The sequence below is a fragment of the Mesoplodon bidens genome (assembly GCF_964165515.1).
Source record: "Mesoplodon bidens genome assembly, chromosome: 1".
NCBI classification, from domain to species: domain Eukaryota; kingdom Metazoa; phylum Chordata; class Mammalia; order Artiodactyla; family Ziphiidae; genus Mesoplodon; species Mesoplodon bidens.
In genome coordinates, this window is record NC_138176.1 from 137,280,722 (window position 1) to 137,352,810 (window position 72,089).

At 41.1% G+C, this 72,089-nt stretch overlaps 1 protein-coding gene across 1 annotated transcript; it reads left to right on the top strand.

Moving 5' to 3' along the window:
• Positions 1-1,682: 1,682 nt before the first annotated feature.
• On the top strand, positions 1,683-46,537 carry KDR (kinase insert domain receptor). Its single transcript, XM_081227346.1, has 30 exons — positions 1,683-2,069; positions 6,060-6,153; positions 8,122-8,318; positions 11,232-11,362; positions 11,647-11,815; positions 12,749-12,888; positions 13,502-13,679; positions 15,064-15,178; positions 15,269-15,432; positions 17,340-17,496; positions 18,593-18,716; positions 19,239-19,347; positions 20,173-20,514; positions 22,549-22,695; positions 23,425-23,556; positions 25,840-25,946; positions 26,375-26,510; positions 26,868-26,972; positions 28,320-28,433; positions 29,009-29,097; positions 29,693-29,846; positions 31,779-31,876; positions 34,160-34,282; positions 34,435-34,546; positions 35,164-35,263; positions 35,678-35,783; positions 36,963-37,114; positions 42,174-42,273; positions 42,775-42,860; positions 44,653-46,537. The coding sequence occupies exons 1-30, from the start codon at positions 2,003-2,005 to the stop codon at positions 44,873-44,875; spliced, it is 4,071 nt and encodes a 1,356-aa protein (XP_081083472.1). The 5' UTR covers positions 1,683-2,002; the 3' UTR covers positions 44,876-46,537.
• Positions 46,538-72,089: the final 25,552 nt, after the last annotated feature.

Below are 72,089 nucleotides of genomic sequence, written 5' to 3' on the forward strand. Positions count from 1 at the left end.
GAAAAAAGGAAAGGTAAAAATGCCTGCCTCTGCCGAAGGAAGGACTTTTCATTCTAAACCTTTTCATATTAAAAAGATTTTTTAAGCATAATGCACTCATTATAATTCAGAGTTAAAGTATTTCAACTGTCACCCCCGCAAAGTAGAAGAGTAAATACAGTACATATAAAAAATAGCAGAAGATGGGCTTCCCTGGTGGCGCAGTGCTTGAGAGTCCGCCTGCCGATGCAGGGGACATGGGTTCGTGCCCCGGTCCGGGAGGATCCCACATGCCGCGGAGCGGCTGGGCCCGTGAACCATGGCCGCTGAGCCTGCGCGTCCGGAGCCTGTGCTCCGCAACGGGAGAGGCCACAACAGTGAGAGGCCCGCGTACCGCAAAAAAAAAAAAGGCAGAAGAGAAGAAACACTTTACATTAATGGGTATTTCAGCAGGAGGAGTTTGGACTAGATGTAGAAATAAAATATTTCTACCTCTTCATCTCCCTGAAGGTTGGTCCTTTAAGTTGTCATTTAAAAGCACCTGCGAAGTAAGAGACGGAGTGATCTGGAAGATCCCATTTAATGAAGTTAGGGGACATCTGTCACTTCCCAGGTGTGGGGACAGATGGAGAGAAAAGAAGAACAAATGTGGTTAGAAAGGAAACAGAGAGTCTACAGAGCCACAGGGAATCTACACCTGCTGAGAGAGTTGGGAGGTTTGGTACAGAGTGTTCTGGGTGCCCAGGGTCTGGGCAGTAACTCATTGTCTCATTGTCAAAGTGAGACAGGGTCTGGGCTTTGCTTCATTGCGTCTCCAGGGAAGCCCGCCCCTGCGGGCCTCCTTCCCCGCGGCTTAAGGAGAGCTCGGCTGGAATCTCTGCTCTGAAAATGCCCGGGAAGCGTCAAGCGACGGACTCCTGGTCGGGTAACCCGGTGGACAAAACCTTTTCTCAAGGAGACCCACACGCGCCGCGGATATTCCAGAGCCCTGGGTACTTCCAGCTCCCCGGAAGCCTGAGGTAGGTTTTTGGTGAAAGCCAGGTAGAGGGGGAGGGTCTCAAATTTAAATGCTTTTGGGGGCGAGGCAGGTAACTTAAAAACAATTGAAGCCGTCAGGTGTACGAGGAAATAGTGGGAACTTTGGAGAGCTGGGCAAGTGAATATTCGGACTAAAGGCATTCAGCTTCAGATTTTTAAACTACAACTATGCTGGCCAAGCAAAACACTCATACTGGCTGGAGTCACAGTTTGCGATCCTGCATTCGCCTCTGCTCAGTATCCGTTTCTGCCTCGCTGCTTCAGCCTGCCGCTGATCCTCAGCCTGTCCTCCAGCCACTTCAGAGGCGCGCAGAGCCAAGACTCCCAAACTTTGGCGCTCCTCCTGAGGGCGCAGTGTCCCTCGCAGCACTCCCAGTGTTGCTCCCCAACATCTCGGGGTGGGAGGGCAGCCACCGACTGAAACTTGGACTGGCTCAGAACCCGTTATGGGCTACATTTTCTTTCAGAAATGGAGTGGTTGCGCCCGGAGCGTTCACCCTCGGGCCACTGCGGGCCAGAAGCAGTCCGGGGCAAGTGGGGAGATGGGGAGATGTAGTGGGCGTGGGAAGCACCGGGTCCACTCACAGAACCCGGCTGAGGGGCGGGGCCGGCTGCGACGGGAAGCCCCGCCCCGCATAGCCCCGCCCTCGCGCTCTAGAGTTTCGGCTCTGGCTCCCCACCCAGCACTGAATCCCGGGACCCCGGGAGAGCCGGAGGTGTACGGTTGCGTTTCGTCTGCCCGCGCGGGGTATCACTTGCGCGCTACAGAAAGCCCGAAGCTGTCTGGCAGCCGGGATACCCTCTCCTACTGGCACAAGCAGACGCCCCTGCAGCCGCGGCCGAAGCCGGGGCAACCTCGCCCTGCGAGCGCCGGAGCCCTGCGCGGCGGCGCGCATTCCACCTCCGCGCCTTGTTCGCGGAGCAGGACCAGGGAGAGAGAACCGCCGGCCGAGTTCGGTGCACTGCGCCCGGCGCGAGGTGCGGGATGGAGAGCAAGGCGCTGCTGGCCTTTGCTCTGTGGCTCTGCGTGGAGACCCGGGCTGCCTCTGTGGGTAAGGAGCCCACTCCCTAGAAGGAAAGCGGAGAGGTCGGGTACGGGCGGAGAGATAGGGATGCGGAGAGGACCTGGAGGCCGGACCTAACTCAGAGTCATAGAGCTGGAGAGGTGAAAGTGACTTCACACTGTGTTCTTTCATTTACCAAAGAGGAAACTGAAGCTCAGTGACTGGCCCAAGATTACGCAGCGAGTTGGTGGTCTCCTGAGCCCAGTTCCATTTCCGCGACTCTGGCCTCCGACAGAGCCTGGGCTGGAGCGTGTCCTGCAGAGCCGATACACCCATGCTCTTAGGAGGCGGGAGTGGGAAAGCGCCTGTGGCTGGCAGGCAGGAGGTGCCCCCGCAGGCGGGAACAGGCGATGAAATGTTGTCCGGCTGCGCGCACCATCCTAGCCAGGACGCGGGGAAGGAAGCCCTTAGGGGGCTGCGAGCCGGCTCGGCAGACGGCACCGTGCGCTTAGCTCTGCCTCTGTAGGAGTCGAACCGGGAACCCGGTCTACTGCTCCCTTTTGGTTCGAACTCACATACACACCCAGTGTATAAGGTGGGGTCTACGGGAGAGGGAAACTTTTTCTTCGTCCTGGTGCAGGACGCCGCTCTCCTCGCAGAGAGGAAGGGGAATTGGGCTTGGACCTGGGGCTGTGACAGCTTCCCGAAGTGTCTCCAAGTAATAGTCACCTTCTTATGTAAAACAGTTTAACATCTTTCAAAGCGCTTTGGTCTTTCGGGTAAGCACAGGTCAGAAGTTCACGTTCTGAAAACTTACTCTGAGGGTTTTGGTACCTAGACTGGGCGCCATTCGCCACTCTCCTTGTCTAAAATTTCACTCTCCTTCAAGATTAGGAACACGCATGCCCTTGGTGCAATACATTCTGTCTCTCTCCCCCATCCCTATTTCCTTCTCTGTTTATCTCTCTCTTTCTCATCTCTCTCTAATCTCTTTCCTGTAGCCAGTTTGCTGATTTACAGATTTCCACTCTTCGGAGGGTGAGAAAGGGTAGAGGGTGGAAAAGGAAGAAAAGGTAAAATGATTCAGGTGAAAATTCCTTATAAATTAAAGAATCACATGTCTTTTTTTTTTAAGACACCCACACACATATACAGTAACAAGATCATCTGTCTATAGTTACTGAATTTTCTGAATAATGACTTGGTTCATCCAGGCCAGCTCCACCAGGAACACTCATTTGTCCCTGACAAGACCTCTCTCTTCCCCTTTATGGTGAGAGAATGAAGGTCTGGAACTTGTGGTTTGTTCTGTATCCCACAAAGAAGTGAGTTGCTTTTAAGCCTGGGGTGTTTCATAGCACAGCAGTAGTAACCATAATCGGGTTGCCCTGAATATAATGATGAGGTTGCCCTTTTGGAGTGTGTGACTTGCTTAATTGGATTGGGCTATAATTGATGCCATCAAATTCTAGAGACAGAGGCACTGTTGTTTTTCCTTCCTGTCTTTGAGCTGGAAGGGTAATAGTGCACAAATGAATTAATTTTGGCTATGGAATTTGAACATAGAAGAGCTTTTTATTGAGTAGCAGCGTATGTACTTCTTAGAGTTATTTCTTTAGAACTTTCTGAAGAACAGAACTCAAACTTGTCAGTGAAAATGAATGAAGCTTATTGGAGCAAAAAGAAATTGAGTGTTGGTCTACATATATGAATTTGAAGTTATCATTATTGATAGCCTTGTTGAATAGTTTTTTGTTGGAGACATGTCTCTAGAATAGTATGGTGTTGTTTTGGCTCCCTATGAATGGAGAACCTTTTTTTTTTTTAACATTGGAAAGTGTGTCTAGAGTGTGAGATAACCTGTGGCAGTGATTTACAGGAGAGGTTCAAGAATCTTTTATTTTTGTGGTGGGGTGAGCTTGGCTTAATTAGAGCTTAGTCTTTACTACCATTTTTTTTCTCACATGAATGTGCCCAAATAATGGGTTCTTTCTCATTTGGGTCATCATAGGAATTGTATTAAGTTACTGTTTTTGACATGTCTCTCAACCTAGTGTTTCCCAGTCAAGTTTGATATCTGTGCTCATCCAGATGAATTATTTTCATTTTCCTTCTGTTAGACAAAATGAGGCTCCATTATTGGAAGACTTTTCTTTTGCTTTTAAACACTTTACTTTATTGTTTGCCTACTTTGGGAGCAGTTATTTCCTTCATATTGAAAAGTGTCCTGCTGATTAACTGAGCATGACCACCCAGACCAATAGCCATCCAACAGTGGCCCATAGACCATGTATGACTGCATCACCTACAAATGCAGATTTGTAGGCCTAGGCATATTCTGACACATGCTAAAGTTTAAGAACCACTGCCCCAAACCCATGGCAGTTCCAATGCCACTTAGTTTCTGAGATTTATTGATATAAAGTAATTTCCAGTTAAAAAAATTTTTTTTAATATTGATTAACAAATCTACAGCAACCTATTTTACACATCTGAGTGAGTGTATGAGAACACGAGTGATCAGCTAGCTGTTCATTCTGCCTGCAGCTGTTCACGTTGGGGTCCACAGGTTCAATGCTCTGCATATTTACACTGGATATTTGCTCATACTCTATTTATTCGTACTCTTTCATATTTGCTAATACTCTTTTACTTGCCCAACATTGTCAATCCCAGTTTAGGCCTAGAGAGTCATTTGTTCTTAGTGGATGTGAGTTAAGGATCATATGAAGCTTGGGTGCTTACCCAGCATCAATCACTTTTTAAGGTGGTGTTTTGAAGATCTAGATATGAGTTAAGACCCTGACATGGTGGACGATTTTTCTTTCTCTGATGCTTTTTCAACAGCTGGTATTTCTTTGCATTTAGTTGGCAGAGAACTCAGTCTTCTTGCTGTAGAGTGACCCATGGCAAGGAATCTGTCCCATGATATATTTAGGTAGACACTTTTCCTGTGTTCCAAGCTTGGTGTCAGGACAAGCTCAGCGCTTTGATCAGTAAGTTGAGATTCCCCAGTTGTAACTCATTAGCGTTACCCTTTTTTTTTAACTTATTTTTTCTTTAATTTTATTATTTATTTATTTATTTACGACTGCGCTGGGTCTTCGTAGCTAGCTCTGTGCAAGCTTTCTCTAGTTGCGGCGAGCAGGGGCTACTCTTCGTTGTGGTGCACAGGCTTCTCACTGCCATGGCTTCTCTTGTTGCAGAGCATGGGCTCTAGGTGCATGGGCTCAGCAGTGGTGGCTCGCGAGCTCTAGAGCGGGGGCTAAGTAGTTGCAGTGCACGGGCTTAGTTGCTCCGTGGCATGCGGGACCTTCCCAGACCAGGAATCAAACTCATGTCCCCTGCACTAGCAGGCAGATTCTTAACCACTGAACTACCAGGGAAGTCCTGCATTACCCTTTTTAAGTTCTGTTTTTGAGGGAAAGTATATGCATGTTATATGACATGGGAACATGTTTCTTTCCTCAATTCCTCTCATCTAGTTTTAATGTACAGTCTTTCAACCTTGGCAGTTCAGTTACCAGAGGAAGTGCACTAGAAAATTGATAAAGGAAAATGAGACAATGTCATGGACATTCCCACCGCCCTCAAAGTACATGGATGAACTATATAGAAATCTCTCTAAGTAGTATTCATTAATCAGCAATTTAGTCGAATGTGTGCATCCTATGTTTTATAAGAAATGTCAGTGGGTCCTTTCCCAGGGGAGTGAGATCATCAGATGAAGGTTCATTTGGTTTCAATGTCCCATATCCTTTTGTAAGACCTTGAAGTTGGCAATGCAGGAAAACAGGAACTCCACCCTCGCTCAATGAATTGCAGAACTGTTGTGTTGGTTTATGACCATCTGCCCATTCTTCCTGTTATGACACAGCTTGTGAACTTTTACTGGGAATGGTGAAAAGTAAATTCACAAGTTTTACACAATGAATTGCTGAAGAGGCCTTTTAAAGTATAGAGTGTGCATTGTTTATGGAAGGTGTTTCCTATTGGGTCTGAGTGGCAATTATATTCATTTATTTAATTTGTTTCTAGGTTTGTCTAGTGTTTCTCTTGATCCACCCAGACTCAGCATAAAAAAAGATATACTTACAATTATGGCTAACACAACGCTTCAAATTACTTGCAGGTAAGGATACATTTTAGATTCAGATTTCCTGTGTCAAATATCATTGTTTATTAAAGAAAAAATAATTTCCATACAGCAGAATTATAATAGAGTCATCATAATTGTGTATAAGTAGTGAGGTTTCTAAGAGCTAATGTAATAATGAAAACATGAGGAAGGTCTTCTCTGGAAAATTCTGTACAATTTTGCTGACATTTTTTCCCTACTACCCTCTGCCAACACACACACACACACACACACACACACACACACACACACACACCCTAATAATGAGTACAGCACCTAGCATATATTATGTAATACACATTCAATAAATATTGAATGAATAAATGAAATCTTTAGAGTTAAAGAAGTTTGGGGACATATTTGTTACACTCAGAATGGCTCTTAGACATCTGTTTAGCACTTTTCAAGAACTTTATTTTATGGTAAAATTCTGACCGTAGTAGCAATTTTATATTCAGTCATTAATATTGCTGAGTGCATGTCATGCTCTGGCTTGAGGTTCTGGCATGTCTCTTTCACCAGCTAGCAAGAAGTCATGCTCTTGATTTTTGCTAACTGGGGAAATAGGCCTCTTTGACAAGATGAGGAGGCTTCTAAATTTTGCTTTCCAGCCCCCTACCTCAGGAAGAAAAGTAGAAGACTTTAGGGTTTAATGTAGTGATTATGCATGACAGAGCCAGAGGCTTCTTGGGACCGGTGTGGTTTTGGCAGAAATGGTGGGTAGAGGTGATCTTGCCCCCTGAGAAGAGTGCTGATGGTCCACAAAGAACCTTGGGGAGCTTGTTGCCATTGTTTCTGCTTGATGAATGCCAAGTGTTCAGCACAGTGACACAGATCTGTTTTAGCTTGCCGAGTGTAAAGGATACCCTAGTTGCCTTATCAAGGGTAGGGCACCAATACCCAACCCTTGGGGAAAAACATAGTAACAGGTGCTGTTTGCCTAGCTTTGCTACTTCAAGATGCATTTTTTCCCTCTTACCCACCCTTAACAGATTAAGATTTTCCTCTTACCCACCCTTAACAACAAAGGTTATTTAAAATTCCCCAAGATTCTATATATACTCCTCTTATGTCCCCAGAAAAACAATGGAGTGTGTTAAAAGTAACTTCATTAATGTAGCTGCAACTTCGTGGAAATTTCAAGTTCTTTAAAGAAGGGTCAGTGATGTTACATTCTTCTTGATGTTGACTGTCTTCCTTGGGGCTTTGTAGAGAAATGCTGCAATGAAAGTAATCTGTGCTTTAATGCCATCCTTCCAAGGTCCTACAAGGCCCTTAGACAGTTGCATCCCCTTCCTTCCTAACCTCACCTCTTACTCTCCTGACTGCCCACTCTTCTCTAGCTGCTCTGGCTTCCTTGCCATTCCCCGAATACTCCAGATAGGCACCCACCCCAGGGCCTTGACACTGGCTGTTCTCTCTGCCTGAAACTCTGTTCCTCCTGATATCTATAAGGCCCACTTCACCAATCCCCCTCCCTATAGAACTCTTCACTTGTTTCTTTGCATCTTCTAGACTTTCTTCATAGTATTTATCACCACCTTTTATACAATATATTTTACTTACTTTTTAAAAGTTTCAGCTTTATTGAAGTTTACTTACTTTTTTACTGCCTGTCTCCTCCAACTAGACTGAAGTTCCATGAAGACATTGATTTTTATCTGATTTGTTCACTGCTGTATTCCCAGTCTTCAACAACATTTGACACATAGCACATGCTTAATAAATATTTGTTGGTTGAATGAAATAAGTAATAGAAAACTCGGGAATCCTTATAAGTGATTTCTGAAGCTGAGATTCTGGCTTTCTGTCATTTGTCTGTATAATCTGTCATTGTTGGTAGAAGGCTATGAATCTGTCTGTTGAGGAGTTTGTGTAAGTTTGAGAACTAAACCTTCTATTTTCTTAGAAATAGCCTCATAGGCATTTCACTTGAATACTTGCTTGGAATGAATTTTTCAGGGGTCAGAGGGACTTGGACTGGCTCTGGCCCAACAATCAGAGCGGCTCTGAGAAAAGAGTGGAGGTGACGGATTGCAGTGACAGCGTCTTCTGTAAGATGCTCACCATTCCAAAAGTGATCGGAAATGATACTGGAGCCTACAAGTGCTTCTACCGGGACACTGACATGGCCTCTGTCGTCTACGTGTATGTTCAAGGTAAGTGGTTAAATGGAATTCACTTCCCAAGTTAATTTACCAGTTACAAAACACAATAAGTGCAAAGAAGAATCCGGACAACAAACGCTCGCTCTAAAGGCTCTCTGCCAACAGGAATCTACAAAATTCTTCTCTCCCAAGGCCTCCTCTTGGCACAAGACTCAGTGATTTGTTCTGCAGCTTGGGCCTTGCTACATCTCTATTGCCCAATTAGTTTGGTTCTGATCTTTGTTTCTAAGGGAAATCTGTGTTCACAGTTGGCAATGGAGATTTATAAGAAGTCTTCTGATGTTTGAGAAAAAAAAACCCTGAAATCCTCGAAAAGGAAGATTCAGGGGAGAATTATGGAGAGGTTTCTGTGGAGAGATAGGTTATCTACAGCAGATTCGGAGATTTCCCCGAGAATGCACAGGGAATCAGCCAAGGGCTCTGGAGCTTTTTTTGTTCATAGGAACTTTTCTTTTCCCACTTACACTTTATAAAAAACAATTTCCATATGCTTGTGCAAATAAAGTCACCGTCTCAAAAGGCCTTTTGAGGACAGTGTTTCTTTCCTTTGCTTGTGTGGTCTGAGATCTTGGATGACATGCTCCATCTTTCTATAGTTTGCAATTTTGGATTTACACTGTGGAGGCCAACTTAACATCCATGTAGGGTAAACTCCATGTCACATGTATTTAGCATTTATAATCTGAATTGTTCTTTCCTTCGTGTTTCAAAAATCTTATGCTGACTTAACTAATGAGATATGAATCATATAACTTGGGTGGGTATAAGTCTATAGTATAGCATTTTGCTTAGATATGCTAAATATTTTTCTTTTCGGTAAAGATAAGCTTTTTAGACACTTTATTTATACATTTACATACCTCTGTACATCCCAGAGAATTTGAAGCAGGTGAAGATGGCTTAGACTTTTTTCCAGAAGCATCTTTTACAGAACAGGAATTTCATCAGCTTTGGGAGACACACTTGCATATCTCCATTTGCATTTCAATAGTGCAATATGGTCAGTGCAAGGGAAGAATGGGGACCACCTCAAAATAACGTATGTCACTCCTGGATTGCACGGTATTTGAGAATTACTTTTGCCCAGGGTAAGCACAATCCAAGGTAGAATTTTGTGCTCTCCTCCTCCCCTCTGCAGAAGTTGAAAGAGACAAGGCTCAGATCTTCGAGAATTTCTGGCTCCTTTTGATCTGGCAGTCTTGGGAGATCAGGCTTTCTCAGAAGATTGCAAGGATTTCCTGCTTTCAGGCTGTCTGGAAATACTACAAGATGAACCTCTCCCATAATATCTCGTTATTTCCTTCTCCCCAAGTCAGGAAACCTGGAGACATGTGAAAATTCATTTCATGAGTTACAGTAAATATTTTATTTTGAGAGGATGGGTGGTTGTTTGGGTTTCTTTTGTTTATTTCCTCTTTTTGGGATACTGAAATAGAATTGATGTACTGAATAGCTTTAGTCTTACGTCAAGGGGTTAATTTAGCTTCCAAAAACTTGCTCTGTAAGCAAGCTATGTAATATTTCATAGCATGCAGATGAAAGGTAGGTAATATTAAGCAGTAGCAATCTCCAGCACTGTTTATTTGTACACTGCCTGTCTTTGTGAGTATACCATCAAATTCTGCTTCCTGTCTAAGCCTGGTGTTCTAGGAGGTGAGTTGTCCAAGATTTTTGTCATGAAGTTTAACAGTGGAAAAGAAAACATTGAAGTATTCCCTATGGACGGTCCTTTAATATCCCCTCTGGTCCCCACCTTACTTCCTTAGTCTTCTGACCTCATTCCCTCCAGCAATGGATAGAGCCGGGAAGTGGGTCTTGGTCTCGTAAGATAATGGCTATGGCATGTGGTGGCTGGATTGGCTGCCTTTCTGTGCTTTCCAGCTGGGAGGGAAATCAAACTTCTGCTGTTGCAGGGAATTAGCTGCTTTTCTCCCCTTTGGTTTAATTAACTCTTTCTTTACTTGAACCAACCATCCTGAAGAGCTCTGAAAATGCTTGGTCAGGTGTGTTGGGGAGAGTGGCATGAACCATTATCTCTCTGAGATTTCAAGCATGGCTTCACACCCATCAACTCTATCTCTGGGAAAAGGAGTCGTTGCCCAGCAGCGTGTTAACATCATACGAACAATGTGTGAACGGCATTAAAATCTCTTTTGGTTTTTTCTCAGTCTTTGCCATGGTGGCTTTTCAGGCTTTTGTCATTGAAGATATTAATGATTGCTGAATCTTAAAAACTAAATGCAATTAAGCAGTAAACATAAACAGTTTAACTATTCAACATTATTATATAAAGAATCTTATATCTAGTCTTCACAATCTTAAAATACTCACATGAAACTTTGTCTTGAATTATTGAATTAAAAATGGTTAGTTATTTCTTTACTTTAAAGAATCTTTGGGAGCCATTAACTATTTTCATGACAGTTACACTATTTGCCTTAAGAAAGAGAACATGAATTTTTTAACATCAAAAAACTCAGTAGGTAAACTATACAGGTTTAACTTTAAATTTACTTTAAAATTTATGTACATGAAAGATGTATAGTACATATGAAAATGTATATGAAAATGAAGACGTATGCTCCCTCACTTTGAAAAAACTGTAATGATCAATCTGCTTAAATGTGGAACCTATAAAGTACACTCTACTTGTTGATCATCAGTGCAAAAGGAGCCAGTCTCATTCTGGGAGTTTTCTTCCAGATTTTTCACACATACTCCCCCCACTCCTGTAGCATAACCTTGGAGGCAGATATTTACCAGCAGACCTACCTCTGGATTCCTTTGCCTAGTGTGAAATGTCTTTCCCAATAGTTTACTTCTCTGGTTAGAGTTTATGAACCTGAAAGATGACCCACTTTTCTAATAAATGCCATTAACTAGTGGAATTACGTTTTCTTCTAGATTACAGGTCTCCGTTTATTGCTTCTGTCAGCGACCAACATGGAGTTGTGTACATCACTGAGAACAAAAACAAAACTGTGGTGATTCCGTGTCTGGGGACCATTTCAAACCTCAATGTGTCACTTTGTGCAGTAAGTTACATCTTCTTTCTTCATCTCTTACCCTTTCATAATTTTAAGCTAGTATTAAGATGGGTAGCCTGTTTATAACATTATATATATTATAAATATATATATTACATGCATTGTATAACATTAAGTCAACAATGAGTTTTAAAGGAAACTTTAGGAAGGGTCAAAATGACAATAAATAAAAGCAATTTGTATTCTTAAAATAAGATGAATTCTTTATTGTTCATGGTTTTTACTTTTGGATAGCACTTGATTAACTATTTGATATTTCTTTTTCTACCCAGAGGTATCCAGAAAAGAGGTTTGTTCCTGATGGTAACAGAATTTCCTGGGACAGCAAGAAAGGCTTCACTATTCCCAGCTACATGATCAGCTATGCTGGCATGGTCTTCTGTGAAGCAAAAATTAATGATGAAAGTTACCAGTCTATTATGTACATAGTTGTGGTTGTAGGTAAGAGGACAATTCCTTTCTGTGTCATTAATGTCAGACAATAAAGATTAGCTTCTTATATTAAGATTCTGGAGGACAAGAGATATTGAGAAATATATTATTTCAAGATTTGCTGTTAAGCAGTTCATTACATCTGCTCTTCTCTACCCAGTAAACCTATGTGCAACTGAGGTTTTTCTCCTTCCTTACCAAGACCAAGGATGAATAAGAGTTCTGTTATGGGAACGTGTTTTTTGGAAAATTCAATGTTCAGAGCATTGCTTGGCATCAAATCTTTTTTTTTTAATTATTTTATTTATTTTTTAATATGTGGTCTTATTTATTTATTTATTTATTTATTTATTTATTTATTTATTTTTGGCTGTGTTGGGTTTTCATTTCTGTGCGAGGGATTTCTCTAGTTGCGGCAAGTGGGGGCCACTCTTCATCACGGTGCGCGGGCCTCACTATCGCGGCCTCTCTTTTTGCATAGTACAGGCTCCAGATGCGCAGGCTCAGTAGTTGTGGCTCACGGGCCCAGCTGCTCTGCGGCATGTGGGATCTTCCCAGACCAGGGCTCGAACCCGTGTCCCCTGCATCGGCAGGCAGATTCTCAACCACTGCGCCACCAGGGAAGCCCCAAATTTTAATTATACGTATTTTATGGAAAGTTTGGTAACTTATTAAAGCTGGCCCCATTGACTATTGACTTCACAGATTTTACTGCTTTTCTATGCACTGGGCTACAACATCTTTGAGATCCCTTTAGGGCTGCTTTGTGAATCTCTGTAGACCATTTTCCTGGGAGTTAACCAAGGTTTGGGGAGGCCCTCATCATTTGGGGAAAAATGATGTGACACATTCTGAAGTTGCATCATGTCTGAAAAAATGTGTGCCAAGTTATAGATTTTGGTTTCCCTCTCACTTTCTGTTTTTCCAATTTACTTGCTCCAGGGTACAAGATTTATGATGTGGTTCTGAGCCCCCCTCACGGAGTTGAGCTGTCCGTTGGAGAGAAGCTTGTCTTAAATTGTACGGCAAGAACTGAACTAAATGTGGGGATTGACTTCAACTGGGAATACCCTTCTTTGAAGGTAACACTAACAATTCAAAGCCGGACCTCCAAATACTTTGATAATAAGCTCCAACGAAGTTTGCTTGAGAAAGATAGGGACCTCTTTGGCCAGATAAAATGTAAGGGCCTTAACTTACACTAACATACACACACACACACACATTTTAAGAGAACTGTAGGACATACAGCACCGATGGAAAAAAAAGATGCAAAACCAAGAACTCTGTCCAGGCTGTGAAGATTAGTTTTCTTTAGGGGATTATGTCTTTCTAGGTTGCATTATTTCTCTGTTCTCCAAAGTCCTTGATCTGTTTTCCCTTTAAGGGAATTTCTTTTCAAGAGGTGGCATGAGACACACTTCTCCTTAAACAGTGGCCATATTTCCTTGTGTTTCTGCAGTTTATATTGATCGCATTCCCACTATGTGAGGTTTTAAAATGCCTGATTCGGTTGATTCTATTTATTTCTCCTGAAACCACATGTATTTGTCATCAGCATGATGATAAAAGTTCAGAAGTATCTATTATTAGCATTAAATAGTGTTCACCAAAGGCCAAGACTTCTGTGGGTATCTAGAAGCTACCAGGGAATGTTATTCTGGACTTTGGAAGTTCACTAAAACTCTTTTTCAGCATCAGCATAAGAAACTTGTAAACCGGGACCTGAAAACCCAGTCTGGGAGTGAGATGAAGAAGTTTTTGAGCACCTTGACTATAGATGGTGTAACCCGGAGTGACCAAGGGTGGTACACCTGTGCCGCTTCCAGTGGGCTCATGACCAAGAGGAACAGCACATTCATCAGGGTCCATGGTAAGCTAAGATTTCCTTTGGAATTATGCTCTGCCTTGAAAAGTGAGATGATTTAAATAAAGTTAGGTCAGCTAGTGATTCCTATTTTGCTCATTCAGAAGAGCTCTTGCTAGGAAGGCCACTTGACCTCGAGGTCAAGAGCGTAGCTTGGGATCAAATCCCAACTTTAAAGATGAGATGAGCTGATGTAGTAAGGGCTCACTACATATTACTTGTTGTTGCTATTATTATCACTATAATAAGCAGAGGGTTATTATCTAAGATCATTTTTAAATTTTCATTTGATCGCAAGGCTGAGAGGCTTCCCTGAGTAAGCATGGGCCTTGCAATTGGGGAAACCTGTATTTAGTTACGTTCTGTGGGGCTTTGAGAAAATAACTTAATTTCCCATTTATTCTTTTTCACTCACATAAATGTCTCAGTTTAGAAGATAATTTTTACGTCATCCAACTTATAGGCCTTCATAAGGGTTTGGATTTTATAATATGGGAATGCATAGAAGGGTTTTGAGCAGAGAGACACATGCTCTGGCTTATGTTTTTATAGGATCACTATGTGGGTTATTTTAATGTGAAATACTTTAGGGAAGTAAGGGCAGAAGTAGAGAGACTAGTTAGAAGGCTAATTGCAGTCATCCAGGTGAGAGATGGTGGGTGGCTTAGACAAGGGTGGTAGAAGTGGAGGTGGTCAGAAGTGACCTGATTCTGGATGTATTTTTGAAGATAGAGCCAATAGGGTTTGCCTATCGATTCCCTGGCTGTGGGATATAAGAGAAAAAGAATGGAAGATGACCTTTGCGTTTTTAGCGTGAGCAACTGAGTGAACGGTAGTTTTCTCAACTGAGATAGGGAAGATAGGAAGAGGAGTAGGATTTGGGGACGCAGGGTTAGGTGGCTTCATTTGGAGATGTCCACTACATATCCAAGTGGAGACTTTAATATATTAACCTAGAACCCAGGGAAGTCAGGGGCAGGAGGTATAGATTTAGGAGGAATGTGTAATTGACAAGAGGAAGGTGTTGGTAAAGAGAAGAGGTCTGAGGACTGAGTCCTGGGGCACCTGGGAGGTATGTATAGGGTGTCGTGGGAGCAGAGGAGACGTAGGGAAAGCGTCACCGAGAAGCAAATGCTTGAGTTGAGTGAGATTTGAGTGCTCGGTAGACTTGTGGAGCAGACTGGGGGGTGAGAGAAAAGCTAACGCAGAGACCACAGGTGAGGGACAACCTGGAGTGGGACCTGTAGAAGGGTGAGATGGGGACTCTCTGAACAGCAGTGACTCAGACCCCCAAGGTCTTTGACTCTTCACTTGACATGAAACACTAAACCAAATGGCCGTTTACAAGAAGTTGCCATTTATGAGAAAAATGATTTTTATTTTCTTCCAGAAAAACCTTTTGTTGCTTTTGGTAGTGGCATGGAATCTTTGGTGGAAGCCACCGTGGGAGACCGTGTCAGAGTCCCTGTGAAGTGCCTTGGTTACCCTCCTCCAGAAATAAAATGGTAACGACTGGAAATAAATGCAAAGCCTTGTTCCACGTGAAAGCAAATCCTTAGATTGGACCCATTTCTGGGATTTGTTTTTCCCCACAGGTATAAAAATGGAAGACCCATTGAGTCCAATCACACAATTAAAGTGGGGCACGTACTGACTATTATGGAAGTGAGTGAAAAAGATACAGGAAATTACACTGTCATCCTTACCAATCCCATTTCAAAGGAGAAACAGAGCCACGTGGTATCTCTGGTTGTGAATGGTGAGTCCATTCAGTTTTCCTTTTCTTTATCTATTATAAAGAGTATGATTATGTCCTCCAGAACAGCCAGGCCACCATTCCTTTGGTGTCTCTGCCTCACTTACATCATGAGTAGCTCTGGTGTATAAAAATGATCCAGGACAGTGCGACTGAAGTGAGGTGTGGGGCAGTATGCTCTGGACACGTTTGCTTAAGAGGCCATGCGAATGAAACAGTTGGTGGTCGGACTTGAGCCTAAAGCAGATGGTTCAGCCGATGGCTAAATGCTGTGACATAAGAGTGCCCACAGGGACAGTCATCAGGTTCCAGTTGCAGTACCTTTGAATTGTGCTCCTGGCATGCAAATGTTTAAGACTCTTCTTGAATTTTGTGGAAGCTTCTAGTTTGATTTGGGGGTTGATGTATCAGTGATGCATAGGCAGATTCCAATGCAGAAGGCTTTTGCAGGTGGACACTGTTGGCTGGTTGGAAGTGTTTTAATTTTTTTTTCAACAGGAGTCTGGGATCTGACTCTGAGGCTGTAAAGGGGGAGATATTAAGGTTTTGATTTAAGAATGATTTGAATTTTATTTTTCCAAACTGAAAGATACTTATTTACAATAAGGACTCTGGGTGGGGAGGAAAAGGGCATCATGGTCAAGTAAATGTGGGAGATACTAAGTTGATGGACATAGTATACTGCCATTCTCCAGTGGTGGGTGGGAGACATAGAGTAGCCAAGGTTTAACAAATTTATTTGACCAGAGCACCCCTCCCCCATACATCCATTACTATCTTGCTCCAAACACAGGTTGGGAAATGGCTCTCTGTTGTAATTCTTTGTGCTTTCTACTGTCATGGCAGATTAAAACATCAAGATCTTCTCATGTGACATTAAGGTGCTTCCCTGTATATCCTGCTAAGCTCTGTATGTCTGCTGAGCTTGGCTTCGTTTCTTTGCTGGGACATCAGCTTCGGGGAGTATTTTAAAGATAACAGGTTCCAGAAATGTCACTTAGGAGCCACTTGGGTGTACGAGTTTGGGGAGTATAGAGAAGCTGGGAAGCTGAAATGTAGGGTGGGGAGAAGGAAAGGAACAAGAAATAAAGATGTAAAAATGGACAGTGAATAACTCTATCTCATTCATCCAGGAAGTCACTAAACGTTTGATTCACCCTAGCATTTACCCTGCTCTATAAAACAAAGATAAAAAAAGAAGTCAAGGTTTGAAAGTATAATCTGAGGCTTTAGGTTGGTAGTGATGAGAAGATAGTTTCACACTAATGACTTTGGAGCCAAAAAAAGAAAAAGAGAAAAAAGGGAGAGAAGGAGGAAAAGACAGGGAAGGAATGGAGGGAGGAAGGGAAGAAAACAAGAAAGGGTGGGAGAGAGGAGGGGAGAAAGGAAGGAAGGGGAAGAAGGAGGGAGAGATGGCGAAGCAGGCATGGTGGGTGACCTTGGGCAAGTCATTTCACTTTTTAATTTTTCCCATGTGTAAAGTGGAGGACAATAACAGTGGCTGTGAGGATTAAATGAATTAATTGATGTAAAGCACTTAGAACAATGCTCAGTACATAATACATGTACTTACTGTATTATTCACAACTATTTTCTTCCTGGAGCCTTGTCTGATCTTGTGAAATTGGGAGGATGAGGAGAACTATCTCTGTAATGTAGATGAGAAAAAGGTGAGGCACACGGTGGCGAGACCGGTACAAAGTCACTCAACTTACTAGTTTATTATTATTGTTATCATGAGTATCACTAGAAGTCAGGTGTCCTGTTTCCAAATCTAGATGTTCTTGGAAAAAGCAAATGGGGGCAAAAATTCTATGCTTGGAAAAACACAGGTTTTAATTGCTGAAAACTTCTACTTTCCATTCCTCAAAGCTGATTAGCAATTCAAAAGCTGTCTTTCCCATCTCCAGTCCCACCCCAGATTGGTGAGAAATCTCTGATCTCTCCCGTGGACTCTTACCAGTATGGCACCTCCCAAACGCTGACGTGCACGGTCTATGCCGTTCCTCCCCCCAGTCACATCCACTGGTACTGGCAGCTGGAAACAGAGTGTACCTACCAGCCCACGTGAGTAGGGCCACACCCTTTTTTTCCTGCTCTTTTGCATTTAAAAAAATATTTATTCATTTGTTTTATTTTTAGATTCCACATGTAAGTGGTATCATAACAGTATTTGTTTTTGTCTGGCTCACTTAGTATGATAATCTCTAGGTCCACCCATGTTGCTGCAAATGGCATTATTTCATTCTTTATATGGCAGCGTAGTATTCCACTGTATATATGTACCACATCTTCTTTATCTATTCCTCTGTCAATGGACATAGCCAAGCTATGATATGACACCATTCTAAGCCAAGAGGACTATCTCTAAGAAGGTTATCCCTCAAGTGGTACTCTTAATCTCCTTCCGTCTTTCTCTGTGCTTACGTCTTTAGGAGATGTCATTCCTTGGGGTATCCCGCTTTGAGATTAGCTAGCTCTCTCTTCAGGTTGGCCCTGATGTCCATCTCTCTGAATGCAGTTTCTTTGCTCACTTTGTTAATTGCCAGTCTTTGGTTTTTCTCCTTATGCCAATCAACCAGTGAATACCACAGTCTCCTTATCTGTGAGAAGGTACATCTCAGAGGAAGTGCTGATGGATGCAAGGGAGCGGTAGACCTCGGAGCCTCAGGCCCGGCTTATCAGGTCCTAACACAAGTCCAGACATCCTTAGGAAAAAAAACAAGTCACCCACCACCACCCTAAGCAGTTCACTTCCTGTTGTTGTTTTTGAGATGGCCTCTATTAGTTTCTTCCTCAGATGCTGACCATTTCCTACACAAAGGCCACAGTCCCAGGGAGATTAAGAAGCCCAATGGCTTCTTAGTTTCCTTGCCTTCCTTTGAACTAAATTAACTTGAATTGTCTTGTCGATCCAATTTATGAATGGAGGTTTGTTCCCAGAATAGCTGCTTCCCTCCTGTATCCTGAATGAATCTACCTAGAACCTTTTCCTTCATTGCCGAGGCCTATTTTTAATTGGCGCCAAGTCTTGTAACATGGTAGGGTGCGTTGGAAGTTATTTCGAAGAACGTAATAACCAAAGTCTGACTCCTTTCCTTGCTACTGATATGAATTAAAGAAAAATTAAGTCATGATATCATCTGTTACCTCTTTCTTTTAGCCAAGCTGCCTTAACGACAAACCCACATACCTGTAAAGAATGGAGAAACGTGGAGAACTTCCAGGGGGGAAACAAAATTGAAGTCAACAAAAATCAATTTGCCCTAATTGAAGGAAAAAACAAAGTGAGTTTGAAGTTCTTTAATTTGAAAATCTGTCTCTCTTTTATGGAAGGATGGAGTGAAAGCAGGGTAAAATAATATCAATGTGTGAGGAATATTGGCGATTGATCATCAAATAAATTGGATGATAAAATACTAGCATGTTAAGTCAGTTTGAAAACACCATCAACTTTTAGAAACACCATTGACTTATCGTTACTGTATCAGAGAAAAATAAAACACATATGCCATTAACTCTGTACATGGGATGTATGGTAATTCTGATTTTATAAACATGAAAATGAGAAAACGTATGTAATGTTGTATTAAAACACATTCTTTATTCCATGGTTTCCAAAGCTCGTTTTGTATGATGTGTGAGCTGCACCAGCATAATTATAATTGCACAGATTTGAGCGTGGTCAGTGCTCAAGTGTGAATGGAGTAGGCAGGTCGCAGCAGTGGTGGGGATGCTGAATTTTAGTCTGAATGCATGTGCATAAACACAGCCTCCATTGTTTATGGCCTGGGATTTGTTTTTTTCAGACTGTAAGTACCCTTGTTATCCAAGCAGCCAATGTATCTGCTTTGTACAAATGTGAAGCAGTGAACAAAGCTGGGAGAGGAGAGAGGGTTATCTCCTTCCACGTGACCAGTAAGTGCTCTCCAGGGGCTGGGCTGTCTGATACTCTGTTGTCCTGGCCATTCCCATGAGTGGCGTGGCTTTAGGAAGGGGAGTTGGATGGCTAATTGATGCTTTTGTTCATAAAGGAGAGTTCCTCAGGTAGCTCCTGGGCTCACGTGAAGTCAGTACATCTGACTTCACAGGAGAGGGAGCGTGGGTTCACACGTGCTTTTGAAGCTCAGGTCCTGCGTGATATTTTTGTCTTTGTCATCAGAGTGCAGCACAGTGCTTGGCTTAGCGAGGCTCAGTCAACGTTTCTGCACTTGCTATTGAACAGCTGACAAGGTTGGGTTTTGGGGAGGCAATTGTAATGACATTGGAGCAGTGCCTTCCCAATACCACCGACTTTGTTCATCTTAATTTTATGGCTCAGCTTTAGCTGACTGGATGGAATAAAATATTTCAGTTTTAGCTAATTCACTGTAATAAACATAGCTTTCCTGTCAGTGAGTGTTATATATTAATGAGGAATTAATTTTTTAAATCCCAAGTTATAATTATCTGCTTTGAATTGGGGAGGGGGTTTAAATCTTAAAAACCATGCTTAGAGCTCAAAGTGGAGATTTCATATATATCTGAGGAATTCATTTACATTTCCAAATAATGTATCTTGGCAAAATAATACATTTTGAATCTGGAATTGTCCAGTTTGGTTGTCTCCTTGTAGTCCATCGTCTGGGAATGCCAGAGCTTCACTTCTCTTGTTGCTCTATCACAGACTGAAGGCAACAAGGAAGCAATAGTGTGCTGCCCAAGTTAAATCACTGTCTTCTAAGCGTGGGTTTTACATTTCAGGGGGTCCTGAAATCACTTTGCAACCCGGCACCCAGCCCACCGAGCAGGAGAGCGTGTCTCTGTGGTGCTCCGCGGACAGAACTATGTTTGAGAACCTCACGTGGTACAAACTTGGCCCACAGGCTCTGCCCATCCACGTGGGAGAGCTGCCCACGCCTGTCTGCAAGAACTTGGATGCTCTTTGGAGAATGAATGCCACGATGATCTCTAATAGCACAAATGACATTTTGATCATGGAGCTGCAGAATGCATCCCTGCAGGACCAAGGAGACTACATCTGCTTTGCTCAGGACAGGAAGACCAAGAAAAGACATTGCGTGGCCAGGCAGCTTACAGTCCTAGGTAGGGAGGTAACTCTGAACCATCCAGAAGCAGTTGGGATGCCGTAAATGTAATGCTTTCAGGGGCTGTGTGAAGATTGTCCTCTAGCAGCTTATGAAGTAGACCGGTGAGCACTTATCTTGCGGAAAGTCCTCAAGTCAGAAGGAAGCTAATCATGGTGAAGTGATGTATTAAAAAGAGAAAATAGCCCCATTCTTTCCAACCCTGATGGTGGGGTCACTCACAACTATCTACAAGGGATTCCCCTAAACCAGGGAAGTTTCTGCCTCATTCTTGGGCATTCAGTTATTTAGATAGACAGGTATTTGTGAATGCCTACCATGAGCTAGGAGGGTGCCGGAAGTTCATAGTGGTGGACAGAGTGAGAACACAGACAACTGCTGGGCTGTGGAGTACAGTGAGGTCTCTGTGTCCATGAGCACAGGGGTTGTTTCTGTTCTACTGCTTGCTGAGCTCCAGGCATAGAACATAATGGCACATACTGCGTGCTTGATAAGACATCTGCTGCATGAAGAGTGTGGTGGTGGGGTTGTTTAAGACCTGTGAGAGCCTCTGAGAGGGATGCTGCACTCAGTGCCTGTACCTCTGTGGTACAGCTCACGGTCAATGAAATGAGCATTTTAGTGCGCAGAAAGCTTTGTAAATGCCACACCAAGTCACTCTCTACACCTCCTCTAACCCTATGCCTTGCACAAAATCCATGCAGACACGGCTCTGTCTCTGGGGAAATCGGTCAAATTTGGGGAGTTTCTCTGTGCTATCTCCTTCCATTTTCTCCTCTCCCTAGTGTCCCTTCCTAGTTTCTAGGATGCACGTGTTCTGTTTTTTGTTTGTTTGGTTTTTTTTAACTGTCGGGAAGGGGGAACTGCCCAGATAAACTAATTTATACCAAAGTTTTAGAGGAATAATATTTTCAAAGGCCTTGACGTATTTTAAGAGGTATTTTCGAACAGGCACTAGGACAGATTTTGCTAGTGTTGAGACTCTGGTGTCAGAAGAAGAGATGTTTTCGAGTGAAGTCATCCCAAGGCCCTTCAAATCACACCCCATATATGATCATGGTTTTTCTGTTCATCTTGGTGACTGGTCTGGTTTCAAGCTAATGAAAAAAATTCAGAAAGAGATGTGAAGGAGGTTCCTGGCTTTGCCATGCCCAGGAAATACATGCTCACAATGAGCTGGTTTGCTCTCTAAGGACTCCCAAGGTGTTTTCCAAAAATTATTCTTGGAAATAGACTAGAGTCCATTTGCTTAAGCCCCAGCGTAGTTCACCATTGAGGTAATCTAATTTTGCTAAATGTTGAAGTGGATTCTTTCAGCAGGATTCTTTTCGATGTTCAGTTGGTTTGGACAAGATATTTCCACAGCACTTTGATGATTTGTAGGAAAGGTTAAATCTAAAGTTGTCCTGTACATTTAAATGAGTACCTATGGGCTTCATTTTTTTTTAATCTTTGACTTTCCTTAGGGTATCATTGTTTTGTCTGTGTTTTAGTGGAAATGCTGAGTTCAACTGTTTACTTAGTTATAGGGACTGGGATAAGTTGTTTAACCCCTTTCATCTGCAAAATAAGGCTAATACTGCCCACCATAGGGTTGATAGTGAAAAACAGAAACAGGACAAGTGAGTTTTGTAAAAAGTACCAAATAAGTATAAGGCATTCTTTGTTGAATTACACTGAAGTCATGTGCTTTCCAAGAGAAACATGGCAGACTTCTTGTGTGTCACTGGCTAGAATTTATTTATTTATTTGGAGGGAAGTCAAGGGTGACAACTTTTATTTTGTGATGTGATTACCAGCTTGAATCGCTAATATGAATGTTCAAAGAGATGCAGTAATCTGTCTGAACTGACTGACTTGTTTCATTTAACTTTACGCCATGAGCAATGCTCCAGTTATCAACCTCTGTGTATTTTCGGCTTAGTAAATTAACAGTTTACTAAATGGTTTAATAGTTTACTGATATGAAAACCACTTCAAAACTTATAACTAAATGTCCTATGATTTTTTGTGTGTGTGTGCGTGTGCATAGAGCGCATGGCACCCACGATCACAGGAAACCTGGAGAACCAGACAACAAGTATTGGCGAAACCATCGAAGTTTCCTGCACAGCGTCTGGGAATCCCCCTCCACAGATTACGTGGTTTAAAGATAATGAGACGCTTGTGGAAGATTCAGGTGAATAGAGCATGTTGGTCTCTTTTTGGCTGCAAAATCTTCCTAGAGATATTAACTAAAATCTATATTATTTCTTTCTTAAAAAAATTATTTATTTACTCATTTATTTATTTATTTTTATTAAGGTATATCTATGTACAATATTATTTAAATTGCAGGTGGACAGCATAGTGAGTCTCAATTTTTAAAGATTATTCTCCATTTATAGGTATAAAATATTGACTGTATCCCCTGTGCTGTACAATATATCCTTGTAGCTTATTTATTTTATACATAGTAGTTTGCACCTCTTAATCCCCTACCCCTATCTTGCCTCCCTCTCCCCTGTCCCCTCTCCCCACTGGTCACCACTAGTTTGTTCTCTATATCTGTGAGTCTGTTTCTTTTTTGTTACATTCACTAGTTTGTTTTATTTTTTAGATTCCACATAGAAGTGTCATACAGTATAAAATTCATATGGTTTCTTGATTTGTTTTAGGTAGAACAGAAAGCAATGTTACTGTCCATGGTCTGGCTCATCTCATAGACTCGGAACCCGAGTATTCAGAGCCTGCTGAATTCTCATGGAAGCCAGGGGTGCTGAGACAGCAGTTGACCCTGTATGACTCTGTTTAGAGTTAGATAATAGCCCAAGATAAAGGGAAACATTTACATGAAAAATATTTTTGTCCTGAAAAACTCTACCAGACCACGTCATAAATAAAAACCATCATTTTCCCCCTTTCTCAGGCATCGTGCTAAAAGATGGGAACCGGAACCTAACTATCCGCAGGGTGAGGAAGGAGGATGAAGGCCTGTACACCTGCCAGGCATGCAGTGTTCTCGGGTGTGCAAAAGTGGAGGCGTTTTTCATAGTGGAAGGTCAGTGGGAATTCATAGGCAATCAGGTGGTTTTTAAAAATTAGCTTGTATCTTATATATACTCATATACTTTGGGCAGGAGGGTTATGGGTGGTTTTAATATTCTTTGTACTTTGTATGTTTTCTACTGTAAGTATATGTTATTTTAACCAGAAAACATAATTAATGTTATTTTAATGCTGCTCTCATCACATTTCTATCCCCGCAGTTCTCACTGTGGAAAAATTCTTAGCCAGGCGGGTGGAATGTCCTCCTTTCCCTGATTTCTTTCTTCATATGAATGGCTTAATTAACTTGTTATGAAAATTATGCCTCTATATTTATTAGGTAGAATTGCTGCCTAGTCATGAAAGTCGGTGCTATCTAGATAGTCACAAAGGTTCATAGTTTTTATTGGACTAAAGATAATTAAGATTCATTTGTAAACAATAGACCATTGCTTCTCTGAAATGGAAAATTTGGGGGTCTTATCTAAATGTGTATGCAGGAATGATGTGAAATCTGGCATTTTCTCAGATGGGAAAGGTGAATTTGTGACAGAATATTTTATCTTCAAAAGTTTATTCCTATGTCTTTTTAAAAATAACCCATCAGGGGACAATGAAACTGTATTATGTGGGTGAAGGAATGGTATGCAAGGGGAAAAGAGAGGGGTGGTGATAGATGGAGGAACTGATGGATTTCTAGGCACTCATCCTAATTTGTCTCTCAAAGACTAGATTTTAGTCCCTTTAGTCTGTCAAATCTATGTTGCCAAGTATTACATCTCAGTACCTTGACTTCTTTTCAAATCTATAGGCTTATTACCATTTTGTAAACTGCAATTGCAAATAAAGATTTCAAGTGGCATGGTGGTTTTGTCACTTTCAAAGTGCTACATGTTTTAGGCAAAATCCTAAGGGAGACTTCCAGTTCTCTCCCATGCTTTGCCTCAGCTCTGTTAGCTGTCTGCACCTGGTTACCAAGAGGCCTAACTAGGTAACCTTGGCACAGAGATTGTATTTACTTCTCACCAGAAGAGAATATTAAGAAAGGAAGAGGTAAATATTTAATGCTCCTGCTACTTTCCCAAATGTTCATATGGGAATATTAATGCACCAACTTATATAGACAGTTGAATCTTTGAACTTTTTACTATGAACAAACAGACTTTTAAATCTCTATGTATAAATAGAGAATTCCTTCAGTAAGACCACCAGAGAAACAAAATCTACTTCCAAGCATGCTTGGTGCTTGTCTCTCAACTATAACTCTTATTTTGCTAACTAATTAATTACTTGTTTTTCTGTCTTCTTGAGGCTGACTGAGCCACTCTCACAGCTTGTGGCCCAGTTTGATTCACATTGCACTCATCCAATGGGAGACCCTAAGTGATAATTGCTTCCTTATCACCACTGTGCTAATCACTCTTGGTTGAAAGCCTCCTCTGGGCTTAATTTTCCCCACTCAGAGCTGTCCTCTGGAGTCCTGAACATCTGCAGCTTTCCTTGCTGACCTCCAGCTTTTTCTCTTCTCTTTCCTTTCCTGAGTATGTTTAAACTCATACTGCCAGGCCACACCTGAGGCACTCACCCCAGCTCTTTCTCTTTCCTCACTGAGGCTCCTGCCACACAAGGATGGGGTAGTGAAATGTTAGCCAGTGTTGGACAGACCTTGTTTAACTCTTGACCATTCCATCAACTTGCTGTGTGCCCTTGATGAAGTAACTTAACCTCTCTGAGCTTGCTTCTCCATCTGAAAACTGAGAGTTATTGAGAAGACTGAGTGACATGACATATCTAAAGTGATGAACATCTCATAGGTGCCTAGTCACCAATAGCTCTCTGGCCAAAGGACTCCATTTATTTCCCTACTAGTTTTCTTAAACAGTCCTTCCGCAAACTCCATACAGATCAAAATATAGACCAACAGCATAAAACCAAACATTTATTTTCCCCAAATAGAATACTTTTCTTCTCTATAGAACATGATCTGGTTTTTTTCCATCAAAGTCTGCTTTTCTTCCAAATGCTTTCTCTTTGTCTTTTAGGACATTAATATTTCTCTTTTAATTACTTTAGAATTTTACTGTTGGAAGTTTTCATGAGCAATGTTTTGCAAACTTTAAATTATCCATTAAGAATATTATAAACTCCATTCAAGTTATAGGTTTGTGACTATCATTGTCTAGGATTTTCCTGAGTTGGTAAGATTGAGATTTTGCTTTAGTGTGGAACTTTGTTATTTTATATCAAAAGGTATGAGTTTCCAGTTGTTGATGCTCATTCATTTGTGTCTTTCCAGGTGCCCAGGAAAAGACAAACTTGGAAGTCATTATTCTAGTAGGCACTGCAGTGATTGCCATGTTCTTCTGGCTACTTCTTGTCATCGTTCTACGGACCGTTAAGCGGGTAACAAAATCATTTCCCTTCCGTCCCATGCACGTTGGTTTTCATGATTAATGAAAGCTGACTGGGGTTCTTTGAGTTGATTCTTCCCATTGTTATTGGCTCAATAGGCACAATTTTATTTCTATACAATAACCTTCTTACCCACTTGCTTTTGGCTAGACCACTGGGCTTTAATTGATAGAAGCAACAAGAGAAGAAATGGGCTTGGACTGTCTAGTGTAATTAAGATTTAAGAATTAAATTCTGAGCTCATTTGGGGGTCGAGGGGACACTGGGAGCAGAATTATAATAGGACTACTCTCACACACTATGAGCCATTTAGAAAATGAGACACCAAGAATGGGGCTTCTATAAACAACAATAACAAGCACAGAGAACAACAGCCAGACAACAGGGTGTGTGTGACCGGAAGGAGCAATGCTTTCCAGGCCAGTGGAGGGGAACTGAAGACAGGCTACTTATCCATCGTCATGGATCCAGACGAACTCCCCCTGGATGAGCACTGTGAGCGCCTGCCTTATGATGCCAGCAAATGGGAATTCCCCAGAGACCGGCTGAAACTAGGTGTGTTTTCAAGTGCTATTAATTTGATGTTGGGTTTACCAGGCCATCTCTTCCTCTTTTAGGCTAGTGACAAATCTAGTCTATTTAAATGTTGGAGCCTGGTTCAGAAAATTCATCCCATCTCTTGAATTTGAGTAATCGTCCATTTAGTCACTTAGAAGTAGGGTCCCTGTATAATCACCCAAAGCCGGACATTTAGAGGGTGAAGAGGGAGGTATTAAATCATTAAGCCAGGACAAGGGGGTCAACTGTACTGTCCGTGATAAACTAGGATGTATGGTCACCCTGTCAAGTCAGAATCTTTGCCTATCGCTTTGTTGGTGAAATAGTCCAAGTCTGTTTTGTTGTTGACTCTAGGTAAGCCTCTTGGCCGTGGTGCTTTCGGGCAAGTGATTGAAGCAGATGCCTTTGGAATTGACAAGACAGCAACCTGCAAGACAGTGGCTGTCAAAATGTTGAAAGGTAAAAGCAAAATTCTGTGGTGATGTATCCCTCTTATCTGTTTCGTCTCATCATTAAACATGATGAAAGGCTTGTATCAGTGGCTCTGTGGCTAGGTGGGCCCACTAGCCAAACATGCAGCCAGACTATACGATGCCTTTGTACAAACCAGATAAAAATTTCCTCTTTTATAGACTCATGCCAGGGTCCACAGCCTGGCAGGCAAAGTTGGGATGGATCTGAGCTCCCCTACCGCCCCACCTTGCCTGGGAGCCCTGGCACAGATCACAGCTTGTACAACTATATTTAGTAGTCTGGCTATAGGAAAAAAATACCTTGGTTACATCAAAACTGTTTTCTTAGTGTACTATAGTGCATTAGTAAGATAATTACAGACCATCAAGAAACGGAAAAAGAAATTTGATGTAATGAGTAAAAATAGCAGCATGCAAAAATCAGCATGTTCCCTAGAATTGGAATATGTAAAAGATTTTCACATATAAAAGACAATATGCAAAATAAGAATGGTTGTGCTGGGAAAAAAAGGATTAAGGGGGACATTTTTAAAATTAAAAGTTTCATAAACAATTGTTAAGCCTAATCGTAATGGAAATCTGGTCTTGCCATTTTAATTTGGGGGGGGGGTGATGCGTATAAAGCTCTTTGCTAGAATTCTGATGTGCTTTCATTGATGGAGACAGTGCTACTGACCCTTCGCCAATAGGTCTTGTGCATTTTGAAGGCATCTCTCTCCTTTTGCCTTTTCTCCCTTGTGGCAGAGGAGTATGTAATTTTGAGGTGGCTCATCAGGGCCTGAGGTGTGGACCACGTCTGTGAATTAGAGGGAAGTGTACCAGTCTGTACAGGATCAAACTCACAGTCTTAGCCTCATCGGCCTCGTGTGCCAACTGGCTTTGCCAGCTGACCCTTGTTAAGTTTCCTGCTCGGCACAGATTGGTGGGAACTCCAGCATGGCCCCTAACGCATGAGCAATACGTGATGTTGCTTCCTTACGAGGAAGCACTGAAATAATCAGGCCCTAAGAAGCATAGTAAATCTGATATGTGAAAATCCAGTTTTGTAAAAGGAGAAAATCTGGGCATGATTTCATTTGCAGATGTATTCTCCACTTTGCAAAAGACCTCACAATGGCTTCCTTCAAATATCAAACATTCTGGGTGCACTTAAAGAATTTGATTTAGAATTATAAAATATAATTTATGTTTATCTTTTAATGCAGCTAGCCTGTCAATTGGGTTACAGTTGTATTATCCCTGGAGGGAAAGTTGCACAGATGCACACAGTGCGGCATTAATCCTCCTAAGGTAATGCCTCATGTACGATTTCCCTCTTTGTTTGTATTTGTAGAAGGAGCAACTCACAGCGAACACCGAGCCCTCATGTCTGAACTCAAGATCCTCATTCATATTGGCCACCATCTCAACGTGGTCAATCTTCTTGGTGCCTGTACCAAGCCAGGGGGTGAGTGTCTATAGATGGCTCTGGCTGTGGGATTTTGGCATATACTTTTCTGCTGGTATTTGAGGGAAACCACCCAACTCCCATGGCCTTGGTTTCCTTAACTTAGGAAACTTTGGCAGATTCCCCTATATAAATATATTTCATGGAGGTTTAATGGGCACTGTAAATTATTCTAGAACGTGAATTAAAAAATACTACATCATTATAAGACAGTTTGCTACTTATGTAATAGGTGTTCAGAGGAGAAGAGTAAACTTCCCTCCAAATTTGAAAGCAAAGGACTTTAAGAGTAGTCCCCTCTAAAATGGTGTCATCTCAGGTGATTGTGTTGAAAAGCAAGTGGGTGGATTTTCTTCTGAAATTTTGGTTCATCTTCTGTGGAATTGCCTTTTGGAAAAAGAAAAGTTACAATATAAGGGAATTGCAGCCAGCTGATTTCTATGATCCTGTTTCCAGTGAAAGGGTGTAGCCTCTTCTGTGATATTTTCTAGCTCTTCGATATCTTAAACACTTGGTGAGAAATGAGTGAAAATACAAATACATTTTCTCTTCCTGGTATGCTGTGCTGTCTGCAGGGCCACTCATGGTGATTGTGGAATTCTGCAAGTTTGGAAACCTGTCAACTTACTTAAGGAGCAAGAGAAATGAGTTTGTCCCCTACAAGGTATGTCATTTCCTAACTCAACTGTGGTCACATTGTAAAATGGAGAAAAACTCAAAGTGGTACAGGTTACGTTTTTTGGTAAAATTCTGCAAAGAAATTGTGAGGAATCTTTTCATGTTACCTCTTGGCTGTTGTAACTTCCTCTTTTACCTTCTGGAGGACACATACTTCTCATGTTTTATTTTTGTGACTCTGATCTACTGACCCATTATAGATGATGCCAAGGAGGGGAAGGTGGGTGTGATTAAGGGTAAGGAATGACAGGTGGAAGGACAGCTCTGGATTATTCTCTCTCTGCCCTGGCCATATGTGGCCCTATAGAGTGTCAATCCCAGTGTCAAAAGTGCCCTAATGTTGGAAGTGTGTCTGAGTGAAACTTGTAACAAGGCCCTTATCTCTAAGCTAGAAAAGAGACAGGCTCTATGGAAGAAAATATATTATGTAGAACACTTGCCCAAAATTTCAGCCCAGAGATTCCATGATCCTGAAACTGATGTCTCTCATCTTCTTTTAATAGTACAATTGTTTCTATAGTTTAACTACATTGGAGAGAGTTTCTGGTGTTCAAGGAGTTTGTTCATCTGTTCCTTTATAGACTAAAGGGGCACGATTCCGGCAAGGGAAAGAATACGTTGGGGAAATCACCGTGGATCCTAAACGCCGCTTGGACAGCATCACCAGTAGCCAGAGCTCAGCCAGCTCCGGATTTGTTGAGGAGAAATCCCTCAGTGATGTGGAGGAAGAGGAAGGTACCTGCCTTTGCTTCCTCTGCACCGAATGCATGCTCTTGTAGGAACAGACAGGGTGACAGGGTGTTACAATGAATTTTGTCCTGGAAAAGTCCAGTATTACCTAATATTTGAAAGAGACCTAAATTTCTAGGAGGCTTTCATTCAGTCTCCCCAAAAGTGAGGGGCGGAAGGTCTAAATGAGCAGCAGGCTACGTGGTGAGGCAGAATGGCTAGCCTGAGAAATCTCGGTCCCCCAGGAGGGCTAAGCAGTTGGCAACCGTCGAACCAATGCTCTTCAAGTCTTGGTTCAACATTTGTCAGCAGGAGAGGCTCGGCGCCATCTTCCGGATGGGCAAAGGAGGCTCTCTGGTGTTTGATCAGCGCCCCCATTGTCCACAGCAGTTCAGTCCCACCTTGTCGGTTTCACCAGCACAACAGCAGTCCTTCAGTTAATCATACCCAACCTTCTCCAAGGCAGTATAGGCATGTGTTGTTTCTACCCCAAGTGGCTTATCAAGTCTTCCATATTTCGTCAGAAGAGTCTTGGTCAATACACTTTTCTTTATCCACTTATGCTTCCAATGATATTTTAGTGCTCTTTATGAATGGAGCTGTGTTCCCAGCCTAAGTTTCAGGACCTCTTCCAGCTTCAGGATACACTGTATATCTGCTTCCCTCAGAAGGAGCAGAGACAGCTCCGTGGAGGTAGAGATGGGGCTTCCTGACATTTGGGTCTTCTTGAGGCATGAGCTTAGAAGAATTAAATCATGAAACAGTGGAAGAAACCTGCTTCTTTTCCCTTTGACATGAGGCCACAGAGAGAACTTAAAACTGACTTCTTTCCCATAGAAGCCAAGCAGGCAGTGTGAGGCTAGAACTTGGTCTAGAAAAGCATGGGGAGGTTGCCTGGGCCTCACATAACTGGGTGCACACTGAGTGGAGCCACTTCTGCCCTGTCCTCTCTCTCACAAAATGGTGGCCAGAGAGCTGGAAACCCAAGGGCTTGTGGGAGTTGGTCGGAGTAGAGGGGGCATTGGCCCAGAATTTTGCCTCCATTTCTTCATCTGGAAAATGAAAGAGTTTCACTAATTATTCATGGAGAGCCCTCCAGCCCTGAACATAGAAAGTCACTGAGAAAAAGTTTTGTAGTCTTTTTAATACTTACAAGGTTATTATTACAACTGAGTTTTCATTTGCTCTGGTATTTGTCTTCAGGAAAGAAGCCATGTCTTATCTTATCTGACTGAAGTTAAGAGATCATGTTGAAACGCTCATTAATGTCTTAGTATTTCTTTGTACTAGTTGCCCGGAAGTAAATACCACAAATTTACGTAAATTCATCTTTCTCTTGATGTTCCTGTCTTCTCTCATTCATATCCTTGAAGGAAAAAAGCATCCTCACAGGCCAGATTTAATGTGTTTACAGCCCTTTCTCAGTTTAAAAGTGAGAGAAGTAAATATATTTCTGGTATTTTTAGTTAGCCATTGTAGATTATGGTTTGACCTTTGGCCTTTGTCCCAGGACAAAGCCTGGAGAGAAAAGATTCAATGACCCTGGATATTGTTGTTTTATTTTTAGAGTTCTTGATATGAAAACGATTGTTTATCCCTCTGGGTATATGAAAAAAACACAACACTTTAAACAGCAAATTTGTAAAAGCCTGCTTTTACCCCCCCCTGTTATCTATGCCAGTTTTTCCTCCATTTTGCCTCCTGGACTTGTTCGTCCAATTTGGCTAAAATGGAAAAACCAATATGTTTGCTAAGGGATATGATGAAGGCTAATAATATACCAGGATTCAGCATACTTACAGAAGATAGAAGCATTTTCTGTCTGCTTCTATTTCCTGAAATTTAACTCCCAATTTTTAAAATGAAGATTGCTCTATCAAACTTACAAACAGTTTCTGGACGAAATACCAATCTCTGTCCTCCTGCATCTTCTGACAGTTTCTGAAGATGTGTACAAGAACTTCCTGACCCTGGAGCATCTCATCTGTTACAGCTTCCAAGTGGCTAAGGGCATGGAGTTTTTGGCATCACGGAAGGTGAGACAAAGTATCTCTTCACATCACAGATTTGCAAATGAGGTGTCCAGTGCCAGCCATTGGTGTTTGTTTGGGACTGTAATTCATTCACCACTGCTGGAGCACTGTTAAGAGAGCTCTACTGGGGAGGCCCCATTTCTGCTCATTAAAGTGGTATTAGGAGTTCATGAAATTAATTCATGTGATAAATACCTACTAAATGCAGGCAGTCTTCTGAGCGCTAAGGACACTGTGTGAGCAAATAGGCAAAACTCTCCACCTTCATGGAGATTATGTTCTAGTGGGTGGAACAAACAATATAAACAAGTAAAATGACTGGTAGGCTAGATGGGAGTAAGTACTGTGGAGAAAAATCAACAGGAAAGAATTATATAGTATACAGGAGCATTATGTTCCTGTAGACATATGCCTCTGTGTTTGTGTACATTGATTTTAAACCAAGGGGACACGGAAGGCTTTAGGGGAATGTGCATTTGAGTAATGGCCTAGAAGAGGTGAGGGGCTGAGCCTTGCAGATATCTTGGCACAAGTCTGTTTTTCATTTCTTTGATATTCATCACCATCCATCAAAGGTATCTGGTAGTAGCATAATTAGAAACCAGGAAGGACAGGCTTTAGATGAGAGCGATTGAAAGAGCTAAAATTAGAAAAGTAGGCCAAACAAAGGCTGAGGTGGGTACGTGACAAGTTACAAACATTCCAAAGGTTGTAAACACTGTGGAGGCACCGCTCGGAAAGGATAAAATGGATGGTTTTACATTAAACAAGAAAAATTCAGATTAAGTATCAGGAAGAATTATCAGTTGACAGAATGCAGTTGCTGCAGCCTACCTGTGGGAGAAAGACTTAAAGTTTTTACTTTGTGTTTTTTTCCTAAATTAGAGTAAAATCCCTCACCCATGTCTTTTTCTGGAGTTTAAAGCTTGTCACCACTTTCAGAGCCTCAGGATCTCCGAGGTTTCTGCTCAAGAGCTCTTGTCTTCTCTCTTCCAAGGGGAAGGGAGAGAAGTGAGATCTTAGAGGATTTTTCCAAAGAGAAAGGCCCTTTGCCCTTCTTGAAGATTCTGATTTTATTTTATTAACTTTTAAAGGCCAGAGCCTGCCATTTAGTCAGGGTTCCTTTGATGGGGAAGGGAATGAGGGGTGGAGGGGGATCCTTTTACTTCCCTTGCATCTACCAGCTGAATTTCTTGAATACCACCTGGTTGCTTAAAAAAGGAAGCTCTTCGGTTCGGGGCAAAGTAGGAAGGACTGTGTTTTTTGCAGTCTCCTGTCTTGATCAATCACGCCAGACAATGTGCTTTTTAAAAAAAAATTTTTTTAATAGAATTTTTAAAGGTTACACTCCATTTGCAGTTATTACAAAATATTGGCTATATTCCCTGTGTCGTACAATACATCCTTGTGCCTCGTTCAGAGGAAAGTGCTTTACGGATGTGAGGTGTAAGGGGTCCGTAATGCCTGGCTCACACATCACTCCTCCACTGACATAAGAATTCCCATCTAAGCCTTTCATTCATTTCTAAATGTTCCCCGAGACTCTTGTTCTCTTATAAATCTATCAGGTGGAGATAAAGCTGCTTAGGGTAGGAAGTTACATGAAGGTAGGGGGATACAGAGAAGAGAGAAACTGAGGAACAGAAAAGAATAGAAGGAAAGCCAAGGAGAATTCGCTTTTCCTTTTTCGTGTACCAGAGAATCCCCTTGACTAGTGAGAGGCTGAGAGTGCTTTCATAGACCTCCACGATAAGCCAGCGCTTTGAAAACAGGGTGAGCCCCACTGGGAATTGTTTCTCAGAGCTTGTCCAGCTTCGGTTACGTATGGAATAGAGAAACCAACAAAGGGCACCAAACCAAGGAGAGCCCCTTGTTTCTGATTTCCGTGCATTCATTCAAAATAAACCCCATTCTAGGGCCTCCTTAGAATAACATGTTTTAACCGTATATGGTACCAGGCAAAAGGGATGTGTGGATGTGACCAGAAACACATTCTTAATTGTGTCCAAGAGAAGTCTATTTATGACTCCATCAGCATGCTATAACATAACTATTTAATTCCAGAGTCTGGGGCTGTTTATGGAATAAGCAGATGTGTGTCTCAATGAAACTTACAGACTTTTTTCCGGAAGAGTTGATAAAAGATGTTTAACCCAGTGCTTGTTAATCAGTTGGTTTTCTGATGTGGGTTTTTTTTTTTTTTTCTTTTTTTTAAAGCATGAGGTCACAACAGATGTGGAAGAGATCAGTTATGTTGAGTCCTAATGCACACGATTCTTTTTGCAGTGTATCCACAGGGACCTGGCAGCGAGAAACATCCTCTTGTCGGAGAAGAATGTGGTTAAAATCTGTGACTTTGGCTTGGCCCGGGATATTTATAAAGACCCAGATTATGTCAGAAAAGGAGATGTAAGTTTCAGAGATGCACCCAGTGATCTGTTAAGTTGCAGAATTCAAACTCCTCTCAGCAAGCCTCAGGACCTGTGTCCAGGGACAATGGAAGCTTTTCCTTCAGATATTTGATAAGTTGGGTTCTCATTCCTTGTCTTCTACCCCTGTAGGCTCGCCTCCCTTTGAAATGGATGGCCCCGGAAACAATTTTTGACAGAGTGTACACAATTCAGAGTGACGTGTGGTCTTTTGGTGTCCTGCTCTGGGAAATATTTTCCTTAGGTAAGTCCCTTCTCTTTGTCCCTCCATCCATACTCCAAATAAAATGATAAAAGTCATTGACCCCAGTGCGCCTTTCCCTCTCCTGTATTCCACCTTTATCGGACGAAACTTACTTGGAAGCTTTGGGTTGTAAAACCTAAAAAAGCAAAGAAAGAAAGAAAGGAACAAAAGATATATATGTGAAGAAGGTGTTGAAGAATCAGGCTCTGGGCTTTCTGCAAGAGAAAGTCAAATCAATAAGGCACCATTCCTCAGGACAGGAATAAAGACGCTGACGTAGAGTGGACTTGAGGACACGGGGAGGGGGAAGGGTAAGCTGGGACGAAGTGAGAGAGTGGCATGGACATATATACACTACCAAACGTAAAATAGATAGCTAGTGGGAAGCAGCCGCATAGCACAGGGAGATCAGCTCAGTACTTTGTGACCACCTAGAGGGGTGGGATAGGGAGGGTGGGAGGGAGGGAGACGCAAGAGGGAAGAGTTATGGGGATATATGTGTATGTACAGCTGATTCACTTTGTTATACAGCAGAAACTAACACACCATTGTAAAGCAATTTTACTCCAATAAAGATGTTAAAAAAAAAACAATGCCCCATTCCTGTTTTATTCTAGGTGCTTCTCCATATCCTGGAGTAAAGATTGATGAGGAATTTTGTAGGAGATTGAAAGAAGGAACTAGAATGAGAGCTCCTGATTATACCACACCCGAAATGTAAGAAAGACTTTACAAGTGTTTTTCTATCCTCCTTCTTTGCTCACAAGAATTCTCCCTGCCGAGAAGACTTTCCATTATATGTACCTCCTTCATGGCCCAGTCTGTGTCTTACTTCTCCCTTGAGGTCTTCCTTGATAATCTTAAGCACAGAGTCGTCCTTCTGGAAATGACAGCACTTTGTCTATACCAACCAGTCAGCTTTCACTAGATGTTGACTTATGATGTTTCCTTTTCTATACACACTTGATGCTCCAAGTGTAGGGTTCCGTGTTTTACGTAGTTCCGTGTCCCTCTTTAGCATCCTGGCTCATGGTGGACTCTTTGTAAATATTTACTCATTCAAGTGCTTATTGTCAGCATCAGATCAGGAGGAAAGAGGCGATTAATGACTTCAGTGTTTTGCTTCTCTAGGTACCAGACCATGCTTGACTGCTGGCATGGGGAGCCCAATCAGAGACCCACGTTTTCAGAGCTGGTGGAACATTTGGGAAATCTGTTACAAGCTAATGCTCAGCAGGTTTGTGACCTCCATCCAAGAAGCTTCTACAGAGAGTACTTAGGTGTCCAGGGCTCATCTGCTGCCTAGACCTTCTCATGGCCACCAGACTGTCCTCTCAGCCACTGAATCCAAGGAGCCATATTCTTCCAGATCTGAGCAGTAATGCTTTTCTAAAAGTCATAATTACCTTTTGACAGATGAGATCCTAATTCATAACCTGGGAGCTGATCACTTTTATTTTTACTGATGTATATTGTGGTGTCTTCAGAGGCTCTTATAAAGTAAAAGAGCAAACAAGCAACAAACAAAACTAAAAAACAAAAAACACAAAACCTAGTTGATCAAGTGAATATCAACAGTGGACAGAATTTCAAGGAATTTTAAATACATTTTTCAAGCAAAAACACATCTGAACCCTGCAAAATTGATGTATTTTTTCCCTCTGTAAAATTCCAGGCCCTCATAACTTCCACTGGAGGATTTTAGACTTGTAGCCTTTACTGTTAGAAAGTTACTTAATCTCCAGTCAACGCCTCTTACTACAGTGAATGGAAGTCAATTTCCTCCTGCTTTTCTTTTGAACAGGTGGGGGACAATGGGTCAAATCTATTTTTATCAATAAACCTTCCAAACATTTAGAGGTATCAAATTGCCCCTTATTTCTGTATCAAATTGCCCTTTATTTCTTTCTCTTGATGAAATAATGTTAAGTTCTGCAACCTTTTCTCAGTAGACCCATTTTCCTGAACATTTACTGCTTTTCTTTAGACTGTCATCAGTTTTTCCATTGCCTTGAAGCGTAGATGCTAAAATTGGATGACATGCCCTTTAAAGGACCCAGCTGGTGTAGATAGGACTATGGGAAGAAACGATTTCTCAGCTCTGTGGAGCTCTGCCTGTTCTGTTGTTCCATCTGTAACCACAACCCGTTTCGTCTTCATTGTAGCCGTAGTGCTCTGTGGTCCCCTTACTCATCTTGTTTTTTGTTAGATCCTTTAATATACTTTCATCTACACATCGCTTTTGAGTGCCCTTTTGTTTTTGACAAGCCATTTTTAAAGTTGTCTTAAAGTTTTACATTCAGATATGAAAGCCACATTCCCCATAAACAAGAAGCCCCAATGGCCTTTGTTTTTCATAGAAAGGCTCTTGAAGGACTGAAGCCATAACAATAGCACTCTGTGTTTATTGTTTCAGGATGGCAAAGACTACATTGTTCTTCCCATATCAGAGACTTTGAGCATGGAAGAGGATTCAGGACTCTCTCTGCCTACCTCACCTGTTTCCTGTATGGAGGAAGAGGAAGTGTGTGACCCCAAATTCCATTATGACAACACAGCAGGAATCAGGTACGGCCTAAGGTCAACATCCCCTGGGGGAGGGAGCTTCAAGGTCATCTTGGGGAAGGGGATGGAGGAAGGACATCGTATAAAGTTGCTGCATTTCACTTACACATTCACCCTTTGCCCTGAGAGGTCCTCCTTGAAGAGGGCCTGGGTAGGTGAGTCTCTTTCCATCTGTGGTCCACATTGCTGCCTAAGCTCTTCATTTCAGAATTCTAAGCCCTGCAGCTGCAAATAGCTGGAATGCCACAGTTTGTTAATCTCCAGAAGAAGAGACCAATTTTACAAAGACATCTGTATTTAAATTATCCCCATGTACTCTTTTATTAATGTGAATTAAATGGCTTAGGAAAGATTCAGGAAGGAAGAGTTCTATGCATTTATGAAAACAGACCTTTGCCTCTCTGGCTGGGATACAGTGTGCCATAGGGATGCCTCCTGAGTTAGACGGGGCAGCACAGCTTCAGAAGCCCATCCCAAGTCTGATTTTCAGCATTTTATTTGCATAATGGGACTTCTGGGCTTATTTAAAACACATGCACTGCCGTATTTTCCTGATTTGTAGAGGGGTCGTAAAGGCAGCTTTCTTTTTATTCTCTCCCAGCACCTGTGCATAAGGAAAGAGTTGGTATGGTTTCTACAATATGAGGTTAAAATTGCCTTTTACTAAGCCTGGGACTACTTACTTCACTTTGCTTTGTTTTGGGTGTTTTCCTCCTGTAACCAGACCCCTGGCAGCATGAGCCCAGCCTGCCCCCTTGGGTGTGCTGTGGCTGCAGGGGGAGCCATGAAGTGCTAGCCTTTGGCCGGGTTGCCAGATGGCAGGTGGGGAGTCACGCAGGACATTTTGCCCCGTGGACTCGCACAGGGAGGGCAGCAGGAACGCTGCTGTGGGAGAGAAGAAAGCTCAGAGTGGGAAGAAGTCAACCCGTAAGGTGTCCATTCCATTTGTGTCAAGAACTTTCAGCATTTTTCAAAGAACTTTTTCTTACCAGATTTTGCCAAAGTTAGGCAAGGTAGATACTATTATCTTTTGATGTAGATGTCGAACGTGAGTGTCAGAGCAGTTACCTGGGGAGAATACAATATTGTAGTTAAAGATCCAGATTTTAGAGTCAATGGAACTGGGTTGGATTCCCAAGTCTGCTCTTCGCAGCTGTGACCTGGGGCAAATTTTCACCGTGACCCAGGCAAGGACACTGGTGTTGTACAAAAATGATGACTTTGAGAATTACATGGTATAATGAGTTTCTAAGTGCCCGGCACCTAGAGAGCGCTCAATAAATGATAGCAATTAAGTGAGCTGCTTAAAATCACATCCCTGGGATGAATCCAGTCCCTCTGATATCTAACTCAGGGCTGTTTTCTCCCATACCAAGGAGGGAGCCTCAAAGAGAAAGAGGAATGAAATGAAAACCTATAGTTCCACCCCAACGTTTAAAAGGTCCTCCTTCAAGTTCAGCTGGCCTTCTGGTGTGGTAATTATTCCTGAAACACTGTTGCCTTCTGTGTTATCAGAAAGCCATTTGATGGTGAGCTGGTGTTCCTTGGGTTTTTCCGTGATCAGGCGGGGTGAGGACCCAAGCTGGCAGCCTCTTGGCTTACTCAGGCACTTTGCGTGTGGTGCCAAGAGTCGATGAAGTCACGTATGTGTAATGGAAGTGCCAAATGAGATGCTGGATCTGAAACAGGGCTGCCAACATGTATCCCCAGAGGCGTGGACAAATGCGACACCACACTCCCAATACAGGCCTGGCTCCTATTTTCTGTCTGATTTTTGAATTGGTCTTTCCAGTCCAGTTTCTCTTTTATCCAGCTGTAATTTGAAAACTAAAATGGAAATTGGAATCTTTTGTCTGCATCCCCACTCGACCCCCTCCACCTTTTTGCCTTTACTAAAAATAAGGCACCGCGATCACATTTTAATTGTCTGGGAAATGCAGAATCGAGGAAAGGCAGAATCGAGGCATCTGCACACAGCACATTGCACTTGGATGCTCTCTTGTGTTCTGCTTCCCTGGGGAAGAGGAAATGAGGCTGGGGTGCCTCTCAAGGGACTTGTGCTCTTATCTTCCACGTTGCCAGTCAAGGAGAAGAGCCAAGGAGTCTTTCTCACTTGCTTCCTCATAATTTTCAATTTCATTGCATTATAAATAGAGCTGCACAGAGACATCCCTGTGGGAGGCAACCTCCTGATTTTTTGCCCCTTTAAACTATTTTTAAAATATTTGTTCAGCATTTATTTAGAGAAGAGGCTGAGAGATATGTGGGGGAAGGGTGAGGAGGAAGGACCACTAGTGTCTAGACTTAGGTTTGTCTCTAATTTCCCCTGTGGATCAGCTCTGGCCCCAAGTTTGCACGCTTCCTGCAAGAAAACACATCTTAATTGGACTCATCGTTCTTGGAGGACAGTTTGGAGACCATCTGCAGTTGCTCCACCAATTCCCCTGGGAGTTTCGTCTCCCACTCCAAGCAGCTTATCAAAGATTTCTTTTCAATCCTCTCCCAGAGAAAGGTTCTGGCACACACCTTTTTTTTTTTTTTTTTTCATTTTCGTTAATTACTAGCGATGATTTAAATGCTCCTTGTAGATTGATGCCTGGGACAGCCTGCTGGCTAGATATTCCTGAATTTGGCTCTGATATTAAACTGCTTGAAATGAAACTGTCCTTTCTGCACCTTTTGTCTATCTTTTTTTTTTTTAACATCTTTATTGGAGTATAATTGCTTTACAGTGGTGTGTTCCTTTCTGCTGTATAACAAAGTGAATCAGCTATACATGTACATATATCCCCGTATCCCCTCCCTCTTGCGTCTCCCTCCCTCCCACCCTCCCTATCCCCCCTCCCCCGCCCCCCACCCCCGCCCCACTGCATGGTCGGTGCACACATGGGAGAGAGCAGGGCTGTGCACATACTAGGTGCTCAGTAAAGACTTGGACAATCTTTTACTTCACTTTTCTCTTCTTCCTTCTCCTTCCTAATGCTTTTCCAAGAACGTCAATGTGGAATAAGGTAAAAACAAACAAAAACAACCCTGCATGGGCTCTAGAAACCTAAGTTTGAGCCCTAGTTCCAGCTCTTTCCTCCCTAAGCCTTAGCTTCCTCATTTCCAAATAGGAAATAATGAAAACCTATTTTGTAGTTTTGTGAAGAGCAGATGCGATGATGTCCATGGAAATGCCTTGTCAACTGTGAAGGGCCGAGCAATGTTTATTATTATTGGGCTCAGCAGTCAAGGAGCTAGCCTTTCTAAGGCAGCTGCATTACAGCCCAAATACCTCTGGAATCTGTCCACAGACCATGTGGGCATCACCTTTCTTTAGTCAGGCTGCTCTTCTTTCTCCTAGATAGTTGGAACAGGCTCCCGATTGGCCTCATGGCCTCTGGTCTTACCCTCCTCAACCCAGAGTCATCTTTCTAAAGGGCGTATCTGACTTTGTCAATCTCATGCTTAAAATCCTTCAGTGACTGCTCATTACCCTCAAGATAATAATCCAGATATTCCAGTTATGTGATTTTGGACAAGTTCCTTAACCTGTCTGTGTCTTAGTTCCTCATCTGAAGTTGGGATAATGATACCCACCTAGAGAGGTACCATTTGTGGAGATGCCATGAGACAGCGGTTGAGGAGCATTTAGCACAGTGCCTGGCATGTGGGAGAGTCTCAATAAAGGATTCCTGAATGAGTGAATGAATGAATGAATGAATGAATGACTAAGGTACCAGTAATTTTTGGTAACCACCACTTTTAGGGACTGGACTTAGGAGAAGTAGGCTGTTCTCTCTCCTTTACGTCATGTCCTCTTTCCTGTGGAGTTTCCTGAGTGAGGATGTCATTGGTGAACCCCATTCTCTCTTCTTTGTAAGAGAAGGAACCAGCCTCCTGGGGCAGGGGAGGGAGATTTAGTTTCCATTATCCTTTTTTGCCCAAATGAGTCCTCTCTTCACTTGATCACAGAAAACACACGGAATATATAATATATCCAGAAGGCCGTCTAAAGTGGGAAGTATGCTGGGATAAGAGTGAAGAGTCAATTTGCTGTCCCTTCCCATGAAAAGGACTTTCCTTCTCTCCACTTGGGCTGATTTTAACAGAAAATCAGACTCACCCAAAGTCACGTAGTAGGGAAGGAACACCCTAAGGGAACAGGTGATGTGACAAGTCCTATCCTTTGGACTCCTGAAAGAAACGTGTACCCTTTGGAATTCAAAGGAGGAAAACAAGTTTTGGTTGATGGTGCATCATTCTTTCTAAGACCCCCTTATCAACCACCAATGATCACCTCTTTCATCCTCCAGGTATCTTTGTGAGTGAGGAAAGGAAAGCTCTTGCCAGTACATTTTAAAGATAGAGCAATAGGGGCACAGAAATATATCTGTGACTTTCCCAAGTCTGTGTAGTTCGTGGTAGACTTTGAAATAGACAGAATACCTTGTGACTCTCGAACTACACCCCCAACTCTGTGGGCTAACAATAGGAGATTCAGCCCACCTGCCCCTGTACCCATTACGCCTCTACTACATGTAGAAGAAGGTTGTCTCCAGACCTTGCTGGGTTCAGCATCCTTTACTGGAGCCAGGTGAGATTCAGTGAGATCTGCAGGTGTTTCCTCTGCCCATCTTTCATTGACTGGTTGTTCTGTGGGCATTGTCTAGAAAACTTGCCTAGGAGATGGCCAGAAAGATGTGAAACACTCAGTAATATGCTGAGAGCTCAGTGGAGGAATCACAGGCAATCAGGAAGCCAAGCAGAAGGCAGCTGACCACCGAGTCTGCTGTTGTTGTCTTCAGTCCAGCCCTGGACCTCAGAAGTACGATTCAAAGGAAAAGGGGCTCATCTATGCCCCTCAGTTATATTATACTTTTAAATGGACTTTCACAGGAAATTAAGCCTTCAGTGTGTGCTAGCAGAGAAAGATTTTTGTTTTGTTTTTCTTTTTCCAAAGGATGTTTTGAAGGTTGCTATTAAACTTGTGGTTGAAAGATAATGAGCTTAGGTATCACTTGTGGAATCTGCAGCCAAATATACCACCACTAAAATATAAATATTTGTTCTTTTGCAGTCAGTATCTGCAGAACAGTAAGCGAAAGAGCCGGCCTGTCAGTGTAAAAACATTTGAAGATATCCCGTTGGAAGAACCAGAAGTAAAAGTAATCCCAGATGTAAGCACATCTTTTAAAAATAGTCTTAGAAATAATACCAAAGATGAAACATTAGCTAGATAAATATTAACCTAAGCATTAGAGACTTGGAGCCCCATTATAAGGCTGTTCTTGAGGGTATGTGTGATGGGGTCATTACAGCAATGGAACTTATTGGGCCCCCTTGGTTTTTCCATAAGCAAAGCCCCTGGTCTAAGGTTCAAGACAATCCAGCTTCATGCCCAATTCCACTCAAGTGTATATAGCATCATTGTGAAAGAGGGATAGAAACGGGTCTCCTCGGCTTCTTCTTCCTAAATTTCTCTCTTCTTCCAGGCCTGTGTCTGTTTCTTGGAAGCAGTTACTTCCTTTTGTAGCCTGCATGGTTTCTGGCTATGATACCTTTACCTGCCTCTGCAGAACATGGGAATGTTGTCTGATAGATGGGTTAGGAAATCAGTTTAATTAAGTAATTGTTCAGTGTACACAATCAACTGTGCCATCTCATTGTTTCTTAAAAAGGACAACCAGACGGACAGTGGTATGGTTCTTGCATCCGAAGAGCTGAAAACCTTGGAAGACAGAACCAAATTAGCCCCATCTTTTAGGTAAGGCTCAGCCAAAATAGAAGGACAAATTTCAACAGGAATTTTCGGAAGAAACTTAGGACTTTGAGTGTAGGTGCAGAGTTTTCCCTTTTTGTGTCTTTGTTGGTTGGGCAAATATGCATCAACCTAACTAATAAAGAATGGAAACAAATCAAACTAATTACCTGGCAAGTCTAAAAAAGAATCTGAAATAAGAGGATTTGGTCAGTTTTCATGAGAATTTATGAATTCTAGGGAATTTTTGAGCATATTTACTATGGTCAGTGGTTTGTGTGGTACTGGCTAAGTAAAAAAGAGGTCATTGGATATAATCCTTAAAACTATTGAGATAGTTAAAACCTTTGTGCACTCTACTCTGAAGAATTTTCAAACTTGAACAGAAACAGGCACACCTGTCTTTATGAAATATAATGTATAAAGAAGCCATTATCTATTTGCTTAGATACTTAAATATTTTTGGCTGAATTATTGAGTACTTAATTGTGGGAAAAATGCTGAATTTGGTTTTGAATATTTCTTCCATGTGATTCTGTAGGAATCTGTAGCTGTTTTGAGTAGATATACCTGCTTTTAACTTAACAAATAAATAAGATTCTGTATTTATAAGAATATTGGGATTCAGAGTAGTTATTTATTTGCTAGCAGGTTCACTCTAGGTGAGAATAGAGAAGACTTTGATCTACTTAAAATCGAACTGTTGGATAAAATGGGACCACCCTTGGTATCGAGTGATGCTCATGTAAAACAAACAAACAAAGAAAAAACCCATTAAAATGTGCCATTGTGCCATTTCATTGTCTGCTGTAGTCCCAGGATGAGAGATTGTGAGAGTCAATCATATGTTTTATTCACTGATTCAAATATATTTGTTCAGCAATGCATAGGTACCATGCCATTGTCTGAGACACTAAGCTCATTTTACTGAGGTTGGATTGAAAGAAAAAATGTATATCTAGTCATTTGAAATAACTTTTAAACCATATATGAACACGGCGTTAATAAAATCCTTTTTTGCAGTTTTCAACATGAATAGCTTGGTAAAACACCTACTAAGGGGGAAAAAACCCCACCCTTCAGAATGGCTTAAGCTCCACACAGCCTACACCAAGCTACAGAAAGCCTTTTTAAGCTTTTTTTCTAAGCTTGGACATGATTACCGTCTGTCACGATTCCACGCCATTGAAAACATTCCCTAGTTGCTGCTGAGTGATCCAGGTCCTCCGAACTTCCAAAGAATGTGGTTTTGATGAGTAAAAAGCACTTTTTGACATGTCTGGCTTGATTGCACACACACGCTTCGACTTAACTAAAGTTTAAAGTTGTGCAAGAACTTTATTAACAGCACCCACAGGCCTTGTTATCCCTTACTTGACAGTGTGGGGCAAGCACTAGTGGAGAGCATCTTTCAGAGCATCCCAGTTTCGCTCCACATCCTGAAAGAGTCCCTTTGGCTCCTATCCTTGTATACAAACTTGTCAATCTGCAAGGCCATACAAAGGTTCCATTGGTTGGAGCCTTCCCATAACTCAGGAGAACTGCCTTTTATCTCATCTCAGGCTTGAAAGACTTGGACCTGAATAAGAGGACTTATCTGAAACTCCAAATTCACGCGAGTACCTGAAAATAGACATTGTCTGAGTGAGGCTGCTATGTTGATGAACAAGTGGGAGGGAGAGGGACTGGTGTCTCCAGGAAGATGCCAGCCCACATGGGGTTGGGAACGGGGTTAGGATAAGATGCAAAAGAACTCCCTTCTCTCTGCCGACTCATTTGGTTGCCATCTCTTCTGCAGTGGAATGATGCCCAGCAAAAGCAAGGAGTCTGTGGCATCTGAAGGCTCAAACCAGACGAGCGGCTACCAGTCGGGGTATCACTCCGATGACACGGACACCACTGTGTACTCCAGCGAGGAGGCGGAACTTTTAAAGCTGGTAGAGATTGGACCACAAGCTGGCAGTGCAGCTCAGATTCTCCAGCCTGACACTGGGATCACACCGAGCTCCCCTCCTGTTTAAAAGAAGGCACCCACGTCCCCCAGTCCTGGAAATCACATGAGAGGTGCTGCTCAGATTTTCAAGTGTTGTTCTTTCTACCACCAGAAAGTAGCCACATTTGATTTTCATTTCAAAAGCAAGGACCTCCGACTGCAGGGAGGCAGTCCTCTAGGCATTTCCTGAGAAGATGCTTGTGACCCAAGAATGTGTTTGTGTCTTCTCCCGGTGTTGACCTTATTCTTTTTAAAATTCATTTAAAGAGCATGTCTGATGCCCCCTAGTGTGGGTCACCCCAGGAGTTACAGCAAAAGAACTTCAAGAAATGGCTGCATCCTCCAAGAAGTAGCAGTACCTGGGGAGTTGACACCTCTGTAAAACTAGAAGATAAACCAGGCAATGGAAGTGCTTTAGGTGTTGAAGATGGGAAAGACCTTTAGGGCTGAGTCCATCTAAGAAGCTTTGTTTAGGAGATGGGTCCTGAGCCAAGTCTTATGTGTGGGGCTTGGATTGATGGAAAGGAAGATGCTGGCTTGCTTTGAGGATGCACTGGAGCCTGCACATGCATTGCATTGGCTCCGGTGGAGGTGGACATAGGGTCTGTTAGGAAACGTAAAGGCTTCATACAAGGTGACTGGTTTTAGAAGGTTGCGTGTTCTTCCCATTTGGGCTAAATGAGAGTTCCTTGTGCTGTTTCCGACTCCTAATGAGAGCTCCTTCCGGACTCTTACGTGTCTCCTGGCCAAGCCCCAGGAAGGAAATGATGCAGCTCTGGCTCCTTGTCTCCCAGGCTGATCCTTTATTCAGGACACCACAAAGAAGGGACACCCAGCCTCTCTGTCGCGTCGAAGATTTCTGACTGTGTAAACCAGCTTCTGGTTTCTTCTGGATGAATACCGACATGTCTGTCCTGATGCGATATGTCTGAGCCCGAATGCAGTAGATTCAGTATCGAGCTGTGGTGTCAAAGCTTCAGGAAGAATACTACTCTCTTGTTCCTTCTCCCCTCTCCATGCCTTCCCCCTCCCTTCAGTATTTTCCTGACTTCCCAGCCAGTCAGTATTCTAGTAATTTGGCCTCTACACCCTAGTAAAAGCTGATTTGGTTTGTTCCCTCTCTGAGTAATTATTAGCCAGATCTCAAAATTACTTTGTAGCCAAAGTTATAACAACTGTTGTATTACTTAGACTTTTAACATGTAAAGCTCTTTCTACTGGTTTCTGCCCTTGTTCTTTCCTTTTTAAAAAAGAAAATGTATTTTTCGTTTGGTACCATGGTGTGAAATGCTGGGAACCATGACTATAAAACATGCTATGGCACATATATTTATAGTCCGTTTATGTAGAAACAAATGTAATATATTAAAACCTTATATTATATATAATGAACTTTGTACTATCACATTTTGTATCAGTATTATGTAGCATAACAAAGGTCATAAAGCTTTTAGCAATTGATGCCATTTTATTAAAAAAAAAGTGAAAAACTTGAAGTAATCCCTTTGCAAGGTTGCATCACTGTATCTATCATTTCCCTCACTTCTAGAATGGAGGAGGGGGAATCAGACATCATTTCCATATGGCTGTTTTTTATTTTCACTTGTTCCCTTAATCTTCTTATGAAGGATATTTTCATTAAATGTTTATATACTTTTTAAACCAATAAATGTATTCTTAGTAAAAAAAATACAGTGGTATAATACTATCACAGCTGTTTTGAGGGTAAATATTTCTGGCTTAAATGCTTCTCCCCCTCCTCTTCTTCATTACACAAATAATTCACACACACATGCACTCTTGTTAAATTCCAAGCACTTCTGAGATTCTTAAAACATGGACTGAGAGATACCTGATAAATACTCCAACAGTATTTGTGGCTCGCTAGTAACCCCTATGCCTGTTACAACAGCCAACCATGAAAATTATGGGGCGAGAGATCCCGAGATAGGTGGCCAGACCTGGCAGTGCAGGGAAGCATGGAACATATCTATAGTTTTCAATAATGCTTTACTCTGTCCTTGCAGTGTCAGAACCTCAGATCCAACATTGCCATTTTAAATGATTACTTTTGCCTGAATTCAGTGAGTGGAATTATCCAAAGATCATTGGCACCAAAGTATGGTCCTACTCTTTCTTCGTGGGATTTTTTTTATACAAGATTTTGAAACGTTTGTGTAATCAAAAGATATGCCTATTTTTTAATGTCTTCTAGGTTTTTTAATCATATTGAGGAAGGTCTTTCCAATTCTAAAATAATGCAAAATTCTAAATTGCCTTCTTTCTTTTATTACATTTAAATCCATTTGGGATTTATTTTTGTATACGGAATGAGGTAAGGACCGGGCTTTGTTTTCTTCAAGCGGCTGTCCATCATGGCAGCATTGTTTATTAAATATACCTCTTTTCCCCTGTGCTTGGGGAAATACACACTGTACCATTTTTCAAACCCTATCATCTCACTGAGACATTCTGCACAACTTTATGATGGAAAAGAGGGTGGCTCCGGGTGTGTGTGGTTCCTGGGCACTGCACTTACAGATTGGTCCATTGGCTAGAGTTAGTGGAGTAGGGTCTTCTGACAGATGTTAAACTGTAGGTCACGCCTGGTCTTGTCTTTCCCATTGTTACAGTGTTGTCCAGTAAATGATTGGCAGAAGAGTCTAGGTTATTCAAGATGGACAAGACCTCATAGACAAACAGAATTTTCTTTATTTTAGGAAAAAGAGATTTTGTTTCTCATAAGCGGCCCCTGGCACTGTTTCCAATGCCAGGAAATTGGATTCATTTGAAACTTCACACTTCATAAAGAAATGCTTTCAGCACCTCAGGCAGAATAATTAGGAGGTGAGGTTTGGCCCTCTCCTTCTTCTCTTTTCTGCTTTCCACGCCCCTTGTTCTTAGCTCCTTCTCTCTCCTCATTTGCCCCTGTATTGAAGAGAACGTTGTAGCTTTTTAAAGTGCTTCCTGCACGGTCTTATTTTCAAGGCTTTCACTGAAGGTATTTGGTGTGTTTTAGGTGAGACCACACTGTCTCCCCTTGGCTCCTGACCTCTCTCATTCTCTCCCTTGACTTGCTTTGTTCTTCTCCCTCTTCTCAAACCCCTTTGTCCCTTTTCCTTCTGTTTCCCTCTTTCCACTAAACTTCCTCTCCCGTGAACCCTCCCCCCAGCAGCCTTTCTCCTCAACCACATCACAGGAGAGAGGAGAGTGGTGGGAAGTTTAAGTTCATTACCCCTGGACTAACTATTCCTATCAATGTCTGTTTCAATGAAAGAAGAAAAGTAAAAATCTCAAATCCACAACTTTGTAGTTAACCCATTTTCCTGTCTCCCCTAGTATGTTTTTCTTTCTACCTCTCACTCAGATATTCATCACCCACGTGGTAAAATGTAGGCAAACCCAGAAAGCTAAAGCCTTTCAGTGAGTAGCTCTTGATATAAATCTTTCCACATTTGTGTGCCCTTGTCCCTTAGGGATAGTAGGCATGTCATGTCCATGCTTTCAGGTAAGGAGTGAACACAGATCAAAGGAGGGTTCCAATCTGTTTTTATAAAATTGCATTTTCTACATGAGTCTCTCCCACGTAAGGGTTTAGACATAAGTGGAAATCTGGGCAGTCTTTGTGAAACCAATATTAAGTCTGATTTTGGAGGGGGAAAGTTACAGAATGCTCCTAGGTAATAGAGGTTAAAAAGGTAAAATAAAGCCATTTGCTCCAGTTTTGATCAGAATGGAGAGAATTACAAGAATCTGGGAGGAGCAACTCAGAGAGAAATGTAAGTTGGCCTGAAGTTCTGGAGCTAAAGTGGTAGAACATACCAGGCTCAGCTGAGGTCTGACTCAGAGATAAGAGCTCTGAGTTAGGAAAAAAGTATTCTAAGGAAGACTATTGATAAGACAAGGATTGCAGTAAACTGTGACAGATACGTGACAAGTGAATGTTAATGAGAAGACATCAAACTGTATCTTAGATTTTATTTTCTTTACAACACAGCATATGACCTTTATGTGACTTCTTGATACCTGTAGAACAACATTACATTCAATAGTTTCACTCATAGTTTTTGGTTTAAAAATAAAAGAATGAAAACCTATGGTTTGATTTTTTATGTTAGTCTCACCTTTTGTTTATTCCGAGTACTTTAGAACCTATGATCAGTGTACTTACCAGTAACTGGTGACAGCATGCCCCCATACTATACTCTAATTGCTAGAAGCTCTCAACTTTTCGATACACTGGAATAGAAAAAGGGCAGGGAATAAGAAAGCAGTCCTTCGCTCCAGTTGTATTCCATTCTTTGCTCTCTGTCCTCTCCCTTCTTCAGGGAGTGACGTTTGTGGGGGGCAGGGGGTGTGGAATAAGTCCAGGAAAGTGGGTTGAGTTCTTCAGTGTGAAGGATACTCTCAGTGGCTGACTCTGATCCCGTGTGTACTTCACAGGATATGGGGTAAGAAATGACTCATCAAGAGCCCTCTGAACCATTGTTATGGGGAGAGGTTTCATGGGAGCCTGGTGCTTTGCATGGAATCTCTTTAAGCTGAACGTCTTATCCTGATAAAGGGGATTGAAAACATTCCGTTCATTGCCACAGAGAGAACAGAAATGGAAATGAAAACCGAGACGCAAAGTAGAGAATTCAGGCTAGATACATAGTGAGCAACAACATTCCACATTCGTCCCCCCAAGCTAACAAGAAAACTGGCAGACAGGAATCCTGCAGCACATAGTGGGGAAAAAGCAAGGCCCTCCAGAGAAATCAGGTACCAAAGATTCAGCCCTTAATACTAAACTTTAAGCAAGTAATATTTATTTGTTTGTTTATATTTAACTGTACTTTAAAAATGCTACATTGTGCCAGACACTCTTTTGAAAAGACTTTATTAATATTAACTCATTGAATTAATCGGGACCCTAAAGCAAGATGTGGGCATCACAGTGTAGATTGGGTGGCAATCTCCTCCTTTTATGTAGGAGACATAAAGGGATCCTCACTGATGGTTTCTGCAAATGTTTCTTAGGCATTTACTATGTGCCAGGCACCTTAGCAGACAGTGGTCAAAACTGTTTTCTTAGCTGCTTGGGTTACAGGTTATCAGCAGAACCCTAGAGAGGAGGAACTCCAATCTTATTCCAGAACTCTCTACATATCCTTATGGTACCCCTTTAACAAACTGAGCATAGTTCTCATTATTGGCTCATTCTTCATTCAGTCATTTTTGAATAAAGATCTGAGTTCAAGAACCCTTCTAGGTATTGTAATACATAGATTCCACGCTTAACCTGACTTCAGAGTCAGGATGCTCATGGGACAAACCAGATAAGAAGCCTTCTGACAGAAGGCTAAGGAAATGCTTTTCTTGGTCTGGTTCGCCTCACCTTGAAAAATTTGCATTTCACTTGTAAAGCAAGAGGAGAGGGCTTCCCTGGTGGCGCAGTGGTTGAGAATCTGCCTGCTAATGCAGGGGACACAGGTTCGAGCTCTGGTCTGGGAAGATCCCACATGCCGTGGAGCAACTAGGCCCGTGAGCCACAACTACTGAGCCTGCGCCTCTGGAGCCTGCGCTCCGCAACAAGAGAGGCCGCGACAGTGAGAGGCCCGCGCACTGCGATAAAGAGTGGCCCCCGCTTGCCACAACTAGAGAAAGCCCTTGCACAGAAACGAAGACCCAACACAGCAAAATAAATAAATTAATCAATAAACTCCTACCCCCAACATCTTAAAAAAAAAAAAAAAAAAGCAAGAGGAGATTCTTTTAATGCATCCAGAAGAATTCCGTGTTGGCAGGCATTGTATGGCAACATAGAAGGAATCTTTTGTTTTGTCATACGTAACATTGTTTGACCTTTATACTACTGTTCTACATTTTGAACTTTTCCAGTGGATGAAAACCCAAAGTATGGAAAGAATAAATTCCATCATTGCCATTAGTTTTACTAGGAATTCTTCAGTAGGGATTGTTCTAAATGTATAATGACTTCCCCTTGGGTCTTTCAAAATATTATCAAGTAGCATGCAACATTTCAGGAATACATCTGTTTTACAAATCAAAGTGTACTCCTGTATAAACCACCTTGAGAATCTTTTAAGCAGCATATACTTGAAGTCAATAGAAACAGAATTTTCTTTTAGTTCAATCGCCATGAATAGATCATGATATATTGCTGTGCCTTTTCCCCCTGCCCCTGTCTAATATGGTTGGCAAATTGCCTTGAGGACCTGTCATGCAGAGAAAAAAAGATCCTCATTCTTCCTTTATCAGCCTCATTCATCAGTAAATTTCAGTGTTCTGCCCAACTTTCATTCTTGTAGTCTTTTGCACTGCAGGAGAGCTTATTCCTTCTCTGACTGATGAACAAGACAAGAGGATGTCGTGCCAGAAACTATTCCTGAGTCCAATCTTACAGAATTACTTAGTAATGTTCACTTTAAAAAGAAGTACCAATAAGTATTAATTTTGGATGACATATATATTAGAACAAGTTTAATCATGGTAATAGAATTTTTAGATAAATATATATCATGGATTCAACTTTCATTATGTTTCTCTGTTTCATGGTGATAGACATTTCAAGTAGCTCTGCAGCCACTCAGACCTGAGTAGCCTGAAGGACAGAGAAATAACCCTGATCGTTGATCGTCTGCCATATGCCAGGCATTGAGCTATGCACTCCTCACATTTTATCTCATTAAATCCTTGTAATGGGCCCTCATTTTAGGTGCTATTATCACCAGGTTACAAGTGAAGACTGGCAGTTAAAATTTGAAACCCCGGTAAGCAAGGTTATGCCGGGATTGAATCCAGTCTACTTATACCTTGGGGACATGTTCATATTTGGGATGGGAACCAGGATGGGATCCTCTCTCCTGATGGAAGGCAGTGAGCTGATGAGCTGACTCATCTGATAAATCAACCAACCAAATAAAAGGTACATATGAAGGTGTCCTGGTACCTTTAAGTGTCTTAGTTAATATATGTTGGCTTAAATATTTCCATCTTTCAGGCAGCTTTATCTACAAGCTAAATCCACTTTGACTAAATGTAAAAGTTTAGTGTTACAATAAACATCTGATTTCCAGAGGGAAGAAAGTGTGTTACTTACTAGCTGTATGGTCTTGAGCAAGTTACTTAACCTCTTTGAGTCTTCTTTTCCTTAGCTGGATAAGAATTAAATGAGATATGTATGTAAAATACCCACCATACTACCTGATAAGTGGAAAGTATTCAATAAAGGTAGCTATTTTCTTATGCTGCTGGGGATAGGGAAGTTAGGTTTATAGCTTGTTGAATGATAGTTCTCAAAGATTGTTAATTAACTTACCATTGACAAACTGGTTGGAGGTCTCCAATGGTACTTTCTGCTGTCCCTGGTTCCCTAGGTTTGAAGACTGGCATAAGGACACAGCATGGAGAACAAATTGCTGGATGACAAGTGCCTGGGAAGATTGCAGTGTGATAGAGTCAGGATTCAGTAAAAGCTCACTGGTCAGTGACTCAAATAACTTAATTCAGTTTTTCGGCACAAATTTTGGGATGGGGCACCATGGCTTAGCAATAACTTTAAATTGGTTAACAAACATCAGTTTGCCAAAAATCGGCTAGACAATGACCAATTTGCTAAAAATCAGTTTGTCAGAGGACTGGTTTGCCCAATGATGAACTCATCAAATTAAACTTGTCAATAAACACCAAACTTTTAAGAATTATCTATAAAGTTTACAGCAATTTGTATTGAAGATTTCTGTGAAGTTGTAATGGACTGGTTTTCACTCTGTCTTCAAAATAGAATTTTATGGAAAGTTCAATTCTTCAAAAGTTGATGGAGGGCTTCCCTGGTGGCGCAGTGGTTGGGAGTCCGCCTGCCGATGCAGGGGACACGGGTTCGTGCCCTGGTCCGGGAGGATCCCACATGCCGCGGAGCGGCTGGGCCCGTGGGCCATGGCCGCTGGGCCTGTGCATCCGGAGCCTGTGCTCTGCAGTGGGAGAGGCCACAACAGTGAGAGGCCCGCGTACCGCAAAAAAAAAAAAAAAAAAAAAAAAAAAAAAAAGTTGATGGACATAGGCTTCCATTTCCCATTAATACATTTAATCATTTTCAATGAGTCATTCAGACTCATCAATTTCAGCATAAAATTGTATTATATATTTGCCATTGATATATAAATTCTGTCAAGGGATCCAAACTAATCACAATGATATGAAATGCTGAATTTTTTCTTACTAACTGCTGCTACAAATGCAAGATGAAGTCTCATGTGCCATTTGAGGCATTATTGAAATGACATTCAAAGCAATAAGAGCTCAAAAGTGGCTGGAGCAATTCCATTATACTAAGAATGTTAGCTTCATCAGGACAAGAATTTCTGTCTATTTTGTTCACTACTTTATCTCTAGTGTCTAGAACAGTGTCTGGACAGTAGTAGGTACTCAATATCTGTGGAATGCAATGATAAAATTGGTCATTTGGTAAATAGAATTTTAGCCAATTGGCTCTCAGCAAATTGATCTTTGGCATTTTAGCTTGGTTTCCTAGGTACCAGCAAGAGCAAAAAAAAAAAAAACCTTAAGGGCTTTTGTTGACTACATGTTCAGGGTACGTTGGAGTTTTCAAAGAGGCGAAGGAAATTTTAAGTTGTGTAAATACGGGGAGATCAAGGGAGGGAGTTGTCCCCGTCTCCTTGCTGATTAGACCAACTTGATTCTGACTCTCTGTTCTTGTAACCACACTTAAGAGATAATTTGACAAGCTGTAGCGCACCCACAGGAGGGTGACTGGGATGGTCTTACATACAGAATGGTTGGCAAACTGGAACTAGCTAGACTGGAGAAGATTTAAGGGGTTATGCAAGGGCTCTCTTTTAATATGTGAGGAAGCTTCCATGGAAAGTGCTCTTTCTTTTGTGTTGCCAGAGGGCAGTTCGACCAATGGATACAAACCATGAGACTGGCAGACCCTGGGTCATCTGATGCCCAATCACATGTTCTTTCCTTTGTGCCTCACAGAGTCTCCCTTCCCTGGAGTAAGTAGAGATTGTTCTGTAAGGGTGTTGGAGAGGAGTTATAAGAGTTGAGGATCAGAGTACCAGTTGGCTCAGATGGCCTCCAAGTCCTCTTTCAGCCCAGAATATTAGAGACCAGGAAGCTGGGTGCTTGAGTAAGACAGACGGGTTTGGATCCTGACTCTACCATATACTAGCTGTGTGATCACGTACAAGTTACTGACCTCTCTGAGCCTCAGTTTCCTCATTCATGAAATGGAGGTAACAACCGTACAGGGGTTGTCATAAGGGTTAAATAAAGTAATGGATGTAAAGGGCTTAGGACAGTGCCTGGCACATAAGTGCCCAATAAGTTCCTTACCTGTTATTATGAATCAATGAAAAAGAATGTACTATGTCTTCCTTTCTTTTTTCAAGAGGTGATCATCAAGACTTCAGTCTCAAATTGTTAATGTAGACACTTCTAAGAGCTCGTTCTTCTGAGGGCAGGGAAGTTACTTTTTTGTTTTCAAAATAGCAGCTTCCACAGATGACGCCCAAATATATACACAACACTTTAGTCTTTGCCGTGGACTCCAGACTTCTGCTTTGTTCAGGGGCCTGGGTGGAATGGAGACAGGAAGAGGCTCTGAGACACAGTGGGCCGAGGAGCCGGAGTGCAGGCTGGGTTCAGCAGGGAAGTGGCCCCGTGAGTCACAGGCTGGAAAACTCCAGCAGGGCCCCTCTGGCTCCCGGGCTCCGCACGCTGGGAGACATTTCCTGCTCTTTACACTTGGCGGCCCCGCCTCCCCCACGAGTTCCTTAAGACTCGGTCTTTAACTGAATTGTTTGTAACCCAGGGGAAGGAGTGTTTTCTGTGTCTGCCAAGGCGGGAATCTCCCAAGCCTTGCAATAATTGTGTATGAAGCAAGTTGTTTCTCCGGCTGGGGCCTACCTTGCCATCCTGGCAAAAGGAAGGCGGTGGCGTTGACTGGTTCCCTCGGGGGTTGGAGGGGCTTAGCTAACTTGTGAGTTAAAAAGCCAAGTGTTACTACCAAAAGAATCCTTCTACAGCACCCTTGGAAGAGCAAAAGCTTCACTTTGACTTTGGATAAGGTGCTCAGTAATCCCCTGGGCTTTGCTCGCTCAAGCTCCACGTGGCATGGAGGTCAGCACAGGAAGCCCTGGTCACCGGGGCAGTGGAGCTGATGTGGGTCATCTGGGCCCCAGCTTGGCCTTTGACAGGTTTATGGAGGACAGAAGGCAGGGAGGAAGCTCCTCCCTTGGCTTTGGCCTCCCAGCTGGTTCAGACTGGGACTCTGTTCAAGGCCCCTCTTTGGGCCTGCAGACTGATTAGGCCCCAGACTCTCCTGGGGTCATTTGGAAACAGTCCAGGCCCTCTAACATATGGCCCTGATAAGGATCTCCCTCTCCGAGATAAGGAGCTGTTTAAGGGAATCCGAGGAAGCCGGGGGGGTTTGTTTCCATAAAGCTGCACAATGTAAAGTGTAATCCCTACACAGGTGCAATTAGCTGTTAAGCATATTAAGTCGTGAGGAAGGGGTGCTCTGCTGGCTCATAAATTACTGTGAGTCCACCCCAGGGGGACTGAGGGCAGGTATCTTTTCCTGCCAGATCATTAGAATGGTGACCGATGATGGGTCAAGAGGCTGAGCTTTCTGCAGCTTCCGGCAACCACGAGCCTCCTGAGGAGGAAGGACCCCAGGGAGCCGCAGCCACGAAGGACCATTTGTTTCCATAATATTGGGAAGGCTAAAGAGTCACCTCTGAGGGAGACTTTGAAGTCCTGTCAAGGCTCAGTGTGGCAGCCAGCTGGCTCGGCGTTTCCTGCTAACTCAGCGTTTGGCACTGTGGCGTTAGGTTGCCAGGTGAGCTTGGTGAAGGTTGAGTGGCCCTCCAGAATGGCCAGGTGGATGCCTGGCAAGGCCATTATAACTGCATCTGTCAGAAGGAAGGAGACTATAAGTCTCATTTCTGGGCAAATAGCTACTAAATGGCCCTTATCTTGTGTACCAATGGCACCTTCTCATTACTTCCATTGATTTCATAGAAATAATAATGACAGCAATAATAATAATTGATAAATTATTAAGAACTTAGTCTGTGCTAGGCAGGGTACTAAGCAGTTGTAAATATAGTTCTCATAACAACCCTCTGAGCTAGGTGCTAACGTTATCACCAAGTTACAGATGAGGAAACTGAAGTTTAGGCAGGTTAACCTATTTGTACAAAATTGTACAGTTAGTAAGAAATAGTGGATCCAGATTTTTTTTTTCCTTTGCGGTACATGGGCCTCTCACCTCTGTGGCCTCTCCAGTCGCAGAGCACAGGCTCCGGACGCGCAGGCTCAGCGGCCACGGCCCACGGGCCCAGCTGCTCCGCGGCATGTGGGATCTTCCCGGACCGGGGCACGAACCCGCGTCTCCTGCATCGGCAGGCAGACTCCCAACCACTGCGCCGCCAGGGAAGCCCTGGATCCAGATTTTAATCCCAGAAGCTGATTCAAGCACTGAAACTCATAGTAAATATTTTAGGACCTGTTAGAAACATCTCTCCACTAGGCTTGTGGAGAAATCTGCCATTCCTCAGACTCCAATTGGTATCAAGACCAACCCAAAATAAGATGTATTAGAAAAATATGTTGGTAGCGCCCATAACAATATTATCTTCTCTATCCCCTCTCTTTATCAGCCTGATTAGCCTGACCTTCAGAAACTCATTTGGGGCTTTTCTGTCATAGTTAACTTTATGTTGTTTGGGAACTTTTTGAGATGGTGTAAGAACAAAGCAATCGGTGAAAACTCTTGTAATTATGTCTTTGAGTGTCTTCAAATTTTATAGAGACAGGGTTTTTCAGGCAAATGACCAACAGTTGGGGTGGGATGCTGAGGAAATCAAGTTAAGATTCTGGATTTCTAAGCAGAATCTAGGAAAGTCTCTTTCCTTTGAATTGGCCAGCTAGCACTCCAACTGTCAGGCTCTCTGGAGTTTGTGTGCCCGGGCAGGATAAGATGCTTAAGGCTGGGTGGGTGGCAGACTACGTTTTTTCAAGGTGACATTCTCTTTCTCTTCTGGTATCCTCTATGCAGCTTCCAATCAGAAATATTTGAACACTGATAATGTCTGATCTGAGAATCCAATGAACATTCCCTGCTAAGGCAGATTGTGATGTGACTACTTAGTGATGTCACTGCTCCCTTTAAGATGCTGGCTGAATCTTCCATCCACTGACTTGTGATGGGAGATTCCTAGAGACTGATTCACTCTAAGTGGAAGCTTTATTGATTTCTCTCAAGTGACAAGAGGGTCTCCTACCAGGCACTTTATTGAAGGTTAGTCTCAGCCCACTACCGACCTCCACAACCTGCTGGGGTTCTTAGTCCATGGTTGTCCTCGGACCCTGCACTGTATGTAAAGTGCTGAGTGCATACGGGGGGACAGCATGACTGCCTTGAGCATTTAGCACACCAGATAACAGAGTCCGTGCAGTAGACTTAGGATGGCAAGACTGAAAGTGGCTCTGTGGCCAGCAAGAACCAGGTGGGAGTGGAGTAGAGAGTGATAAGGTCAGCCAGGCTGTGCCGAGACGAAAACACAGCTTACTCCGTGTCTTATCAATTGCCATTTTGTGTGACTTAAGTCAGCCCAGTATTAAATGTTTTTAAAAGTATGGAGTCAGTGGTGGAGTGGGGCAGGCATGGACGAAAATCTAAATACTGTGGTACTCATTTCCAGGACCTTCAGAAGATAATGTCCCACCAGGAGCGGTGCGGGGACACTTAGGGTAGGCTTGCCCCAAGGTGAAATAATAATCACAAAGTGATCTTTACATTTTCTGATAAAGCTCTCCCTCTTGCTACTAGCAAAATCTGATGAACATTGTATTTGAGTTAAGCACTGAAAGCAGCAGGGAGTGTTGAGATAAACCACCACAATTATTAACATACTTGCTGTTTAATGGCACGAAAACCACCATTAGTGTGGTGGGCCTGACTGGGTTCCCGCAGGGATCCTGCTTTCATGTGGGCCCAGCTTATTACGTTTTATTGGCAGCCCGCAGCTCATGTTAATTGTACAGCCATCCCTATGAAGCGTTAGTCCCTGAAAGGTGTAAGCTTGTCCCCTCCTCACACCAGTTTGCTTTCCTAGGGCCTGGTTAGGTAGAGTGGTGGGTCAGTTTGAAAGTTGTCATTCTTATTTGTGGCTCTGATTTTTTTTTTCACTATGTATCTCACGAGATACCTGTGTTCCCCTCTCTCTTCCCCCTCTACTGTACCCACCAACCGTTCCGATATGGTGCTTTTGATGGTCTGTGTTGAGAATTGATGCTCTGGAAGATTTCATCTCCAAGAGCTTGTTGAACTCTTTAAAGCAGGTACTATTTATAACAGCTTCCTTGCTGAGAGTGATTTTATAAATGTACTTGCATGAAAAATATTTTTGAAGCTTATTGGCAATTTATAAAAATGGAATGTATGAAGATTCTAGCACACTATACCTTCCACAGTGTACCAACCAAAAACATAAGACATTCAAATATTGTATTCACTTGATAGTTAAACTCAACATTTACTAAAATATAGTGTAACTTTTGTTAAAGGTAACTTGTCACAAAATATTTATTGAAAACATAAACACTTTTCGGAATGACTGAGTAGGTTCATCCACATCCTTGATCGTTAACGTGTTACAAATATGCAAAGTCACATGGAACAGGCTTTGGATGGGTTTTGTTAGGTCCCCAAGAAACAGACGTCAGTAATGGTGCACTGTAGAGGCAAAGACCTCAGCCCAGGAGGAATCAGTGTGAGAAAACCCCAAAGCAAATCCCTGCCTTGAAGGTTTAAGAAAAACAACAATGGAGATGCCTGCAAAGGTGTCTTTATCTGTCAAAGTGCTTTCAGGTGTAACGAACAGAAAACCCTGACTCAGATAGGTTTGCCCCTGAAGACCTTGACTTGACCTTGGAATAACCTGGGGATCAGTAGTTTCTAAACTCCCTAGAGATTCTGATACACAGTGAAAGTTAAGAGAAACTGGTTTAAACAATAAGAAAATGTATTACCTCACATAACAACAAGTCTGAAGGTGAAGCTGTCTTTAGCAGCTCTGCGATGCCACCAGAGACCCAGGTTATTTCCATCTCTCTGGTTTTTGATCATCAGTGGCAGTTTTAATGTCACACAGAAAGCAAGATGGCTGTGGTTGGTCCAGATGTGACAGTGTGAGAAAGAAAAGGAGAAACTATGTCATCGTGGGGCTGTCTCTCAGAGACAAGAAAATGATCCCCACTTACACCCTGGACTTCACCTTGATGGCTCATTGGTCAGAGCTGGCCACTTCTGAATCAGTCACTGGCAAGGAAGATGGGATTATCCTTAGATCAATCAGGAAGCCCTTGGAACCAAGGATGGGATGGCCGAAGCCCATGGCTTTGCCATGAAGCACAGGACCGTGTGCCTGAGTAAACTGGGTTTGTTATGAAGGAAAATGAAGTCTGGATGAGGGAGCCATTCACTGTGAGTGATGAGGCGAACTGGAGTGACTTGTTTGGTTTTATTTTTCTTTTTACTGCTTTGTTTTCAAGTCACAAAACTAATATATGTTCTTTGTACAAAATTTTTAAAATTCAAGAAATTAAAATCACATTACTTTCTACCTAATAACATTATTATTACTTGGTTTTAACATACGTATTTTAAATATATATGTTATATATATTTAGAATATATGTGTATATTTAGAATATATATGATTAGAAACCAAATATTAATAATACAAAACATACATATTTTATGTATATATGTGTGTATATTTTACATATATATACATAGATAGATATGTAAGGATATAATGGGATAATAATGTGCATGGTATTTTGTAAGTCTGCTTTTTCACTGAAAATATACTGTGAACATTTCCCCATGGTAGTAAATACTCTTCTAAATCTTGATTTTTGATGGTCACGTAGTATTCCGTTATTAAATGTGTAATAACCAGTCCCCTGTTGTTTGATAATTGTTTTTCTCATGTTTTTACATTATAAATGTAAAAATATTATATGTAATATTTATAAATGTAAAAATATTAATTTGATAAACATAATTGTGTCACTTTTCTCTTTCTTTTAGAGATCTACTCCTAGAGGTGGAGTGGCAGACTTAAGATTAAGATCATTTTTAAAGCCTTTAATAACTACTGCCAGTTTATCAACTGATATGAGTGGTACAATGCCTTAGGAAAGCAATTTTGAGAATGTATCTGGTCCATTGTATCAAAAGCCTTAAAAATATTTATATCTACTAATCCTGTTCCTGGGAAATTTATACTGAGGAATTAATCTGAACTAAACAAAAGTAAGAGAAAGCTATCTGCACAAAGATGTTACTGGCAGCAGCCTTTATAACAGTAAACTTTTGGAAACATTCTAAATGCTTTAGAAACACATTACTGGAAGGGTTCTTGGAGATCATCTAATTCTTACTTTTCAACGTGGAAACTAGTGTCCAGAGAGTTAAAGTGGTTTCCCTAGGATCACACAGAGTGCTGAGGTGTTCAGACTCCCATTCCAGATTATAGCTTGTAAAAGTTTCACTTAACGCCTTTCAAAATGTTAAACTTTTTTCATAATGAACACTCAACCCGTAATCATTTAATTTCTTTTTTGGGGAAATAGAGTTTTCAAAATATAAGTTAAATCTTTTTGCACAAGTATGAAATATTCAAAGTATATTGATTTTACAAATGTAAAATCTCATCAGATTTTAAAGCATTGAAAAGCTATATATCCTGCCTGAGCTTCATCGTGCAATGCCTACATGATAGTATTATTTTTTAAATTAGAAAACATGAAAGTTGTTTTATGTAAAAGGTATACTTAAAAACAATGCTCTATAAGAAAATCCACCTGTTATGAACAAAGCAAAACATTAATCACTATTTCTAGTTTCTTCTCAAGTAACCTGGGATTTTAGAATGCATTAATTTTAAACTGTCCCAGTCTTCATGTTAACTGGAATTTAAATTCTCTAAAATTAGTTTTCATTAAAAAAAATTTTATCCTTACTTAGATTTAATAACATATTACCAACATTTTGTTCACCATTACTTTATGCATTCACTTCTTCTGTTTTCAATTTCTTCTTCTGTACATTCTTTTCTGAGGATTTATGCATTAAAAACTTCCTTGACCTTTGTCAGTCTAAAGATGGCTTTATCTCACCTTCAGTCTTGAATGATCGGTTAGCCAATTATACAATTCTTTCTTCACAGTTTTTTCATAACTGTGAATGTATTATTTCATTATCTTCTGGTACCTGTTGTTGCTGATGAGACGTTTGCTGTCTGTCTAATTGCCATGTCTTTGGATATAATTCGTTTTTCTCCTTTGCAGCTTTAAGATTTTTTTTTGAATTTAATGTTTGTAGTTTTACTACAACGAGCCTAGGTGTAGATTTATGTTTATTTATATTGCCCAGGACCCTGTGTGCTCCTTCAACCTGAAGTCTCATTTATTTCTTTATCTCCAGAAAATTCTCATCTATAATCTCTCTGAATATTGCCTCTCTTCTACTCTCTATTCTCTCCAGAATTTTTATTAGATGGATTGGAGATTGGAGATTTTTGTCCTATCTTCCAGATTTCCTTGATTTTTCTTTCACATCTCTCATCTCTTAGCTCTCTGTATTGCATTAAGGTAATTAACATTTCTATGCTTTCATTTCCTTATCTGTGACTTGTGGTCTAAATAGTTCTCACAAATCATGGAAGGGTCAAATGAGTTGTGGTAGGCAGCCTCAAAGATGGTCTCCAGTGATCTTTAAGGAGGAAAGAAGAAGGAGATGAAGGAGGGGGAAAAAAAAGGAAAAAAGAGAAGAGAGAATGAAGTTAGCATACCCAGCATTTTCTTTTTAAAGACATTTCTGTAAGTCAAATGTGCAACGAAAATGTTCCAGACAGCATGCAGCAATGAAGAATACCCAAGCTTTATACTTGAAGATTTATCCAGAAAAAAGATGAGGTCTGCAGTCCATCTATTCCAATATGTGAAAAAAGATTTTTCATAAATGTGAAAAAAGATTTTTCATAAAGAATGTGATTCAGGAGTGTCCTGAGGGGGCCCCTGGAATACTGGCTATATTCAATTTCTTGAATTAGGTCACTGTTTTCAGAAGTGGATCTCTTTTGGGATTTGGGTATCAAGATGGACATTGACGTAATTATTATTTTAACTGTAGATATAAATCTTATGCACTATTCTGAATTATGATATACCTCATATTAAAAAGAAAATATAAGAGGAATTTAATTTAATTTTTATTTTTGATCAATTTTCATATCTAATGATATGATGTGTTTTCAGGAATAGAACTCTGATTTCTAGTACTGAACCTGTATAACATGAGTCTAGTTGTGACATTGTGACTGTGGCCTAGAAATCCCATGTCCTAAATCAGGCCCATGTTATTAGTAGATATTCATTTCTAGACAAGGTTCCAGCTGGGTAGGAAGGTTTTCAACATGGAGTAGAGGGACCCTGACAGGGATTGGTGGATTGCACTGAAGACAAATCTTTGGTACTTCCTGATTCTCTGCAGGATGAGCTTCTTCCCCAGATCTATGGTTCCTATGTCCCTGTATGGGTGCTATTCTTGTGCTATTATTTAGGGATGGTTGTGATCAAAGTAGGATCATTTGTACATGTCCAGCGTTCAAATGGACCTTGATTGGAGAGAGGAACAGGGCTCTGGAGTGTCCACTGAGGGCATGGAGAAAGAACAAACCCCCAGGAGCATCCTTTCATGAGAACAGATATTTTTTTAAAAACTGTTGGGTAGAGAATAATAATGCTGGGGTAACTATTTCTACTAGAGGTAGGAAGAGCTTTGTGGTTTGGACAGACTTGTATTTACTAGAGGGTGAGGAAGGGAGAGGCCAAAGGCCAGGGAGGATGCGCTTCCTTCCTTCTTTTAATTGTTTAGGCAGTTACTACACACACGCGTGCACACACACACACACACACAAACACACACATACACACACACCATGGTGTGCAGTGGGTGTTTGCTAAGAGTAGATTCTCCATATATGCACATGGGGAAAAGCAACCTAACTAGATAATGGTCTTCTACATTTATTTATGTGTTATTCTGCAGAGAGCACGTGCACCTTATACCGTGATAAGTGTTGTAAGTAAGCTTTGGAGTCTGGCAGCATATCGTTTGGTAAATTATTTATCTTAGCTAAGCACTGTTTTTCTCATCCCATTTTTACATTTCAGGATTATTGCAGGGATTGGCAACAAGGTAAGGTGCTCAACATAGCCCCTAGCTTTATAGCACTTGCTTAATAAATAATAGTAGCAGTAGTAATTGTCGTTTTGGTTGTCCTCTTACTGGAAAAACCTATTAACCGTTTTGGCAAAGATATAAAATTCTGTACTTTAGCAAGACTTTGCTGGAAGTTGTTTCCACTGATGCTGAGTAGAGAGGACAGTTGAAATGTGTGGATCATTAATTTTGAAATTTACTCCAAGATTTCCAGTAGGAAGGAACATCATTCAATTCATTAATTTGTTCAACAAATATTTAACCGGGCTTTACTTTGTGCTATACATTGTACTAAAATGCTGGAGAAAAAATGGTGAGCAAGATACATAGATCTCTGCCTTTCTGGAGTTGATAGTACCGGGGACTTTTTTTCCCCCTTATATCCCTTTTAGTGCCATGTAGGAAACATTCTTCGGGCTGTTTTAGAATAATGAGATCCTTTGAGATGTCCATTTGGAGACCTTATCCTCTCAACAGATCTCTCAGTCTGAGCATCTTTGGAAGCAATGCTTGCTGCATTTGGGGATCCCCAGCTCAGTCCCAAACAGGCCACCAACCATGAACAAGCCATGGCAAATTCAGGCAAGGAACTCTCCTACAACTTCAGGAACCTGGGCATTTCCGACCAATTCTGGAAGGATTTGAAAACCACTTAATATAGATATCCTGTAAAATTACATTCTACTGGGATCTTTGTTTAATCCGTTTTTATAGAAGCAATTTCTTCTGTCTATAAAGCAAGAATCACAGCAAAGAAGAAGGAGCAACTCCCTAACTACTCATTCCCTGCCCGCTTGTCCCCCTTCCCCTTTTCTAAAAAAATTTTTTCTCCCCTTTTTTTGGAAACATGTCCAGCATTTTAATATGAAAAATGTCAAGCTACAGCATAGTTGAGAGAATTTATAGTGAACACCTCTACACCCTCCACCTAGAGTCTACCTCTAACGTTTAACTATATTTGCTTTATTGTGTATCTATTCACCTATTCATCCCTCTACCAATCCATTAATGCATCTTTTCTTTATTGCATTGCAAAGTAACTTGCAGACATCAGTGTGCTTCCCTACAAACATTTCGGTTTGTATAACATTAAGTAGTATTCAGTATTTGTTTGCAGTTTTTTTCTTTGATATATAATATACAAACAAAATAAATCTTAATTTATCTTAAGGATATATGCTGATTTTGACAATTCATAAACTTGTATAACCCAAACCTCTTTCAGGATATAGGACAGTACCATCAGGCTCAGGAAGTTGTTTCATGCCCTTCCCGATCAATCTCTGCCAACTCCCACCCCCACCAAAGTCAACCACAGTTCGATTTTTTCTACCATAGATTACTTTTCCCTATCCTAGAATTTTGTATAAATGGAGTAGTATAGCACATACTCTTTTTGTAAGGCTTTTTTCACTCAGCATAATATTTTTAAGTTTTGATCATATTGTTTTTTGTATTAGTGGTACATTCCTTTATGTTACTGAGTAGCATTCCATTTTATGACTAAGCCACAGGTTTAGTATGTCAGCCTCAACGTAGTTGAAATTTTTACATATTGGTTCAGGGTTTCAAAAGCGAGTGTTCCAGTGAACAAGGCCAAAGTTGTGTGAACTTTTGTGACCTAGAGTCAAAAGTCACATTGGTCAAAGCATTCACAAGCCTACCCAGATTCAAGGGAGGAGAGATGGACTCCAACTTTCAATGGAGTGGATGTCAAAGAATTTGCAACCATGTTTTAACACTAACGCAAGTGGGTTTAAGCTTGCCATCTTATGTTTGTTTTCAGATTGTTGCATCTGATTGTTTATTTCTTTGTTCTTGCTTACATGTTTTCTTTTGGATAAATTGGGTATTTTTTAGTATTCTTCTGGCTTTTGGGTATGTATAATAACAGAATATTCCCCATTGCTAATAACAGAATATTCCTAATTCCTAATATTCCTAATTCCTAAATTGTTAGTATTCTTCTGGCTTTTAGGTATGTATAATAACAGAATATTCCTGTCCCTTATATCATTGGTGTCATTCATTTTGCTTATATATAAGCATATGTATATACGTATGCTTATATATGTGTATATCCTTATGTATATAAGCATTCATAACTGAACATATTATTGCTATTATTATTTTGAACAAACTCTCTGTTAGATAAACTAATAATAAGAAAAATAAATGTTTTTATTTTACTTTCACTTGTTAATTATCCAATGCTCTTTCCTTTTGTAAATCTGAGTTTCTAACCAATATCATTTTCCTTCTCTCCAAAGAACTTCTAAACATTCCTTGCAAGTCAAGTCTACTGGCAACAAATTCCCTCAATTTTTGTTTTTCTGAGAAAGTGTTTATTTCTCCTTTACTTTTGAAGGATAATTTCACAGGGTACAGAATTCTGGGTTGGTAGTTTTTTTTCTATTAACATTTTAAACATTTCACTCTACTTTCTTCTTGCTTACATGGTTTCTGAAAAGAAGTTGGATGTAATTCTAATCTTTGATCCTCTATACATGAATGTTTTTTTCAAGAATTTTTGCTTATGTTTGATTTATGAAGTTTGAATATGATATGCCCAGGTGTGGTTTTTGTTTTCATGTTTATTTTTAATTTATCCTGCTTGGTGTTCTCTGAGATTCCTAGATCTATGGTTTCATGTCTAACACTAACTTGGGAACATTCTGAGTCCTTATTGCTTTAAATATTTCTTCTTTTCCTTTCTCTCTTCTCCTTCCATGATTCCCATTATGCATGTTACACCTTTTGTAGTTATGCCTGTTCTTGGATACTCTGTTTTTTTTTTAAGTCTTTTTTTTTTTCTCTTTGCTTTCCACTTTTGGAAGTTTCTATTATCATATCCTCAAACTCAGAGATTCTTTCCTTAGCTATGTTCAGTCCACTAATGCCATCAAAAGGCATTCTTCAGGCTTCCCTGGTGGCGCAGTGGTTGAGAGTCCGCCTGCTGATGCAGGGGACACGGGTTCGTGCCCCGGTCCGGGAAGATCCCACATGCCGTGGAGCGGCTGGGCCCGTGAGCCATGGCCGCTGAGCCTGAGCGTCCGGAGCCTGTGCTCCACAACGGGAGAGGCCACAACAGTGAGAGACCCGCGTACCGCCAAAAAAAAATTAAAAAAAAAAGGCATTCTTCATTTCTTTTATAAAATTTTTGTCTTTAAAATTTTGTTTTGATTAGTTTTAAGAATTCTTACCTCTCTGCTTATATCATACATCTGTTCTTGCATGTTGTCTACTTTTCCCATTAAAGCCTTAGCATATTAATCATAGTTTTTAAAATTCCTCGTCTGATAATTCCAGCATTCCTGTCATATCTGACTGTGAATCTGATGCTTGTTCCACCTCTTCAAGCTGTAGTTTTTTGCCCTTTAGTATGCCTTATAATTTTTTGTTGAAAGGTGGGCATGATGTAGTGTGTAAAGGAACTGCAGTAAATATGCCTTTAGTAATGTGGTGGTAAGGTGTGGGAAGAGGGAAAGTGTTCCACAATCCTGTGATTAGGTTGCAGTCTTCTGGTGAGCCTGTGCCCTGGACAGTGAATTTCATCAGTGCTTCTCAGTTTTATTCCCCATTCATCCCTTAGGTAGGACAGAATGGCTGGAGGGGCTAGAGTTAGATATTTCCCTTTCCCTGGGTAGGTTGGGCTCTGATAGAACCCCAGGAAGTTGGGCTTTGATAAAATAGTTTCTCTTGAGCACAGTCCTTGTTAAGGACAGAATACTCTAGCCTATTTCAAAATGGTTCCTTTTCCACTTCCCTGCTGGAAGCACTGGGAGAGGTTTCTCCACTGTTTACTATGAAGGCCTGGTAAAACTCTTGGAAGTAAAACTCACAGAAGTGTGGGACTCCCCCTATGACTGAGTCTCCCTGAAGATTTTATTTTTTTAGAGCAGTTTTAGGTTCACATCACAATTGAGAGGAAGGTACAGAGGTTTCCCATATACCCTCTGCCCCATACATGCACAGCCTCCCCATTACCAACATCACTCAACCAAATTTTACATCTGTTACCAAAGGATGAATCTACATTGGCACATCATAATCACCCAAAGTCTAGAGTTTACCTTAGGGTTAATTCTTGGTGTTGTACATTCTATGGGCTTGAACAAATGTATAATGACATATACCCATCATTATAATATCATACAGAGTATTTTAACTGCTCTAAAACTCCTGTGAGCTTTGCCTATTCATCCGTTGTGTCCCCTCCCCCTGGCAGTCACTGATCTGTCACCAGTTTTGCCATTTCCAGAATGTTGTATAGTTGGAATCACACAGTATGTAGCCTTTTCAGATTGGCTTCTTTCACTTAGTAATATACACTTAAGGTTCTTCCATGTCTTTTCATAGTTTGAGAGCTCATTTCTTTTTAGTACTGAATAATATTCCATTGTCTGGATGTACCATAGTTCATCTGTCCATTCACCCACTGAAGGACACTTTGGTTGCTTCCAAGTTTTGGCAATGATGAGTAAAGTTACTATAAACATCTGTGTGTAGATTCTTGTGGGATGTATGTTTTCAACTCCTTTGGATAAATACCAAGGAGTATGATTGCTGGATTGTGTGGTAAGAATATGTTTAGTTTTGTGAGAAACTGGCAAACTGTCTTCCAAGATGACTGTACTGTTTTTGAATTCCTACCAGAAATGTATGCATTCCAGTTACTCCACACCCTTGCCAGTATTTGGTGTTGTCAGTGTTTCAGATTTTGGTCATTCTAATTGGTGTGAAGACATCTTACTGATGTTTTAATTTGCATCACCCTGATAACATACAATATGGAACATCTTTTCATATGCTTATTTTCCATTTGTATGTCTTCTTTAATGAGGTATCTGTTAAGGTCTTTGACCCATTTTTTAATCATGTTGGGTTTTTTCTTATCGTTGAGTTTTAAGAGTTCTTTGTATATTTTAGATAACAGTCTTTTATCAGATGTATCTTTTGTAAATATTTTCTCTCAGTCTGTGGACTATCTTCTCATGCTTTTGACACTGTGTTTTATAGAGAAGAAGTTTATAATTTTAATGAAGTCCAGCTTATCAATTTCTTTCATGGATTATGCCTTTGGTGTTATATGTAAAAAGTCATTGCCATACCCAAGGTTATCTAGATTTTCTCCTATGTTGTCATCTAGGAGTTTTATAGTTTTGCATTTTACATTTAGGTCTGTGGTCATTTTGGGTTAATTTTTGTGAAGGTCTGTGTCTAGCCTTTTTTTTTTGCATGTGGATATCCAGTTGTTCCCACACCGGTTGTCAAAGAAACTGTCTTTGCTCCAATGGATTGTTTTTTCTCCTTTGTCAAAGAACAGTTGACTGTATCTTTGGAAAGCTATTTCTAGGCTCTCAATTCCGTTCCATTGATCCATTTTCTATTCTTTTGTGAATACCGCACTATCTTGATTACTGTTGCTTTACAGTAAGTCTTAAAGTTGGGTAGTATCCGTCCTCCAACTTTGTTCTTCTTCTTTAATATTGTGTTGGCTATTCTGGGTCTTCTGCCTCTCCATGTAAACTTTAGAATCAGTTTTTCTGTCAATATCTATTAAATAACTTTCTGGGATTTTGATTGGGATTGCATTGAATCTATGATCAAGCTGGGAAGAACTGACATCTTGACAATATAGTGTTTTCCTATCCATGAACATGGAATATCTCTCCATTTATTTAGCTCTTCTTTGATTTTGTTCATCAGAATTTTGTAGTTTTCCTCATATAGATCTTGTACATATTTTGTTAGATCTGTAAGTATTTGATTTTGGAGGGTGATAATGTAAATAATAAGATATTTCAAAAAAATGTGCACCACTTTCAAAAGAATCTTCTGAGATGGTCTTGATCATCTGATGGAAGCAAGATAGCAGCTGGCTCGGCCAACAGGTTTGTGTTTGTGGGGGATATCAGAAGCACGAGGATTTTGTATAAGCTGCCCAGCCATGCTGGCTCCATCAATGAAGTGTCTTTCTACCCTGATGAGTCCATCATTCTCTCATCATCCAGTGATAAGAGACTGTATATGGGGGAGGTTCCATGAAGATATGGAATGGAAGACTTGGGGCTACTTGACCTTGATGTCTCAGATTACATCAGGGGCATCAAATGGTGCCCAGGCCAGCATCTTCTCTTCAGATGAAGATCATTACTAGCATAAAACAAGGAGATGGCCATATTCCAATGACCACATGTATTCCATTTCACCAGAATGATTAAGGCAAGCTTCCAGGGCCCTCTAAAAACCATCTGCCGTATTTCAGGGACTGTTTTATTTTCCCTCTTTTTTTTTTTTCTTTAAATAAGATTTCTTCAAAAGGGCAGATATTAGGTGGTTTGTAGTTTCCTGTTTTCTAATCCAAGCTAAAGACAGGGACTGTGACTAAAATTTGTTGGGGAATTTTTTTCAATAACTGGCTTTCTGTGCTTCTCTGAGTTATTTTGTACTAAAAGCCAAATAGATGCCTTTTTACAAGGCAAGAAAATATGTTTTTAGTTTCAAATTGTACTTGTTCATTGAGAACTCTCAGAGTTGTCCACACTCAGCCTCCAGCAATCTGTCAATTATAGTTCAGGTTTTTCTGCCCAGGTAGTGGTTCCCACAGAAATTCCTACTTGTGAGTTCTGCTCCAATAAGTTGTGACTCTCTGTATTCACTTGTTTCTCCAATTTGAAGGGCAACAGTTGGACCTTTGACCTCACTTCTCTGACAGAGAAGTCTAAGAAGAATTGTTGATTTTCCAGTTTGTTCAGCTTTTTACAGTTTTTAGCACAGAGTAGTGACTTCTTAAAGCTCCTTCCATGCTGGACTGGAAACCGAGAGCCCATTACCTATTTTCTTCATTATTTTTTACTTTCTGTATATCCAAGATTCTATCTGGTATAATTTCTCTTTAGTTTGAAAATTTTTCTTTAGTACTTATTGTAGTATAAATTTGCTTGCAGCAAATTCTCTCAGCCTTCTTTCATCTGAAAATATCCTTATTTTACCTTCGTTTTTGAAGAATGTTTTTAGTTGGATATAGAATTCTATGGTGACAGTTTATTTCCTTTAAAGATGGTGTTGCATTGTCTTTTGAGATGTTTTCTGTCTTGTCTTCTGTGATGTTTTCTGTCTTATATAGTTTCTGATGAGAAATCAGCTATCATTCATATCATTGTTCCTATATGTAAGTCTTATTTTCTGGTTGCTTTTAAGATGTTCTCTTTCTCTTTATGTTTCACCAATTTGGCCATCGTGTATTTAGAAGGGGTTTTCTCTGTATTTATCTTGCATGGGGATTGCTGCATATCTTGGATCCATGGGTTGGTGTTTTCATCAAATTTAGAGTTTCAGTTATTATTTCTTTAAGTATGTTTTTCTGCCTGCTTATCTCTCTCCCCCTCATACTCAAATTCATGTACATTAGAAACTTGGTATTATTCATGGTATGGATAATCTATTCATTTTTCTATCTTTTTTCTTTCTTTCCTTCAATTTGAGCAATTGCTATTGCTCTATCTCCCCATTCACTCTCCTCTGTAGTGTCTAAATGCTACTCATATGCCCCAAGTGTCTTAGATATTATATTTTTCAGTTTTATATTTTCTATTTTTTAGTGTTTAAATTGGTCTCCTGAAATACTTCATATTTTTACCTATTATATCCATATTTTTAAGTAACTTCTTTAACATATCACAATAGTTGATTTAAAGTCCTGGTCTGGTAATTCTAATAACTGAGTCATCTTTGGATTTGCATCACTTGACTGCTCCTACATCCTAACTTCAAGTGTGAGTTCTCCCGTGCCATTTTTTTAAAATGTTAATTCTCCCATGATGCAGCTTTCGCATTGGTGTAGAAAAAAATCCAACATGATCTGAAATATCAGTGAAGCCTCTTTTCTGGGTCAGAACTTACCCAGCAGGTAGAAGAAAACAGAATCCCACTGGAATGGGCCCCGAGGTGGTGGAAGTATTTGGGTGGTTTTAGACATCTGAACAGCCCTTGATTTTAAATGTAGGGGATTTTCTGGGTTTAGTTCTAGACCCTATCCTCTTCTCACTCTGTGTACTTTTACTGGATGATCCTATCCATTCTTACGACTCCAGTTACTGTCTATATACTGATAAATTCCAAAACTATACTTATAGTCCAAACTTTCCTCCTGAGTTCCAGACCCATATATCCACTGCATCCTTTCCATCTGGAGGTCATAAAGGCACTTTCAACTGAGCATATTCATAACTTAACACATACATAATTCTCTCTCTCTCTCCCTCTCTTTCTTTCTCTCCTGCCAGACTTTAGGTTATCACAATGAAAATTTTAAAATGCTTCACACAAAACTGTATATAAAATTTAGTATATTTTAAAAATTGGGGGAACATTAAATTCCTAAGGTATCATTTCTTGTTAAGATGTGCACTAACAATTAAAATAATATCCTATTTTATATCATTTTACATTAGAATTTTTTCATTATTTAACTTTTGAATATCTATTATTTGCATAATCAAAAATATAAAAAGCCTATTAAATGAGGTCATTGCCCAGGCGAAAAGAAGATTTAGAGGAAGCATAAATTATTGTTTCCAAGTGTGTAAAGGTATAATGTGCAGAAATCAATGGAGTATCTCTTTGCCACTTCATCCAAAATCTAAAAAGAAAACTGTCTGTTAACCTCACTGAGTTGTGACTTGGTATACGCTATGAATTTAAAGTATGAGTATCAGTAACATATTTATCACTGAAACCTGAAAAAACAAAGTCCTTTGTTGGGGTGTATCCCAGGAAACCAAAGGGAGTGTGTCACATTCCTTAGCCTGGGATATGACACAAAATGATGCACAATTGCCAATGCCAAGTCTATAGGTAAGACCATCATGTATTTCTCCCAGTGTAAAATTACTGGAAAAGACATTAT

Excerpts from the sequence above, each read along its gene's own strand:
- KDR (XM_081227346.1), top strand. The coding sequence starts at position 2,003 with ATGGAGAGCAAGGCGCTGCTGGCCTTTGCTCTGTGGCTCTGCGTGGAG. Across the intron at positions 31,877-34,159 it reads AGTTTTTGGCATCACGGAAG|TGTATCCACAGGGACCTGGC; the intron begins GTGAGACAAAGT and ends TTCTTTTTGCAG. Across the intron at positions 34,547-35,163 it reads CTGGGAAATATTTTCCTTAG|GTGCTTCTCCATATCCTGGA; the intron begins GTAAGTCCCTTC and ends GTTTTATTCTAG.